Here is a 72,089-nt window from a genome sequence, read left to right on the forward strand (position 1 = left end):
ACTTGAATATGGCACCGCTTGTGTAGGTGTGGCGGCGAAGTGATCTGGCTGCAGCGGTGCGACCCATCGTGGCTGTACTGATTTACGTGCTGGATGATTTCGGAAGCACCTTAGTTGGACCTTAGCGTGCATCTTAGCCCGGACACAAGTTCGAACCCTCATTACGGCCTTTGTGGATTTGTTCATTAAATGTATAATGATATTGTGATCTCTGTATCACAAGTGATGTTCTTTTTCTTAAGAATGTTTTCCATGATTTGTATACAGATAAAGGTTTGATTGATTACAGTTGTGTACCTTAACTTGTCTTGATAATAAACAATAAAAGTATATTTGAGTTTAAAAACTTATTATTGCTGTCAAGTTTCATAATTTCTGGAGTACAAGACGACTGGTATTGCCCCTTTTAACCCCTCCGTGGTGCCTCCTTGCCGTGGTGAGGGGCTCACGTACACCTCCCTGTGACCGGTGTAGGTTGCCTTTGCTCTCTCTCCTGCCCTTTTTTTGGGTGGTGGACGTGCTGAAGGGCACCACGTAGGGGCCTTATGAGCCATCGGACCACCCGCTGGAGGGGTCGCCTGTGAGGGGCCGCCCTGAGTGGATGGTTGGGTGTCCAGGCTGGGGCTATAGGGGGAATGGGGTCTTAGCACCAGTCTGGGAGAATGGACGATGTAGTAGTACTCCCCTGTTGAAAAGGGGGAGCACCGCTGGGGACAACGCACCCTTCCTGCACTGGCCCGCACTCAGTCTCCCTGACTGCCCTGGTAGGTGGTATCTCTTGGTTCCTGGTCCTAAACTTTTGATATTGTTTGCTGCATGGATGACAACACGACTTCTCTTACCCAGGCTCATGGGGTGGGTGACCAGGCCCCTGAGTCGGACCGTCTTGGAAGACCAGGATCTGTAGCCCCCGCTACAGGGCCCAGTTTAGGCCCAGACCTGACTCTTCCTTCCTGCTCCCCTCCCTCCTCTGTGGTTGGGTCGAGCCCCAAGCCTGCTGTGGTGACCGCCTCGTCCCCTTGCATGGCTCCATCTTATTGTGACTACTGCCCCTTTTGACCCATCTCTAAAGGTTCTCGTCGCCGTCCCTGCCACGGCTACTCTCGTATGCTCCCTTCCCATACTAATTCGTACCATGCTTTGTTTGGTCCTGCTTCATGGACTAAGTACTTTGACCTCCATCCTTTACATCCAACTCCTGACAATTTTTCCCTTCATAGGCATCTTGTAGATTCCGTAGATGCCTCAGTTACCTTCAACCCCTCCCGTCTTGGTACTCGTGTCGTTGCTGCTCCTCAGGATGCAGCCACCCGCTTGGCCACCTTATCCTGCCTTGGCGAGATTCGGGTCTCAAAGAACGCTCGGGTAAATGTCAGTGTTGGCACTGTTCTCCTCCTACACCATGTTGCGACTGGTGTTAGGAATCTAATCTAAAAGACTGAAAAGACCACGAGGATATCAAGCATATCCTCAAGGCCCAGGGTCATTCTGTCCTCCAGGTGGATACGTTTACTCATCCCCTCATGGTTATCGCCGTCTGCCCCTTCGGGTTGTGAAGATTAACTCTGATGGTAGGACCCTTCCGCCCTCTGTCATTCTTGCTGGTGCCAGATGCTCCATTCAGGAGTATATTCCATCTCCTTGGCTCTGCAATAAGTGCTGGAGGTTTGGGCATGGTGCCCTCAAATGCTCTAGTCCTGTCTCTCTCTGTCCCATGTGTGGAGGCGAGGGTCACTCTAAGCTGGAGTGCACTTCTCCCTAGGTCCGCTGCCTCAATTGCGGTGAGGCCAACGCTACCTTCTCCCGCACGTGTATACGTTACAAACTTGAGGCAGCTGTCCTCAACTTGAAGCACTGGGACCATTTGTCTTTTCCTGAGGTTCGGCACTAAGCTCATTGTCTCCCCTCTTTCGCTGGCGTATCCTATGCTCGCATAGTGCGCTCTTCCTCTCCTCGTCCTTCCCACCTTACTCAGTCTGACAACCGTTTCCAAGCCTTAGACCCGGACACACCCACCACCACCTCCCCTGTTTCCCTCCGTTCTGTCCCAGAGGGTCCCCCCTTCTGGTTCTCTGTCTAGGGTATCCCTTCTTTCTACTCAGTCTGTCATGTCTTCTGTGTCTTTCTCCTCTCCTTCTGGTCTTCCTTCCCGTCATTCTCCTCCGTCTCTTGGTTCACAACGCCACCTGACTGTGCGGGCCGATGTCCATCGCTCTCCTGGTGGTCATGTTGTTCGCTCGCGCTCTTCTTCTCCTTTCGAGATGCTGGAGTCTGTTGCCCAGTACATTGCATCCGACGACGACGATTCCGCCACTGCAATGCAGACTTCAGATCCTGTTCGGGTACCTACAGCTCACAAGACTTTGCCTCCTGTGACCCCCACTTCTGCAACAGTACCAGTTACTAACCATGACATCACTGTGAACGCGGCCACGCTTTCAGACTTACTGTCGGCTCCTGCTCCACACGTTTCTCCAGCTGCTGCTGTCCCTTCACCTGTCTCAGTGACGAATTTCACTGCAATCGACCCTTGGTGTGACCCTATAGAGGGTACCTACTATGCAGCCCCTTCTGCTGCAGTACCTACCACTGCTACTCAACCTCCAAGAACTCAACCTTCAAGACATCAACCTTCAAGAACTCAATCTTCAAGAACTCTACCCCAGCGTGTCAACACCCCTGCTCTTCACTCATCTGATGAATCGGATGAAGACGTATCTGTTGGAACACCATCACCTCCACGGAAAGATCACCTCCAAGCATCAACACGAAACGTGACCACCAAGACCGACAATCCCAAAAAGAAGACCAACGATCAAAGTTTGGTGAAATCAACAAGGAAGAAGACTACTAACGAACTGACTTAACATCAACATCTGACATCAAACCTCCACTGCCAGCTGCTTGCGTTCCCGGCCTCTGTGTGTACTGCAAATGACACCCTACTCAATTCTACTTCCATCTGATCAAGTTCAAATCCGCGGTGGTTGGGCCACCGTTCTTTCATCTCCCCTCTTCACCTCATCCACGGATCCTTGCTCAAGATTTCTGCAGCATCGCCCCGTTCTTTCATCCCCTGCTTGCCAGCTCTATGGACATTTACGCTTCGCTTCGCTACCATTCAAGCTGTCATTGCAATCAATCTGAGCTACCTATGTGCTTTAATATACCTACAATTTTCTCTCATCTTTTATTTTTTTCTTGCTTTGTAACATGTTATCATTATCATAAATAAATGTATTATGCAAGTACCTAAACTGTAATTACATTAAATTGAGTTTTAGTTTAATTACAGTAAATAAATTTTCTTCTTTTATTAGTGTCCCTGGCTCAAAAAAAGAAGGCAGTAGAAGATGTGGAGCTTCAGAAGAGATCCAGAGAGGAGCAACAACATACCATTCAAGAAATGCTGCATTATCTCACATATTACAAGAAGAAGAGAGAGATTTTAACCGAACATACTAAAGAGTTATGTGGAATTTTCCCTTCATATCTAAGCAAGGTAAGCTAACAGCTTAAGTTAAATGTGTGTTGCAATTCAGTTCTTCATAAACATTTATCCAGCAGAACTTTAGACTTATATATACTAATTTTATACTTTATGTCTTGCTATTTATGGCTTTGACAGGTAGACAATTCCATGGTTTTTAATACACTGGTGTCTTTTACATGTGAACTTTTATATAAAAAAAATCATTATTTATATATTCTAATTTCTTTAGTATTTAGACAAATTTGTACATGTCTTAAATCCCATTAAATATTTTATATATTACAGGATCCTAACAAGTACACTATTGAAAAGAAGCACTTATCACCCAAAAATAATAGTGGAATCCTGGCTCTTTTGAAGCAAGGGCAAAAGTTGTGTACTGACAAGCTGATTACTACTGGCCTCCATTGTCTTGCCTGCACTTTGCTTCCCATCAATCATATCACTCATTCTTACAGGTGTGAGACAGAGAGGGACAAGATCATCCAAGAGGAACAACACCTGAAGGCTGATCCACACCTGAAGGTAGCACCACACCTGAAGGTAGCACCACACCTGAAGGCAGCACCACACCTGAAGGCAGCACCACACCTGAAGGCAGATCCACACCTGAAGGCAGATCCACACCTGAAGGCAGCACCACACCTGAAGGCAGCACCCCACCTGAAGGCAACACCACACCTGAAGGCAGCACCACACCTGAAGGCAGCAACACACCTGAAGGCAGCACCACACCTGAAGGCAGCACCACACCTGAAGGCAGCACCACACCTGAAGGCAACACCACACCTGAAGGCAGCACCACACCTGAAGGCAGCACCACACCATCCACTTTTGCAGTTTTGCCCCATTTGCCAGCAACATTTGGCTGCTTTAATTAATAAAAACAAAATCGCCTTTAATGGCTTCACTCATCCTGGCTGCTTTAATTAATAATTAATTAATTCTCTCCACAAACAGGACCAAAACTTGCTCCAAGTAGAATCACAGTTTCGGGCGATCGAGCGGCAACACGGAAAAGTGTATACTCTTTTCACTGTACTGACCTTTTTTTTTTAAGTACATATTTCATTTTTGTACCAATGTGTTCGCAATAAAATGTTCTAGAAGAACATATGTATAAAATGTCACCAAACCGTGATTTAAACCACTACCAATAAAGAAACTAAGTGGATCACTAGCCGTGAGCTCCAAACAGCGACGAGATGTTTCCATTCTTTTCAGGGTTGTCAACTCCACATTTGTCCTACAGCGTTAAATTTGGTATCTTTGAGATCGCAATAAAATTTCCTACACGAACATATGCATATAAATGTAGAATCATGATCGCGGCCTACCCGCAAGAGTGTGGGAAGTGGGCGAAGTGTTACCTGTTACCGCACATCGGCGATCTACAATACTTTCTCCACGAAGATACAAGCCAATGCCGGTCTCTCAAATAGACTATGTGGCTAATAAAGAAAACGTAAATTTTATGGTAAACATGTTCATACTATCCCCAAGTCGATCGGATAAGAATTGAATTTTATAGAAATATTTGTTCGTCGGACAAAAAAATATGTCTACTCAGGCAGTTTCAAGTGACCCCCGGCGGACACGATCTTGTGTCTGCGGGGGAGTAAAGTGTTTATTAATAAAAACAAAATCGCCTTTCATTGCTTCACTCATCCTGACCAAAAAAAGACATTTTAACAATTTATTTATTTATTTATTTATTTAAGTAAAATGGTTTTCCATGTTTAGTGTGAGTTTGTTGGTTGACATCCATAAGTGGATTTTTTAAGCATGTTAGAGACATTAGGCAGATCATTGATGTATATACGAAATAGTAGAGGTCCTAGGATGCTGCCCTGCGGCACCCCTACGGTACAGTGGTAGAGGATGTATCATTGATGGCTACAAAAGGGTGTCTGTCAGTATGATAGGTTTGGATACATTTAGGGGGTACAAAATCGGATACAGTTCAGGGTAAGGCCACGGCGGATTCTATAATGGTGGATTTTAATTACGAGGTAGTTATGGTATCAAAAGCCTTTCTCAGGTCAATGAAGAGTCCAATCGGAAACTCACTTTTGTCAAGGGCTGAGCAAGGGTTGCACCACCCACAGTAAAGCTATAGGTGGTGCAAGGGCATGGGAGGTACTCTTGAATACCATGATGGTATTTCACTAATGTTCCCAACTTTGGTTTTTAGTCCAAAGTTTGGACTTAGTTTAGTTTAGTCTTAATAGTGATGAAGGAGGCATATCGCCTATGCACCATTAACCTAAATACAGGGTAAATAAAAAATTTAATTTTAAGTAATTACACACTTAAATTGGAAATTTATAACTTCAAAAATTTATATATGCACTGAAGCGTTATGAAGAATGATGGAAACAGACCCAAGTATCAGTTGGGTTAACCAATGTATCGCGTTTTCAAAATGGTCACCCCATGTTGGAATAGACGACCACCGAAAGAATATTGTTGAAAACATCTTGATAACTTATTAATCCAAAATTATTTATTAGTCAGAATAAAGACAGAAATGGGACCTATATGTAAGATATCTACCAGACAAATATTTTAAGTACAACCGAAGATATTTGATCGATCGATGGAGCTACTCTCTCTCTCTCACATCAATGTTTATTTCACGTAAATTCGTTAATAAACAAAAATGTTCATATGTCTTAAGAAAGACAGAAACATAAGCTTCATTTTAAATACTTTACCATAGACATATTTAAAACCCAAGTGAAACTACATATGTTTACAATTACCTAGGTATCAGTATCTAGCCAGGCAGGGATCACAGTCTGCACAATACTGATAAATTATGTAATTCACAGAGATGGTCCAGCTAAGGATGGATAACTTAGGCACTCTGCAGGAGGTGCATAAGTTATCCATCAATGGATAACTAGGCACCCCGCAGGGAGATGTCCTCAGTCCTACCTTATTTAATATCTTAATAAACACGCTGTTGTTGATCGAGTTACTGAAATTAACTGTCAAATAGGTATAAAAATGCTTAGGCTAACTCATCCTAACCCTTGCACAGAAGCCCTCCAGAATTTCTTTATTGAAGGTCAGCATTGTTCCAAATGGATAACTAAAACTGGAACTGAACGCAAAATGTATCAGGTTTATGATTTGTACCAAGAGAAACAACAACGACACTTTCCTGCACCGTGGCAGATTAACCCTTTCCAATTTTAATCCCTCCCTTTCCACCCAGGAAACAAATTAGAGGGCAGCCCAAGCTTCGTCTTGAGGCAAAGATCAATGCCTTAAGCCATATTGATGCTCTGTCCACAGAGCATTCTCTCTCTCAAATCATATACACTGATGGTTCCCTACACCGCACCACGGGTGCAGTTGTCCTGACAATGGGCGATGGCCTATACTTTGAGTGGGGAGTCCGTATAAACAACTGGGCCTCTACCCTTCAGACCGAACTATTTGCCTTGTTCCTTGCACTGAAATGTGTACAAGTCTCCAAACTTGATACATTAATTGTCAGTGACTCCTTATCATCCTTGTTTGCTCTCAACTCTTTAACACATAACTGTAACATGCTCGTGTCCGAAGCTAGACAAAATTATTATTGATGGTAACAGAGTCCATTTCATGTGGTCTCCATCTCATGTTGGCCTCCGAATGCATGACAGAACTGATAAGTTAGCCAAAGAATCTGCCTATAAAGGAAATGTTGAGTATAACTTTGTATTGTCAATGAGCAATCTGAGAGCAACAGTACACCGAGAATTTCAACAAGATCTTGTAGATCTGTGGCAAAGTGAAATCGACACCAGTAATTCCATCTATCATCATACTATCATGCAAGAGGAGCCACACATCTATGGTTCATCCAATAAAGTCACACCTTCCCTGATATTCTTAAAAAAACAAGAGTAACGCCAGTCCATAAAGGAGGCAATCCGGCGGACATAAACAATTATAGACAAATATCAAATCTACCCATTCTATCAAAAATATTTGAAAAAATGATTTACATACAGCTCTATTCCTACCTCGTAAAATTCGACATACTCAGCCCCCTCCAGTTTGGCTTCCGGTCCTTAAAGAGCATACCAGACATACCAGAAAGCATTCTAAGGAAACTACTCCAAGCTTGTACCAAAGAGGCACCCTTCTTGAGCCCGGATGGGCACATGTATAAGCAAGTAGATGGGGTCGCCATGGGTTCTCCCCTAGGTGTCCTGTTTACGAACTTCTACATGGGTATCATCGAACAAAAAGTCTTAGTCGACATGAACTTGAAACTGGCCATATACTGCAGGTATGTTGAAGACATTTTTACACAGGTACCTGATGTCAGTCATCTGCAGGAGGAATTTGAGCAGAATTCTGTGTTGCGTTTCACTTACGAGATGGAGAGGGATGGGAAGCTGCCCTTTCTAGATGTAACAGTCATGGAAAGGAGAGGAGGTTTCCACACTGCAGTCTACACTATGGAAACAAACATAGGAATGTGCCTCAATGCCAACAGTGACTGCCTAGACAGGTACAAAAGGAGTGCCGTTAACGCCTATATCGACCGTGCTCTCAGCCACAGCTGAGGATGGAAGCAAGTCGATGAAGAACTCTGTAGGGTAAAGCAGGACCTAGTCAACAACGGCTTCTCCAAAGGTTTCGTTGAAGACATCATAAGAAGGAAGGTGAAACGCCATGCAACCTCTGAAGAGACAACTAACACAACACCTGTACCCCCTATTAGGCTATTTTACAGGAACTTCTTTTCCTCAGCTCATAAAACGGAGGAAAGGGTCCTGAAAGATATTGTTAATAGAAACGTTATCCCTACAGACAAAAATCACAGGATTCAATTGACAATTTACTATAAAACCAAGAAAACGGCCAACCTACTCATGAGAAACTCTCCAGACAGAAAGCAGAACGCTTTAAAAGAGACCAATGTCATCTTTGCCTTCAAATGCCCACTTGGGGACTGTAATCCTCAAAGAATTCAGTATATAGGCAAGACAACAACATCTCTTTCCAGGCGATTAACGATGCATAAGCAAAAGGGCTCCATTAAGGAACGTATAATCTCTTCCCACAACCAGACCATCACCAGAGAAGTCTTAACAAAAAACACGGAAATCATCGATAGATACAGCAATAGCAAGCGGCTTGATATCTGCAAGGCACTACACATTAAGAAGTCGACACCAGCAATCAACAGCCAATTAATGCACAACTATATTCTACCCACTTCAAGACTCCGCACCAATATAGAAGCATCAAGAAATATGGGCCAATAGGCCCTTAATTTGCAGTTACTTCCATTCTTCCCTTTAACTTGCAAAATATTATACCCATTGTTTCGTGTTCTGTCTTGTGTTGAAAGTTTGTTTTCACCTCATCCAAAACTATTGTAACATATCACCTTACCCAAATGCAGGTATAAAATCGAAGCTGTTTGAACTCTGTTCAGTTATAGTTGTGTGTGTAAACAAAAGTCTTTGAAAATGTAGTAAGTTTTACGAAACGCGTTCAAGTGTCGCGTCAGACTAGAAATAAAAATGAATTTTGGAAAATTGATTTTTCAGTTACCATCAACAGTGAAAAGAAATATAAGAAACATAGCACAGTCTCCGTGGTGTAGTGGTAAGACACTTGCCTGGCGTTCCGCGAGCGCTATGTCATGGGTTCGTATCCTGGCCGGAGAGGATTTACTGGGCGCAATTCCTTAACTGAATCGTTTAGAAAAAACGATTCTTCACGGCGGGAATCGTATTCCAGGGACCTGCCCGAAACGCTACGCGTAGTGGCTGTACAAGAATGTAACAACTCTTGTATATATCTAAAAAAAAAAAAAAATAGAGAAAATTCGTGTTAGAATTATTAATCTTACTTTTTCGGCCATATTTAATAATATATGTCTACAGGAAAGACTGCTACCAAAATATACTAATATATATATATATATATATATATATATATATATATATATATATATATATATATATATATATATATATATATATATATATATATATATATATATATATATATATATGCAGAATAACCACATATGAAAAATAGAAAATGCTTAACGCGTTTTCGGCTAATTCGCCTTCATCAGAGCAAAGTAGAATGAAGATAAGTTTGCTGATCAGACCTTTATATCCGCCTGGGCAGATCACCTGACCACCAAAAATAAGTGGAGGAAAGGAATTATAAGAAAGAAGGTAACTGCAGAAGGCCTATTGGCCCATACAAGGCAGCTCCTTTTAATATCTCCAAGTGCCATACGTGTTTAAATGATTGCTATATTGTTTTGACGTGCTATATTGAGGCTTAAATAGGGATCCAACTTGTACATACCGGGGCTCACATTAAGGCTGTTGTTACAATGTTTGATCAGAGCAGACTCGATCACGTTTCGTTCAACAAAATCCTTACTTTTAACAATACATTTTGCCCCTGTGAAGTCGATAGAATGATTACATAAACTGGAATGTAAATACAATGCACTGGATTGCTGGGCTGTACGAATAGCATATGAATGCTGTTTTAAACGCGAGGAAAGAGATTTACCAGTCTGGCCGATGTAAACACATGCACACTCATTACAAGGGATGGAATACACACAACCTGCTACAGACGAGGGCGAGTTCTTAATTAACATGGACTTAACTGTATTATCATTTTTGAACACTAGATTATGATTTTAAACTTGTGAGTTTTGATGTGACGGCTCTGTTCACTAGGGTTCCTGTTGATGATCTGTTGTCATTCTTACGGGATCTACTCCCAAGGTATAATTTAACTTTGCCTACTAACACCATTATTGAACTTATAAAATTGTGCATTAAAGATAATTATTTCAGCTTTAATGATTCATTTTATAAACAAACATTTGGCATGGCGATGGGTAATCCCCTCTCCCCTGTTTTGAGCAATCTGTACATGGAATGTTTCGAAATAAATATCCTTCCCAGGATTTTACCGTCAAATTTGCTTTGGTACAGGTACGTTGACGATATTTTGTGCCTGTGGCCGGTTAATCGTGACGAAACTGATTTTCTCAATCAAATCAATTCGCTGGTTCCGTCAATTAAATTCACAATTGAGAACGAAGTGAATGGTGTTCTGCCTTTTTTAGACATCATGATTCATAGAATTGGTAGAAGTTTCAAATTCAATGTGTATAGGAAACCTACCAATGTGTGCTCGTATGTACATTTCTATTCAAATCATCATGTTCAGGTCAAGCGGGCAGTTTTTTCTGGTATGTTTCTCAGAGCACTGAGAGTTTGTAGTCCGGAATTTTTCGATGAAGAAATAGCAAATATATTTGAAATTGGGAAGAAGTTAAAATACCCAAAATCGATCTTGGATCTTGCGTTTGGTCAAGCAAAAAGGACTTTCTACAAACAGACTACTAAGTCGAAACCAGAACTGAAAAATTCGTTGGTATTACCATATTCTGAGGGTCTAGTAAATCTTGCCCCAGCCCTGAAGAACCTTAATATTAATCTAGTGTTCAAAAATGATAATACAGTTAAGTCCATGTTAATTAAGAACTCGCCCTCGTCTGTAGCAGGTTGTGTGTATTCCATCCCTTGTAATGAGTGTGCATGTGTTTACATCGGCCAGACTGGTAAATCTCTTTCCTCGCGTTTAAAACAGCATTCATATGCTATTCGTACAGCCCAGCAATCCAGTGCATTGTATTTACATTCCAGTTTATGTAATCATTCTATCGACTTCACAGGGGCAAAATGTATTGTTAAAAGTAAGGATTTTGTTGAACGAAACGTGATCGAGTCTGCTCTGATCAAACATTGTAACAATAGCCTTAATGTGAGCCCCGGTATGTACAAGTTGGATCCCTATTTAAGCCTCAATATAGCACGTCAAAACAATATAGCAATCATTTAAACACGTATGGCACTTGGAGATATTAAAAGGAGCTGCCTTGTATGGGCCAATAGGCCTTCTGCAGTTACCTTCTTTCTTATAATTCCTTTCCTCCACTTATTTTTGGTGGTCAGGTGATCTGCCCAGGCGGATATAAAGGTCTGATCAGCAAACTTATCTTCATTCTACTTTGCTCTGATGAAGGCGAATTAGCCGAAAACGCGTTAAGCATTTTCTATTTTTCATATGTGGTTATTCTGCATACTTGGATCAGTGTTTTTGTGATCATTGTTGCATATATATATATATATATATATATATATATATATATATATATATATATATATATATATATATATATATATATATATATATATATATATATATATATATATATATGTTTCATTGAATATGACCGCATATTCTGTATTTATTATTTTCTGGTTTAGGGCTTCTATCCCTCTAACTATTTTCTTAGCATCAGGGCTTAATTGGAATTAAGCTTAATTCCAATTAAGCCCTGATGCTAAGAAAATAGTTAGAGGGATAGAAGCCCTAAACCAGAAAATAATAAATACAGAATATGCGGTCATATTCAATGAAACATGTTTGAAAGAAAACCTGCTGCCAGTATACACCAATATATATATATATATATATATATATATATATATATATATATATATATATATATATATATATATATATATATATATAAATAAATTTTTATTTAGGTAAGGTACATACATACAAGAGATTGTACAAAGTTTGTTGGATTAATAGATAGAGCTAGTAAATACAATGCCTAAAGCCACTATTACACAAAGCGTTTCGGGCAGGAAAAACATTAATGACTAAATCCTAATACTAATGGGTATAAAGAATAAAATGTGTTGAGAACAAATAAAAAAAGAGATAAAAGAGGGGGGAACATGGCTGAAAAAGCAGAACAAATACAATTAGGTCGACAAACAGCGTTGTTTAAAAAAAACAGACATGGGTTGACAACAGAGGGGTAAGGTAGGTTACAGGGAATTTATTAGGTAGTGCTTCGTTTTTATCTTAAACTGGTTGAGAGAGGTACAGTCTTTAACATGGTTGGGAAGGTCATTCGACATTCTGGGTCCCTTGATTTGTAGAGCATTTCTAGATTGATTACGTCGTACTCTTGGAATATCAAAACTATTTCTGGTGTGGTGCTCATGGGTTCTGTTACATCCTTCAATGAAGCTTTTGAGGTCAGGATTGGCATTACAGTTCAGCGTTTTATATATGTATAATACACATGAGATAATGTGCAGTGACTTAATATCTAACATATTCAGAGATTTGAGTAGGGGTACCGAGTGATGTCTGGGGCCAGAGTTGGATATTGTCCTAATAGCAGCTTTGTGTTGAGTAATTAGAGGACGTAAATTATTTTGGGTAGTAGAACCGCAAGCACAAATACCATAGTTGAGATATGGATAGATGAGGGAGTAATAGAGAGTCACCAGGGCAGGGCGGGGTACATAATATCTGATCCTAGAAAGAATGCCAACAGTTTTTGAAACTTTTTTTTATATATTTAGAATGTGTCCCTGGAAATTCAGCTTGTGGTCAATGAGAACGCCAAGGAACTTGCCTTCTAATTTGTTGCAAATATGGGTATTGTTTATTTTGAGATTTTTTGATTAGAGTATTTATTGCCAAACAGAATATAGAAGTTTTGTCAATGTTAAGGGTGAGTTTGTTGGCAGTTAGCCAAAGAAGCTTTATTTAGCTCAGTGTTTACTGTGGCATTTAGAGCAAGGGGGGGTCAGGACTGGAGTAAATGAAGGTTGTGTCGTCAGCAAATAGAATTGGTTTGAGGTGTTGGGAGGCATTTGGAAGGTCATTAATGTAGATGAGAAAGAGGAGAGGGCCAAGTATGCTTCCCTGAGGAACACCAATGTTGATAGGTAGGGTGGGAGAAATTGAATTTTTCACAGAAACATACTGGAGCCTGTCAGTAAGGTAAGATTTGAGGTATTGCAGGGAGTGTCCTCTGACTCCATAATGATGTAATTAAGAAGAAATTTTTGGTGGTTGAAAGTGTCAAAAGCCTTACGCAGGTCCACAAATAACCTAACAGGGAACTCATTTTTATCAAGAGCTGCATGAATCAAGTTAATCATACTATTAAGTGCATCGTTAGTGCTTTTTTTGAGTCTGAAGCCATATTGACAAGAGCTAAGTATATTGTGTTTTGCTAGATAAGAGTAAAGGTGCTTGTAGATTAGTTTTTCAAATATTTTTGACAAGTTAGGCAGGATTGAAATAGGTCTGTAGTTGTTAACATCTGTGAGATCACCACATTTGTGGACCGGGGTTACTCTTGCTTTTTTTTTAGAATGTCTGGAAAGCAATGTCTGTGATGGAATGGAAAGGAATGTCTGTGATCTAGAGTCGTAGCAGTACTATCAGTGATTCTAGTAGGTCTAGTGATTAAGGGTATGAGGAAGCAGGAATTCATACAGTTGAGTAAGCTAACAGCAGTAGGGTGTTCAGGCTCGCAGAGGTCAATATTAAAGTCCCCTGCGATAATTAGATGGTTTTTGTTCAGTCTGTTATCTAGTATTAGATTTCTAAGGTTTGAATTGAATTCGGACACATCAGTGTTCAGAATTCTATAGACTGCACCCACAGACAGGACAAACTCGGCACCCTTGACTCTGAAACTGACGAAGATATACTCCCCACAGCAGTCTCTAGTTCTAATTATTTTTAAGCATGTTAGTTCCCGTTGGTATATATATATATATATATATATATATATATATATATATATATATATTTATATATATATATATATATATATATATATATATATATATATATACACATATATATATATATATATATATATATATATATATATATATATATATATATATATATTTATATATATATCGCCCCATTGCCGACCAAGAAGCTGCGACTTTGCTAGAAGCTGCATCAACACCACATGACACTGCCCGACTTAGAGCTGTAGCAGCTCCCGATGCAGGTGATTTTCTATTAGCAACCCCAATGTCAGCAACCGGCACCCGTCTCACACCCCAGGCTCTCCGAATTGCCGTGGCTCTCCGCCTCGCTGCCCCAATCCACACCGAATACAGGTGTATTTGCGGCGAGGCAGAGCTCGACAGATACGGACGGCATGGCCTTCTCTGCCAAAAGACAAGAGGATGGCATGCAAGACACGGCGAGGTCAATGACATTATTAGAAGAAGCCTTACCACAGCCGGTTGTCCAGCAGAGAGAGAACCCCGTTACCTAATGTCCCGCAACTCTGATGAGCCTGTCAGTCGCTCAGACGGAATCACGGTGAACCCCTGGAAGAATGGTAGGCAGTTGGTGTGGGACTACACTTGCGTTTCAACTTTAGCCAATACCTATGTTGACTTCAGTGCTACACAAGCAGGAGGAGCTGCCAATCACCGGGAAGCGGCCAAGTCACGTAAATACAGAGACCGTGAGCACAACTACAATTTCGTCCCCATTGCCTCAGAGAAACTTGGTGCCTGGGGTAAAAGTGCTACTAGCTTTTTGAAGGAGTTGGGGTCTAAGCTAATCGAAACAACTAGAGACCCTAGAGCTGCCAGTTTTCTTTTTCAGTGCCTTAGTGTGGCAATCCAGAGAGGAAATGCTCACTGCATCCATGGTTCCTGCCCGCCATCTGAGGAACTGGAGGAGCTTTTTAACTTGTGATAAGCAGCCTTGTACCCCTGCATATAATCAATATTTTAACTTTTTTTGTGTAATGACATTGTCAAATAAAGTTAGATAAATATACACACATACCAAAAGAATAGGGGTGGTAGGAGAAGAAAATATCAGTGTTCAGTGAGAATCCACAAGGTCTTCTCTGAGTACTCTTTATTTTCTACTCCGAGGCTATGGGTCCCTACACTTGCACCAGAGGTGGTACCCCTTGAAGGTTATATATATATATATATATATATATATATATATATATATATATATATATATATATATATATATATATATATATATATATATATATATATATATATATAACTGAAAACTCACACCCCAGAAGTGACTCGAACCCATACTCCCAGAAGCAACGCAACTGGTATGTACAAGACGCCTTAATCCACTTGACCATCACGACCGGACATAATGAGGTGATAGCCGAGGCTATTTGAACCACCCCACCGCCGGCACTCGGATAGTTATCTTGGGCATAGCATTTTACCAAATCACCTCATTCTTAGGGGCACACGTGAGGAACACAAATGCGAACAAGCCAGAATGGTCCCCTGGACAATATGCAACTGAAAACTCACACCCCAGAAGTGACTCGAACCCATACTCCCAGAAGCAACGCAACTGGTATGTACAAGACGCCTTAATCCACTTGACCATCACGACCGGACATAATGAGGTGATAGCCGAGGCTATTTGAACCACCCCACCGCCGGCACTCGGATAGTTATCTTGGGCATAGCATTTTACCAAATCACCTCATTCTTAGGGGCACACGTGAGGAACACAAATGCGAACAAGCCAGAATGGTCCCCTGGACAATATGCAACTGAAAACTCACACCCCAGAAGTGACTCGAACCCATACTCCCAGAAGCAACGCAACTGGTATGTACAAGACGCCTTAATCCACTTGACCATCACGACCGGACATAATGAGGTGATAGCCGAGGCTATTTGAACCACCCCACCGCCGGCACTCGGATAGTTATCTTGGGCATAGCATTTTACCAAATCACCTCATTCTTAGGGGCACACGTGAGGAACACAAATGCGAACAAGCCAGAATGGTCCCCTGGACAATATGCAACTGAAAACTCACACCCCAGAAGTGACTCGAACCCATACTCCCAGAAGCAACGCAACTGGTATGTACAAGACGCCTTAATCCACTTGACCATCACGACCGGACATAATGAGGTGATAGCCGAGGCTATTTGAACCACCCCACCGCCGGCACTCGGATAGTTATCTTGGGCATAGCATTTTACCAAATCACCTCATTCTTAGGGGCACACGTGAGGAACACAAATGCGAACAAGCCAGAAAGGTCCCCTGGACAATATGCAACTGAAAACTCACACCCCAGAAGTGACTCGAACCCATACTCCCAGAAGCAACGCAACTGGTATGTACAAGACGCCTTAATCCACTTGACCATCACGACCGGACATAATGAGGTGATAGCCGAGGCTATTTGAACCACCCCACCGCCGGCACTCAACTGAGTTTTCAGTTGCATATTGTCCAGGGGACCATTCTGGCTTGTTCGCATTTGTGTTCCTCACGTGTGCCCCTAAGAATGAGGTGATTTGGTAAAATGCTATGCCCAAGATAACTATCCGAGTGCCGGCGGTGGGGTGGTTCAAATAGCCTCGGCTATCACCTCATTATGTCCGGTCGTGATGGTCAAGTGGATTAAGGCGTCTTGTACATACCAGTTGCGTTGCTTCTGGGAGTATGGGTTCGAGTCACTTCTGGGGTGTGAGTTTTCAGTTGCATATTGTCCAGGGGACCATTCTGGCTTGTTCGCATTTGTGTTCCTCACGTGTGCCCCTAAGAATGAGGTGATTTGGTAAAATGCTATGCCCAAGATAACTATCCGAGTGCCGGCGGTGGGGTGGTTCAAATAGCCTCGGCTATCACCTCATTATGTCCGGTCGTGATGGTCAAGTGGATTAAGGCGTCTTGTACATACCAGTTGCGTTGCTTCTGGGAGTATGGGTTCGAGTCACTTCTGGGGTGTGAGTTTTCAGTTGCATATTGTCCAGGGGACCATTCTGGCTTGTTCGCATTTGTGTTCCTCACGTGTGCCCCTAAGAATGAGGTGATTTGGTAAAATGCTATGCCCAAGATAACTATCCGAGTGCCGGCGGTGGGGTGGTTCAAATAGCCTCGGCTATCACCTCATTATGTCCGGTCGTGATGGTCAAGTGGATTAAGGCGTCTTGTACATACCAGTTGCGTTGCTTCTGGGAGTATGGGTTCGAGTCACTTCTGGGGTGTGAGTTTTCAGTTGCATATTGTCCAGGGGACCATTCTGGCTTGTTCGCATTTGTGTTCCTCACGTGTGCCCCTAAGAATGAGGTGATTTGGTAAAATGCTATGCCCAAGATAACTATCCGAGTGCCGGCGGTGGGGTGGTTCAAATAGCCTCGGCTATCACCTCATTATGTCCGGTCGTGATGGTCAAGTGGATTAAGGCGTCTTGTACATACCAGTTGCGTTGCTTCTGGGAGTATGGGTTCGAGTCACTTCTGGGGTGTGAGTTTTCAGTTGCATATTGTCCAGGGGACCATTCTGGCTTGTTCGCATTTGTGTTCCTCACGTGTGCCCCTAAGAATGAGGTGATTTGGTAAAATGCTATGCCCAAGATAACTATCCGAGTGCCGGCGGTGGGGTGGTTCAAATAGCCTCGGCTATCACCTCATTATGTCCGGTCGTGATGGTCAAGTGGATTAAGGCGTCTTGTACATACCAGTTGCGTTGCTTCTGGGAGTATGGGTTCGAGTCACTTCTGGGGTGTGAGTTTTCAGTTGCATATTGTCCAGGGGACCATTCTGGCTTGTTCGCATTTGTGTTCCTCACGTGTGCCCCTAAGAATGAGGTGATTTGGTAAAATGCTAGGCCCAAGATAACTATCCGAGTGCCGGCGGTGGGGTGGTTCAAATAGCCTCGGCTATCACCTCATTATGTCCGGTCGTGATGGTCAAGTGGATTAAGGCGTCTTGTACATACCAGTTGCGTTGCTTCTGGGAGTATGGGTTCGAGTCACTTCTGGGGTGTGAGTTTTCAGTTGCATATTGTCCAGGGGACCATTCTGGCTTGTTCGCATTTGTGTTCCTCACGTGTGCCCCTAAGAATGAGGTGATTTGGTAAAATGCTATGCCCAAGATAACTATCCGAGTGCCGGCGGTGGGGTGGTTCAAATAGCCTCGGCTATCACCTCATTATGTCCGGTCGTGATGGTCAAGTGGATTAAGGCGTCTTGTACATACCAGTTGCGTTGCTTCTGGGAGTATGGGTTCGAGTCACTTCTGGGGTGTGAGTTTTCAGTTGCATATTGTCCAGGGGACCATTCTGGCTTGTTCGCATATATATATATATATATATATATATATATATATATATATATATATATATGTATATATATATATTGTGACGGTGTTCCTCCCCTTATATTTCTCCCACGCCTGCTGTAAGAGTCATATCCACTTTTCCCGAGCGTTCTCTACGTTCTGGGGAACAATTCGATATGTGTGGGAGAGTGTAGTGTTCTCGCGTTGGCGAGAAATTCGTAAAAGAAGATTATTGTGGCCTTTGGTATAGGCCCTTTAGGACGCCAATATGGCGCTGGCCCCTCCGTTTTGCCGCCAAAACTGTGTGACGTCAGTGGCACCGGATTGGTCACTGACAGTGACGTGGCACAGGGAGCCAATGAAAACTGCCCCTGGCAAGTATGACGTCACGAAGGCAGGGGGGTCCGGAGGTTGCGCCACGTTGGCACCACCAGTCGAACACGGCACGTCAAGGAGGTCGGGCGTGCGACCGGGGATTCTGTCAGTATGACAGTTTACCCCAGCTCCGGTGGATGTACGCGTCTCCTGTAGTCTGCAAGCACTCTGTGAGGTCTTCCTTCGTTCATGTGTTGGACCTGGAATTGACGAATATTGAGCAACAAGTGCTCCCGGAACAGGTGCTGTGCAAGAAGAAGTGAAGTCTGTGCAGTGACGTATGTGACGTCTGAGACAGTTCACTCGGTTAGGAGCGACGTAGTGGTTGGGCTAATCCACCGTGAGGGAATCAGTCTGACATGATACGTCAAGGTAGTAGGACGTGCGTAGATTGGTCCTGTCAGTTTGACAGTTGTATCCCGCTCCCGTGGATTTTACGCGTCACCCGAAGTCTGCAAGTACTCTGTGAGGTCTTCCTTCATTCCATATGTTGGACCGAAGAGGGAATCGATGGAATATTGAGCAACAAGTGCTTCAGGGACAGGTACTGTTCAAGAAGTAATGAAGTCTGTGCAGTGACGTATGCGACGTCTGAGGCAGTTCACCCGTTTGTGACGGCGTAGTGGCTGGACCGAGCCACTGGGAAGCAGTGGAAGAAAAAAACTAATTGGGAATCAGGACGACTGCAGCCGAGAAGTAGGTTGGCAGTCGTAGTTGGGAGGAGAAGTCAACGGCCATTAGACCGACTCCAACCCTTCAAGAAGTTGTGGAGGAGCATGGACCTGCGGAGAACAGAGCACGGAGACGACGCGTTTATTATTGGGACGTTGATTGGGTTCCTGGAGAAGGCATCAGTGTGTGTGGGGGGGGGGGGCGTTCCCTACAACGAGGCGAGAGCCGGAACCAGGAGCTGCAATTCAACTCTCACCGGAGGGGCTAGTCTGCACTGTGAGGTGGAAGTAGGTAATTCTAGTTTCCCTCCCAATTCCCCTTTAGTCAGCTATATATGTAGCCAGAGTATTTTTCATGTCGTGAGCAAGACTCACTAATGTCTATGTCACGGTAGGACACAGTTGTGAGAAGTGAGGCTATATAAAGCTCTCACGTTATATATATTTGCGGTGTGTGGATGCACCTGTTATCATTGAAGAGTTTACTGTGTCATTGATGATTTCTTTCATGTGACATTAATATGATAACTTTTGTCAGATATATATATATATATATATAAGTGTACCAGTTATTGGTATTAGGCTGTATGCCCAGTATTTATATATATATATATATATATATATATATATATATATATATATATATAAATATATATATATATATATATATATATATATATATATATATATATATATATATATATATATATATATATATATATATATATATATATATATATGTCGTACCTAGTAGCCAGAACTCACTTCTCAGCCTACTATGCAAGGCCCGATTTGCCTAATAAGCCAAGTTTTCATGAATTAATGTTTTTTCGTCTACCTAACCTACCTAACCTAACCTAACCTAGCTTTTTTTGGCTACCTAACCTAACCTTACCTATAAAGATAGGTTAGGTAGGGTTGGTTAGGTTCGGTCATATATCTACGTTAATTTTAACTCCAATAAAAAAAATTGACCTCATACATAGTGAAAAGGGCAGCTTTATCATTTCATAAGAAAAAAATTATAGAAAATATATTAATTCAGGAAAACTTTGCTTATTAGGCAAATCGGGCCTTGCATAGTAGGCTGAGAAGTGAGTTCTGGCTACTAGGTACGACATATATATATATATATATATATATATATATATATATATATGTCGTACCTAGTAGCCAGAATGCACTTCTCGGCCTATTATGCAAGGCCCGATTTGCCTAATAAGCCAAGTTTTCCTGAATTAATATATTTTCTCTATTTTTTTCTTATGAAATGATAAAGCTACCCATTTCATTATGTATGAGGTCAATTTTTTTTTATTGGAGTTAAAATTAACGTAGATATCCTCCAGATCTTTAGCCCCTGCTATTGCTTTGCTCTTCAACAAGTCACTTGAACTCCAAACCTTTCCAGATATTCTAAAAAAAGCGAGAGTAACGCCTGTCCACAAATGTGGTGATCTCACAGATGTTAACAACTACAGACCTATATCAATCCTGCCAAACTTGTCAAAAATTTTTGAAAAACTAATCTATAAGCAGCTTTACTCATATCTAGCCAGACTCAATATACTTAGCCTTTGCCAATATGGCTTCAGGCCCAAAAAAAGCACTAACGATGCACTTATTAGTATGCTTAACTCGATTCATACAGCTCTTGATAAAAATGAGTTCCCTGTTGGGTTATTTGTGGACCTGCGTAAAGCTTTCGATACTGTCAACCACCAAAACCTTCTTAAATTACATCATTATGGTGTCAGAGGACACTCCCTACAATACCTCAAATCCAACCTTACTGACAGGCTCCAATGTGTTTCTGTGAATAATACAATTTCTCCCTCCCTACTCATCAACATTGGTGTTCCCCAGGGCAGCATACTTGGCCATCTCCTCTTTCTCATCTACATTAATGACCTTCCAAATGCCTCCCAACACCTCAAACCAATTCTATTTGCTGACGACACAACCTTCATTTACTCCAGTCCTGATCCCCTTGCTCTAAATGCCACAGTAAATACTGAGCTAAATAAAGTCCATCTGTGGCTAACTGCCAACAAACTCACCCTTAACATTGACAAAACTTTCTATATTCTGTTTGGCAATAAATCCTCTAATCAAATAAATCTCAAAATAAACAATACCCAAATTTGTAACAAATTAGATGGCAAATTCCTTGGCATTCTCATTGACCACAAGCTGAATTTCCAGGGACACATACTAAACATATCAAAAATTTTTTCAAAAACTGTGGGCATTCTTTCTAAGATCAGATATTATGTACCACGCCCTGCCCTGGTGACTCTCTATTACTCCCTTATCTATCCATATCTCAACTATGGTATTTGTGCTTGGGGCTCTACTACCCAAAATCACTTACGTCCTCTAATTACTCAACACAAAGCTGCTATTAGGACAATATCCAATTCTGGCCCCAGACATCACTCGGTACCCCTTCTCAAATCTCTGAATATGTTAGACATTAAGTCACTGCACATTCTCTCATGTGTATTATACATATATAAAACGCTAAACTATAATGCAAATCCTGATCTCAAAAGCATCATAGAAGGTTGTAACAGAACCCACGAGCACCACACCCGAAATAAATACAGTTTTGATATTCCTAGAGTACGACTTAATCAAACCAGAAATGCTCTACAAATCAAGGGGCCCAGAATGTGGAATGACCTTCCCAACCATGTTAAAGACTGTACCTCTCTCAACCAGTTTAAGTTAAAAACGAAGCTATACCTAATAAATTCCCTGTAACCTACCTTCCCCCTCTGTTGTCAACCCATGTATGTTTTTTTTTTTTTTTTTTTTTTTTTTTTTTTTTTTTTTTTTTTTTTTCAAATCAACGCTGTTTGAATGTAATTTTCTGTAATAATTTGTAATTGTATTTGTGCTGCTTTTTCAACAATGTTCCCCCCTCTTTTACCTCTATTTTTATTTGTACTCAACGCATTTTTTTCTTTTTACCCATTAGTTTTAAGCTTTAGTCATTAGTGTTTTTTCCTGCCCGAAACGCTTTGCGTAATAGTGGCTTTAGGCATTGTATGTGCTAGCTCTATCTATAAAGCCAACAAACTTTGAAAAATCTCTTTATGTATGTACCTTTACCTAAATAAAAATTATTATTATTATTATTATTTATTATTATATATGACCGAACCTAACCAACCCTACCTAACCTAACCTAACCTATCTTTATAGGTTAGCTTAGGTTAGGTAGCCGAAAAAGTTAGGTTAGGTTAGGATAGGTAGGTTAGGTAGTCGAAAAACAATTAATTCATGAAAACTTGGCTTATTAGGCAAATCGGGCCTTGCATAGTAGGCTGAGAAGTGTGTTCTGGCTACTAGGTACGACATATATATATATATATATATATATATATATATATATATATATATATATATATATATATATATATATATATATATATATATATATATATATATATATATATATATATTATTAAATATGACCGAAAAAGTAAGATTAATAATTCTAACACGAATTTTCTCAATCTTTCGTACATTTCTTTTCACTGTTGGAGGTAATTCAAAAATCAATTCTCCAAAATTCATTTTTATTTCTATTCTGACGCGACACTTGAGCGCGTTTCGTTAAACTTATTACATTTTCAAAGACTTTACACATACACAACTTAATAGAACTTACATATCTCCGATTTGTTTATATCTACTTTTGAGTGAGGTGGTAGTTAATAGGGTATTAATTTCATCAACACATGACAGAACACGAGACAATGGGTATTGAAATGGAAGTGATTGTAGAAAGCCTATTGGTCCATATTTCTTGATGCTTCTATATTGGAGCGGAGTCTTGAGGTGGGTAGAATATAGTTGTGCATTAATTGGCTGTTGATTGCTGGTGTTGACTTCTTAATGTGCAGAGCCTCGCAAACGTCAAGCCGTCTGCTGTCGCTGTATCTATCAATGATTTCTGTGTTGTTTACTATAATTTCTCTGGCGATGGTTTGGTTGTGGGAAGAGATTATATGTTCCTTAATGGAACCCTGTTGCTTATGCATCGTTAAACGCCTAGAAAGAGATGTTGTTGTCTTGCCTATATACTGGGTTTTTTGGAGCTTACAGTCCCCAAGTGGGCATTTGAAGGCATAGACGACGTTGGTCTCTTTTAAAGCGTTCTGCTTTGTGTCTGGAGTGTTTCTCATGAGTAGGCTGGCCGTTTTTCTTGTTTTATAGTAAATCGTCAGTTGTATCCTCTGATTTTTGTCTGTAGGGATAACGTTTCTATTAACAATATCTTTCAGGACCCTTTCCTCCGTTTTATGAGCTGTGGAAAAGAAGTTCCTGTAAAATAGTCTAATAGGGGGTACAGGTGTTGTGTTGGTTGTCTCTTCAGAGGTTGCATGGCGTTTCACTTTCATTTTTATGATGTCTTCGACGAAACCATTGGAGAAGCCGTTGTTGACTAGGACCTGCCTTACCCTACAGAGTTCTTCGTCGACTTGCTTCCATTCTGAGCTGTGGCTGAGAGCACGGTCGACATATGCGTTAACAACACCTCAACAGCAACTCCTCTACCGCCTGCGTCAAATCCGTCAACAAAACCCAGATGCGATTCATCAGTGCTTCGTTAGAGATGGATTGATAAAGGTGAGAAAGACCGCAGAGGGCAAAATGTTTACAATTGCTAATGAAGAGAACCTCAATACTTTCCTCTCCCAATGTGGTTTGTCTCACCATATTATCACTCTCAATGAATTAACTTAATTAACCCCTTGTCAACTAGTGGGGCTAGGTATCCTAAGTCTCCTTGTTCCATTTTTTGACTTAATTTTTAACTTACTCTTCACTAGTCATTTACTGAACATAATTAATTGAGTGCATTAATATTTCTTCAGGTCTTATTAATTATACAGTCATAACTGAACTATTTATAGTTAATAATCATTAGCTTAAATTTGCCTATGTTTATTATTCAACTTTTTCTTTGATTTCATTTATTACCTAGGTTGCCTAGCCTCGCCATGCTCCCTTACTCCATTGTACCCCTGGCTTTGCCTGCATCTCAAATTGCAAATTGTTACTTACAGTGTACCTGAGAGTACTTGTAAGCAATCTACCTCATTTTTTCTTTTTTTTTTGCACAATTTGTTTTTGTATTGTATAGTCTTGTTTATATCTTTGTTTTGTATTTCTATATCTTTTGTTTTGTATAGTCCATGTTTATATGTTTTTTTCTTTAATCTCATTTATTACCTAGGTTGCCTAGCCTCGCCATACTCCCTTACTCCATTGTACCCCTGTAAGCCCCTTGTAAGCTACCTCATTTTTTTCTTTTGTTGTTCATTTTGTGTTTGTTTTGTACAATATTGTTTATAAATTTTTCCCCCTTTTATAGCTTAATTCTACTTTGTAATTTGCCTTTCTTGCATTGTTTTCCTGCAACCAGCTTTTTTATGCAGACAAGTATAGACCCAGAACTAAACCTCTTATCCACTATCTATGACAATCATCACTTTAATGATCTAAATTGCAGATATTTTGCAGCACATGATGTAAACAATGTATTAACTCATAATCACAGTATCTCTGTAATCAACTTGAACGTTAGATCCCTAGGTAAACACTTCGATGATGTTAGTGTCTTGATTGAAACTATTGACAACAAATTCTCTTTTATTATACTTACTGAAACATGGTTGAAAGAGAATACTACTCAACTCTTTAACATGCCTAACTACTCGGCAATTCACAACTGTCGTCAAATTCAGAGAGGTGGTGGCACTGCTCTTTACTACCACCAAGAACTAACATGCTTAAAAGTAATTAGAACTAGAGACTGCTGTGGGGAGTATATCTTCGCCAGCTTCAGAGTCAAGGGTGCCGAGTCTGTCCTGTCTGTGGGTGCAGTCTATAGAATTCCTAACACTGATGTGTCCGAATTCAACTCAAACCTTAGAAATCTAATACTCGATAACAGACTGAACAAAAACCATCTAATTATCACAGGGAACTTTAATATTGACCTCTGCGAGCCTGAACACCCTACAGCTGTTAGCTTCCTCAACTGTATGAATTCCTGCTTCCTCATACTCTTAATCACTAGACCTACTAGAATCACTGAGAGTACTACCACGACTCTAGATCACATCTGGACAAACATAACCTCTCTGCTTACTTCAGGTATAATCACCAATAGCACTACAGACCATTACCCCACATTTCTCTTAACTAACATTAGCAAACCACCTCTAGAGTCAAGGGAGTTAAGTTTTAGGCTGCACAATGAAACTGCTATAGACAATTTTATAACTGCTGCTTATAATGTCAACTGGGAGTCGGAGTTAGGTAACATAGGGGACATCAACCTAGCAGTGCAATCTTTTCTTCAAAAAACTCTTAGCCTTTATAACACCCACTGTCCTATGCTTACAAAAAAGTCACAACCAAAAGGCTTAACAATCCTTGGCTTACAGAGGGAATACTTAAATCCATTAATAAAAAACATGACCTTGAGAAGAAGTATAGGTTAGGAATTGTCTCCAAAGAATTCTCAAAGAATTACTCGTTATTGCTATCTAAGATAATTAGACGAGCCAAAACTAAATACTACGAAGATAAATTTACCCAAATAAAGAGCAACATTAAAAAAACTTGGAGCACAATTTCACAAATATTGGGATCAAAGAAGATTTTAAATAACAAACCAACACGCCTGTCCAATAACGATGGTCAGCTTTCAGCCTCAGATTCTGCAATTGAGTTCAATAGGTTCTTCTCTTCCATTGGGTCATCCCTTGCAAATGATATTCCATCTTCCAGTACTGATGTTAAGGACTATCTTACAGGTAACTCTCCACAGTCTCTGTACCTAAAGCCTATTAATTCCACTGACGTCAATGAGATAATCCTTTCCCTTAAAACCAAGTCTAGTGCCCTTGAGGAGATGCCAACTTTAATTTACAAAAAAAACTCCAGAACTTTAGCCCCTGCTATTGCATTGCTCTTCAACAAGTCACTTGAACTCCAAACCTTTTCAGATATCCTAAAAAAAGTGAGAGTTACCCCTGTACACAAATGTGGTGATCTCACAGATGTTAACAACTACAGACCTATATCAATCCTGCCTAACTTGTCAAAAAAATTTGAAAAACTAATCTACAAGCAGCTTTAAAATCAAAATGTTTATTTAGGTAAGGTACATACATACAAGAGATTTTACAAAGAGTGATGGATTTCTTTACTCTTATCTTGCCAAACACAATATACTTAGCTCTTGCCAATATGGCTTCAGACCCAAAAAAAGCACTAACGATGCACTTATTAGTATAATTAACTTGATTCATGCAGCTCTTGATAAAAATTAGTTCCCTGTTGGGTTATTTGTGGACCTGCGTAAGGTTTTTGACACTGTCAACCACCGAAACCTTCTTCTTAAATTACATCATTATGGAGTCAGAGGACACTCCCTGCAATACCTCAATTCCTACCTTACTGACAGGCTCCAGTATGTTTCTGTGAATAATTCAATTTCTCCCACCCTACCCATCAACATTGGTGTTCCTCAGGGCAGCATACTTGGCCCTCTCCTCTTCTCATCTACATTAATGACCTTCCAAATGCCTCCCAACACCTCAAACCAATTCTATTTGCTGACGACACAACCTTCATTTACTCCAGTCCTGACCCCCCTTGCTCTAAATGCCACAGTAAATACTGAGCTAAATTTCAGTGCCTAAGCCTAATCTAACTTTGTCCAAGGTGCTGTCTCTGCCTTACCATTTACCTAATGTTCTCTCATTCATATAATTTCCTAAATAATCCGTCAAGTCTCCATGCACTTATGCAAGCATCTACCTCAGTTTCATTGTAAAATTTTACTCTTAAATCTAATCTTACCCTATTCCTTTTAAATTTTAAATTTAATTGTATTGATTTATGTCATTTATTGAAATCAATTATTGATCTCATTTTGTTCTCTTAATTAAGTTCATACTAATTATAGGTTAAAAACTAAGCTAAATAAAATTTATTATTTTTAAGATTATTTTACTTTACAATTATCATTTGTCAATTTTTTTATATATTCATCTTGACAGTCTCTACTGATTTTTTGTTCTCTCCACCAAACTTGTGTATCCTCCATGGCTATCTAGTGACCTTTATTCTACCTCTAATTGTTTCAATTCTTTTGTTTACTTGCATTTATTGTTGTGTCTTGTTATAATTATTCTCTAATTTTAGTAGACTTAATACTTTGTAAGCTCTTATTATATTGTTATATTATTGTATTGTTGTGTTTTGCTATAATTACTTTCTATCTTACAGCAGATTTAGTATTTATCTGTTCCTGTAATTGCTTATCTTATTGTATCGTGACATTATTTTATCTATATGCTTACTGATATTGATCCCGATCGAAATCTTCTGTCCCATATCCACACAAATCAGCACATTGATCATCATTATTGCAGGTATTACACAGCAAATCTTGCAAAAAATAAACTCCTAAATAGCACCTGCTTATCAGTTTACAACCAAAATGTTAGGTCACTTGGTAAACATTTTGATGATATAAATGCACTACTTACAGCACTAGGTACTAAATTATCATTCATCATTTTAACAGAAACTTGGCTAAGTAATGACTATACCCAACTCTACAATTTAGCTGGTTATAAAGCCATTCATAACTGCAGGCCTAATAAAAAAGGAGGTGGTACAGCAATATATTACAAAGATACCTTCATCTGCAATAGTGTCATTAATGATAGAGACGACTATTGTGAATATACCTTTGCCAAGTTCTCCAGTAAATCCCTTAAATCCTCCCTGACAATCGGTGCCATCTATAGATTTCCTAATACCAACATGGCTTTATTCTCAGACAATGTAAGGAATCTTATCATAAATAACAATCTCAACAAAAATCACATCATTCTTGGAGGTGATTTCAATATTGACCTGGGTCTTCAAAACAACCCTAAAGTTGACTATTTCCGTAACAGCATGCACTCCTGTATGCTAATCCCCACAATCACCAAGCCCACCCGAGTCACTCAAACATCTGCCACGTCCCTGGATCACCTATGGACTAATATAACAGCTCCCCTTACATCTGGGGTAATCTATGACAGAGCAACTGACCACTATCCTACCTTCCTCATAGCAAACATGGACACATCACCACCAGAAACCAAGAAACTCTCATTCAGGCTTCATAGTGAATCAGCTTTAGGCAATCTCTCTAATGCACTTCACAATATTAACTGGGAATCTGAATTTAATAATTCACAGGATATAAACTCATCAACTAACTTCTTTCTCTCCAAAACTCTAAGCCTCTACAACACTCACTGTCCCCTCCTTACCAAACAAGTAACTGATAAAAGAAAAAATAACCCGTGGCTCACAAGTGGTATAATTAAATCAATCAACAAAAAACATGAATTTGAAATGAAATTTAGGATTGGCCGAGTTTCAAAGGAAGTAGTTAAAAGGTACTCATCAGTGCTTACCAGTATCATAAGAAAAGCAAAACTTTCATATTATGAGACTAGAATCAAAGAAGCAAAAGGCAACATGAAAAGCACATGGAATACCATCTCTAATATCTTACGAACTAAACAACACTCCCACAACCAGATAACACTCTCTAAGGATGGCTTAACACCGTCAACTTACTTAGAAATGGCGAATGAATTTAACAGCTTCTTTTCATCGATTGGTGCTAACTATGCAAGTAAAATCCCACAGACTCAAACACATATCTCTCAGGCAGCTATCCAAACTCTCTTCTCCTTTCACCAGTCAGCCCGACAGATGTTGTGTCCATCATACACTCACTAAAAACCAAAGCTGGGAACATTAGTGAAATTCCATCCTTTGTATACAAGAGCGACCCCCGTGCGGTCCGTCTAATTAACACAAGCTTCAGAAAGCTTATGTTAGTAATGAATAAATATGATATATTTACTCATTATAATGTTGGTGCTGAATGTACAACACGAGAAAACATAATTTTAATCTAAAAAAGTATATTTTTATTAAGAAATTAGACGAAAATAAAGAGCTGGTGACGCCAAATAAAGTCGACGATCCAAGCGTCGGTTAGGTTAGGTTTGGTTAAGTTAGGTTAGGTTAGGTTAGTTTAGGTTAGGTCAGCCTAACCTAACATATCATATTTATTCATTACTAACGTATTGCCAGGAAGCTTTCTGACCTTGTGTAGCTTGTGGTAATTAGACGGACCCCTCCCATGCCCTTGCGCCACCTATAGCTCTGCTGTTCAACAAATCCCTTGAGTGTCATACCTTCCCTGATATCCTTAAAAAAGCAAGAGTAACGCCAGTTCATAAAGGAGGTAATCCGGCAGACATAAACAACTATAGACCAATATCGAACCTACCCATACCATCAAAAATTTTTGAAAAAATTATCTACAAACAGCTCTACTCCTATCTCGTAAAATTCGACATTCTTAGCCCCTGTCAGTTTGGCTTCCGCTCTCAAAAGAGTACAACGATGCAATTATTAGTCTCCTTGATATAATTTACTCAGCCCTTGACAAAAATGAGTTTCCGATTGGACTCTTCATTGACCTGAGAAAGGCCTTTGATACTGTTAATCACGATTACTTCTGATGTAAACTCCATCATTATGGAATTCGAGGCCATTCACTGGACTATATCCAATCCTATCTTAGTGATAGACACCAATGTGTACCAATCAATAATATAATCTCTCCCATTCTACCAATAACCGTTGGAGTGCCACAGGGCAGCATCTTGGGACCTCTTCTATTTCTTATATACATCAATGATCTGCCTAAAGTTTCTAACATTCTGAAACCTATTTTGTTTGCTGATGATACTACCCTCATCTACACCAACCCCAACCCACATACACTAAATGATGTTGTTAATAATGAACTAAAAAAAAGTCCACTTATGGATGTCAACCAACAAACTAACACTTAACATAGAAAAGACCTGCTAAATCCTATTTGGAAGCAAATCTACAAATGCAATTCAGCTTCAGATAGACAATGTAAACATTAGCAATAAAAATGATGGAAAGTTTCTTGGCCTATTCCTAGACAAGAGACTCAACTTCAGTACCCACATACAACACATAACTAAGAAAGTCTCTAAAACAGTTGATATACTCACCAAAATCAGATATTATGTACCTAACTCTGCTCTCATCTCTCTATATTATGCACTAATCTATCCCTATCTCAACTATGGTATCTGTGCATGGGGTTCAACCACTGCAAACCACCTCAAGTCCATCATCACCCAACAAAAATCTGCTATCAGAATAATACCAAATTCTGCTTTCAGACAACACTCAGCCCCCTTGTTTAACTCCCTAAACATGCTAAACATAATCTCACTCCATAAATTCTCTTATGTCAACTACATTTACAAAGCCCTGTTCATAAATGCAAATCCTGCTCTGAAACTCTTCCTGGACAGATGTAATAGGATCCATTATCACCACACCAGAAATATATATCTCTTTGATATCCCCAGAGTTAAACTTAATCTGTGTAAACACTCTATGCAAATAAAGGGTCCCAGTTTATGGAACTCACTCCCTATTGAATTGAAAAGCTGTCCAACTTTTACATCATTCAAAATCAATACTAAAAAGTACCTAATTTCATCTTCATAGTTTTTCACTTTTTGCCTTAAAATTGCACTGTATCTATTGCTACCAAATCTCCCAACCTTTATGTTCCCAATTTGAACATCTTTACCATTGTGATCATTGCTGTCTTCTTATATGTGCTGTCAATCTGCTGTATGGTGTTTATTAATCTTGTTTATCTGTATCTTTTGCTACCCAGTCTCCCAATCTTTATGTACCCAATCTGAACATCTTTACCATTGTGATCATTGCTGTCTTATATGTGCTGTCAATCTGCTGTATGGTGTCTATTAATTGTTTAAATTACCAATCAAGCTGTCAATGTAATCAATCAGAGCTTTAATATAACAATGTGCTTTAATATACTTACTAAGCTCTCTCATCTCATTTTTCTCTTGCAATGTATCTTTATCATTTATCAATTCTGATAGAAATTACCTACTTAAAATTATCTGTTAGATTAAGGACCTGCCCGAAACGCTGCGCGTACTAGTGGCTTTACAAGAGTGTAAATAATGTATTTGTCAGGGGACATATTTTTCCTGCTCTCTCGTGCACTGAATTAAGTAAGAAATTGCATGGTGCACCAGTGATGTGCACCGTGATTCAACTTTCTGAATATAACTTTTCCACAGTCGTGTTGGGTGTCGTTGGACAGCCCATGACATTTGCTAGCCATTGATGTCATTCTGATCGTTGTATCAGGTCTGTGAAGGAAATTACGGGAGGGAGTTGATTTTAGGGAAATTTTGTACAAGTCAAGTGTAGAGAGGGAGGTATGGGGGTTAACGGCAGTAGACCACCCCCCCCCTATCACGTGTCCACGTCGTGAGAGAGGGGGTAGCGTCATGGGGCAGGTGCGCCATTGGCCAGGGCTCCTGGGCCTCAGGAATGCTGAACCGTGATTGGCCAAGACGCTGAGGGGTACCGCATGGTACCCCAGGCGTAGTGTTGGCGGGAAAAGACATTCTTACCTAGAACGTTGCTAGGAGAGGTCGTAATTTCCCGTGCTAGGCCAAGCATCGGGAAATACCGCCTGCAACGTTACTAAAGTCACGCCTATCATCTTGCTATTTCTCCGTGTGCCGTCCGTAAGAATCCGGTAGTCGGAAAGGTGCTTGTACCGAACAGTGTGAACTTGTCACCTAGCCGTGAAATTGTGGGACGCCATCTTAGAGCGACTGGACTGAGTGAAGCATTAATTATCGGGCTACGAAAGTGACATCCTCAGTCTATCGTATCTGTGCTTGAAGGTACCGCAGTGAGACGTGCTAGAGAAGGTTTCAGTGTTATGAGAGAAACCTTAAAGTTCCTAATTTTGAGGAACTACCAAAGAGAACAGTGAAAGACTCCGTCTCGGGTCTCGTGTGCCCTGTAACACCGTGTACCGTCGTATCCTGGGGTACCGTGTCAAGTGGAAGGGGCGTGGTACCGCATCCCTGCTGTTGTGCACGCACCTTGGTCTGCCTAAGCCGGTGTGCCCGTGCCACCCTGGTCTCTGTGTGTGGAGCTAACCCCATGGTCTAGGACCCTGTGCTCCACCTGACCACGTGTAGGAAGTGAGGACGCCTACGTCATCATCCAGCAGCAGCAGTGGGAGTGTGAGGTTGTCGGGTATATGAGTGAAAGGGAGTGTTGCGGGCTCGCTGATTGATGTAAGTACACTGTTTCCGTTTGGGTAATAAAACTCTGAAGCTGGGTTCGCCCCCAGTGTTCCGTCTGTCCTCTGTCCCTGTGACCACCTGGTGAGGTGAATGGGAATTGGAGACGTGAGTCTACCCTGTTTGCCGTCATCAAGTTGAGGTTGGGCCCAACTGTGATTTTTGACGTGTGAGGACACCTAGTGACACATTCAGAGGTAGAGTAAAGTGAGTTATTTGCTGCTATTTTCTCTATGTGCCACGTATGTATTCCTGTAATTTGATTCCCTTTTTCAGCAGTGAAAGTCGTAACAGGGAGGTTTCCCTTGTTTATAAATTTTACTGTTGTGTTGTGGTAAAGTGTGAATTATTGGTGGATAATTTACTGGGGGAAGTCATTTACAAGTTTTGCCGTGAGTGGCAAGGATGTACTGGGATGTACTGTGATGTACTGTGTTGTACCGTGTGTAAACCGTAGACAAGTTTGTTCTTGGTGGAAGGCGTTGTGTACTGTAAAGGATTCCGTGAGAATTAAAGTCAGTTAACGTCACCGGGGGGGTCACGATTTACTTAACGAGGTCACTTGTTCGTTGAACATTGTTGTGATTAACGTAGGGACGTGTAAAGGCAACAGTCACAGTGAAGTTCACGCAGTGGAGGAATTGTCAAGTGAAGACTAACGTAGTGTTAATGATTTAACGAGCTGTCGTTAATTGAGTGATTAACGTAAGGGGTTGACGGTCTGTTATGATCGGAGTCAATTGCACTGTAATTAAGCTGCTGTAATTCGTTGGACTGAACAGATCTGTCTGCGGACAGAGTGATTAAGCACTCGTAGATAATTAAAGATAATTAGTAACCGCCACTTAGTGAATTCACCAGGTGTTGGTGTTGTTGTTTACACGGAGTGTCTTGTAACCTTGTGTGTGGTACAGTAGTCTACCCTCGTTAAGGTAATCTTGTCATAAGACCGGAAGAGAACTGTCAGTTGAGAGACAGTAGGCTTTATCAATACTCGTCTGAATTAATAGGCTGTTGTATTCAGTAATTAATTGGGAATTACTCACCGAATGCTTGACTTTCAAGTTGATGTAATTAATTGATTTACGAGTTATTGATGCCATTTAAGTGTCGTTGAGACACGTGTGTGTTAACGTAATTGTTTAAATTCAATTAGAGTAACTTTTGTTTTTGAATGTCCTGAGAGACAAGTGTTAACGTAAGATTTTTTATAAGGGGTTATCATTCTTGGATTAACCGCCTTGTTACTTGGTACCTCGTTGTGGGCAGCGAGCGCCAGTCAAGTTTTTGTGATTATAGTATTGGTCACCGTGAAGCACTGACAATATTGATTGCAAGCTTGTGTCACCAGTGGGCACCACTTTGTTCAGTTAGTGTCATTGTTCAGTCAGCGAGGACCGGATAAGGATACCGTGGGTCCATCAGGCTGTTGATTAGCTGTTCTTGAATGCGCCACTGGAGTGACAGTAAAGTAACGTAAATTCACTGTGTAGTAGTTTTAGTTCTTATTTTGTGAATAAATTGTTGTGTTATAGAAACGGTCGTTTACGTCAAACCTTCCAATATTACTGCCCCACATTTTACGTTCTGCAACGCTTTGCCTGCTTATGTTCATATTAAGTCTGTATCTAAAGCTCGAGTCCATTGCACAGCACCACACTTCTATAAATAAGAGGTGAGAATCCGTCGGCTACCCTTTATTAGTTGTTAACTAGGAGGAGCCAGCGACCTAAGTAACAGGTGTTACCCGTGTGGTTTCGCCTGGCGGTTTGCTCCCGCGGGCCTATGATCTTAGGCTTTAAGATTAAATATCTGCCACTGGCAGCTCTTGCTGTTTAAGGTCTGCCTCTCTTGCGAGGTAGTTGCGATTAACGTAACATCAATATGACTTAATTCTTTTGATAACCTGTCAAAGAAAAAAATCTCACAACAGACTTTAAGAACACAAGAGAAGTGTTAAGTCTGCAGACACTAACAATGCTCTCCTCTGTCATGGGAGGGGTTCTAATCATCCCATTGAGTGGTCTTCCTCCAAAATAATCTTTCCTGCCTCTACTTCTACATAGATGCCGTCTTGTTGAATCTAATCGCCGTCTAATACACAATCTACCCAACATGAATTTGAGTCTTGGCTTTGTTGCTGTGGACTCTTCCCTTTCACAGTATATACTCAAATGCACTAATCTTTCTAACAAACGTGACCTAACATAAGCTTACCCTTCCATTTACCTTTCTTTCTCTCTTCTCTCTTTTTCTGTTCATTGTCTTCTCCTACATTCCCTTGCTATCCTCTTCTTATTCCTATTACTATCTCCTCATTCGGTGGTTACAATAGCAGCTGCCTCGTATGGGCCAATAGGCCCTCTGCAATTCTTATTCCTACTACTATCCCCTCTACTACACCTTACTTTGCTCGTCGCTTCTCTCTCTCTTTCATATTTATTGCCTGTCTCTACTTTCTTATCACCACGAGAGACATCTCCCATCACGCAGGATGCAGTCGCACCTCCACAGATCTCCAGTATCATCTATTGATACTGATAATTGCTCAGAAATGCCTTCACTTACGGGCTATTCATGCCCGTGCCATCTTTTGGGTGGCTTAATCTTCGTCATTCAATCAATCTTCCTGATCACAATCGACTTGAGAATGGTCCAGGACGGACCGAAACGTCGTCGTCCCTTCACCTTCTAGTGTGTGGTCTGGTCAACATACTTTAGCCACGTTATAGTGACTCATCGCCAGTATAAATTCAATAGAACGCGTCCACTCTTGTCGTGTATTATGTTACCAAGTAACATAATACAAGTAGGATCCCTTAATTATTTCAAGCGTATATTAGACATATATATATGAATGAGTTTTAGTGGAAACAAATAGGAGCTGTCTCATATAAGTCAATATGTCATTTGCAGTATTTACCCCAGTTCTGTATTCTTTATCGGCTTTTCTTACAGTATTTAACCAGGTCTTTTCCAAAGGACCTAATTAAATAATTACCTAGATCTAAACTTATCAAATTTAGTCCCATTGTATTTTGTTGATATTTTAAATACAATATTATATTCTCGTTTGTTATTTAAATAGGTTAACTACCTAAATCTAAATTTATTCAATTTTTTTCCTATCTTTCCTAAATCTAAACCTATGCAATTGATTCCATTTGTATTTTGTTGATACTTTTAATTAATACCCTGTTATTATCCCATTTGCCCTTTCAGACACATGTACACCTCTATTATTTCACTCCTAAATCTTAGCCATTCTAGAGAATGTAGAGTAAACTTTGTCAATCTTTCGTCTTATAAGAGGTTTCCAGTTATTAGTCCCGCATATTAGTAACCTTTCTTATGGAGGGATCATAAATGAGCTTAACATTTTCTGGAAATAAAATTAAGAATGACATGTTTATTTCATTTTAATTGACGGAAGGTATAACAAAGTGGTTTTAAATAAGATTATATTTATATCAACTCAAACAGAACTCGAAACAATTCATATAAATAGGATAAGTTGTAATTTAGAAAAGTCTCGGGCAAATAAGTATTTGAAAACAAGGTTGTTTATTTACTGGGCAAAATACCAAGGAGCATCATAGATTTGGGATCGTTGTATTATTTCAAGTATTATGAGTCAGACATACATATAAACGAGTTTGGTTGGATCAGAGTAGAAATTGTCTCGTGATTTAATATGTTTTCAAGGGTATTATTAAAATTTGTAGAGAGATTTTAACAGCGTACGCAATAAATAATTATCAGCCATAATGAATTAATAATAATTATCATTATGCACAAATATTTACCTACGTGGCTTGTAATTTTAAAAAGTTTTGGTCTGTTTAGAATGTAGCTAACCATATTATCTATAATATGCCAGATACTTATCACCATAATCACAAACCATTAATAACAGGTTGTATGTATGTTCACGACCAACAACTATATGTGCATGTCTTGCACGTATGTGTGTATGATTGAAGATTCAGGAAATATTTACAAGATACAATGCTACTTCAGTTAAGATTTTATATTATTGTTTAGTGATGACAGACCCGACTAGTAAAACAACCAAGGATCATATTGACCAAACAACACACTAGAAAGTAAAGGGACGATGACTTTTCGGTCTGTCCTGGATCATTCTCAAGTCCAGAACGGTCCTGGACGGAGCGAAACGTCGTCGTCCCTTCACATTCTAGTGTGTGGTTTGGTCGACATATTTCAGCCACGTGATTGTGACTCCTCGTCTGCAACCAAGGATCATAATTTGCGAAAGGCGCTATAATATAAAAAATATTTACATAATTATAATAACATAAAACGAAAGGTTAAACAGACAGACAAAAGATAAGGAGTGTTCGACAATGAAACTAGTCAAGCAAAGTTCATACAGAACAACAGTTCCACTCAATACTTCTCAGTGCCGTCTCGGCCATCAGCGCAGCAATTCAGGGAATCGTAATCATGCACTTCCGTTGATGGCCACAGTAACCAACAAGCATTTGTCATTTTTCACAATAAAATTGAAGTTTACAAAGAAAATCGGATATTTAATGTCAGTTTTGCGGGTATTTTTTTATTATAATTTCAGAAAATATAAACTTTTAAAATTGAGTTCATAGTTACTAATAACTGTGTCTATTTGGTGAACAGGAAGCCATTTTATTTTAATTATACATGTAACAACATGCTCAGATTCCTTAGAAAATAGTTTGTACAGCTGGAACATAAGCTGATTCGACTGATTGGCGCCTCCCCACATGGTACGGACTCCTGTGTACGTTAGAAATGTGCCGATTAATCCATTTCATTGAGACATAAGACTTGGAACAGTGAGGACATTGGTAAGGCTTCTGAGCACCCCTTGATACACGCCGCCTGCCAGCCTGTACCTTAACAGAAGCTTCATTCCCATGGGTGACGGAGGCGGCAGTGAAGTTACCATGAACGTCAGTGAAATCTGCAGGTAGATTGTCACTGGACTTGGTTTCCTGTGGTTGGATTTCAGGTTGTGCATGCTCACTGACTGAGAAGTTATCGTGTAGCATGTCGACTGGCTTCTTCTTGAAGAAAGTGAATATCAGGGATCTTTCGTCGCCTGTCTCCTTTACAACGAAATATTGTACACTGATGTCGGCTGAAGGTTGCTGCGGAGAGTTATCCGCCACAGAATTGTGGCGTTGAACACAACCAATGACATCAGTGTTAGATGCATTTAATAGTTGTTCTTCTTCGAAGGTCTCGCCAAAAATTCTCTCTGGAGTATTATGAAAGTTTTCGTCTTCCCTAATATTCTCATAAACAGGAACTGTAGTTTTAATGTTACTTGTTGAGTCGTCTGTAGAATTCTTACAAAAATAATCAGACATGTCCTCAGTGATGTGCGCTGGTGGTTTGATCTCATCCGGCATTGAAATATTGCGTTGAACACAACCAATGACATCAGTGTTAGATACACTCAGTAGTTGTTTTTGTTCTTCTTCGTTGGTTTCACCAAAAAAACGTTTGTATATATTATGATAATCTTCATCTTCATTAATATTGTCAGAAAATAATGCATTAGTTTTACTAGTTGAATTCTCTGTAGAATGCTTGCAATAATAATCAGAAATGTCCTCAAATATGTGTTCTGGCGTTTTCATCTCATCTGGCATATAGATGTGGCGTTGAACGCGATTTTCGTTACAACTGGCAAGCGGCGCATGTCTGGTACTGGATCTCAAACTGAGCGTGTTATCACTGATTTCGTTTGATACACAGTCTAAAGTCTTCCCGAAAATACTTCTGGAAGTATAAAAGTCTGCATTATCATTATCGAGGCATAAAACTTGACTGCTACTAGTTGAAGTTCCCCATTTTAAATCAGGATTAATATTCTCAAAAACAACACCGTTTTTGAGTGGACAAGGGGCAGTAAATTTCATAATTCTTGTTGAATTTTCTGCAGAATCCTTTCTAAAATCTTCATATATCACATTGATGAATCCTTCTGGCGTTCTAATAGCATCAGGTTCCATTCTGTTGACAATAACGTGAGATTTTAAACTCGATGCCAGTAAAATACGTCTGGTGTATCAGCTGCACTCTTCGAAAGTTAAGCACTGTCTGAAAGAAATTTGGTGAGGGAAGCTTATATTGCACCCGGGAACGAATAACACCTGACTTGCCAGGAAGCAACTGTACACCTAATATGTCACAGTCATCTAATTCTTAAGTCTTTATATATATCATTTGAAGAACTAACCTACAAAAGCGGAATATAATACTACCTCTATTCCATAATAAGGTAAATTGAACACTGTGATTTATAACAAGGCAATAATATAATAGGACACTGGGATTTATTAATCGAAGCGTTACTAATAAGACACCTGGTGTTATTCTTCAGTTATATCTTCCTCATTTTAGGCCCCATTTAGATTATGCATTTCGGTTTTGGTCACCGTACGATAGAATGGATATAAATTCACTAGGGGATATTAGGGGGACTCCCGGTTTGCCTCCTGCTTTCAGCTCTTCCTGCCATACTTGCATTCGGGGGGCAGTGGCTGGCGTCGTTCCCTAGAGCAGGCAAAAGCGCACCGTTGAGCCTGCCAAAGAACAGACTAACTAACACACTTCGTAGCAATCTAGTTTACACTGCTCCTCCTGCTTCTACTGCTGCTGGTGTCTACTCTATCTCCTGTTTGTCTTGTCCTCTCCAATACTTTGGCGAAAGTGGCCATACACTGAATGACAGACTTTAAGAACACAAGAGAAGTGTTAAGTCTGCAGACACTAACAATGCTCTCTTCTGTCATGGGAGGGGTTCTAATCATCCCATTGATTGGTCTTCCTCTAAAATAATCTTTCCTGCCTCTGCTTCTACATAGATGCCGTCTTGTTGAATCTAATCGCCGTCCAATACACAATCTACCCAACATGAATTTGAGTCTTGGCTTTGTTGCTGTGGACTCTTCCCTTTCACAGTATATACTCAAATGCTCTATTCTTTCTAACAAACGTGACCTAACATAAGCTTACCCTTCCATTTACCTTTCTTTCTCTCTTCTCTCTTTTTCTGTTCATTGTCTTCTCCTGCATTCCCTTGCTATCCTCTTCTTATTCCTATTACTATCTCTTTCTCATTAGGGGGTTACAATAGCAGCTGCCTCGTATGGGCCAATAGGCCCTCTGCAATTCTTATTCCTACTACTATCCCCTCTACTACACCTTATTTTGCTCCTCGCCTCTCTCTCTCTTGCATATTTATTGCCTGTCTCTACTTTCTTATCACCACGAGAGACATCTCCCATCACGCAGGTGAAGTCGCACCTCCACAGATCTCCAGTATCATCTATTGATACTGGTAATGGCTCAGAAATGCTTTCACTTACGGGCTATTCATGCCCGTGCCATCTTTTGGGTGGCTTGATCTTCGTCATTCAATCAATCTTCCTGATCACAATCGAATTGAGAATGGTCCAGGACGGACCGAAACGTCGTCGTCCCTTCACCTTTTAGTGTGTGGTCTGGTCAACATACTTTAGCCACGTTATAGTGACTCATCGCCAGTATAAATTCAATAGAACGCGTCCACTCTTGTTGTGTATTATGTTACCAAGTAACATAATTGAAGTAGGATCCCTTAATTGTTTCAAGCGTATGTTAGACATATATATATATGAATGAGTTTTAATGGAAACAAATAGGAGCTGCCTCATATAAGTCAATATGTCATTTGCAGTATTTACCGCAGTTCTGTATTCTTTATTGGCTTTCTTTACAGTATTTAACCAGGTCTTTTCCAAAGGACCTAATTAAATAATTACCTAGATCTAAACTTATCAAATTTAGTCCCATTGTATTTTGTTGATATTTTAAATACAATATTATATTCTCGTTTGTTATTTAAATAGGTTAACTACCTAAATCTAAATTTATTCAATTTTTTTCCAATCTTTCCTAAATCTAAACCTATCCAATTGATTCCATTTGTATTTTGTTGATACTTTTAATTAATACCCTGTTATTATCCCATTTACCCTTTCAGACACATGTACACCTCTATTATTTCACTCCTAAATCTTCGCCATTCTAGAGAATGTAGAGTAAACTTTGTCAATCTTTCGTCCTATAAGAGGTTTCCAGTTATTAGTCCCTCTTATTAGTAACCTTTCTTATGGAGGGATCATAAATGAGCTTAACATTTTCTGGAAATAAAATTAAGAATGACATGTTTATTTCATTTTAATTGATGTTAGGTATAACAAAGTGGTTTTAAATAAGATTATATTTATATCAACTCAAACAGAACTCGAAACAATTGATATAAATTGGATAAGTGTTTGGAAACAAGGTTGTTTATTTACTGGACAAATTACCAAGGAGAATCATTGATGTGGGATCGTTGTATTATTTCAAGTATTATGAGTCAGACATACATATAAACGAGTTTGGTTGGATCAGAGTAGAAATTGTCTCGTGATTTAATATTTTTTCAAGGGTATTATTAAAATTTGTAGACAGATTTTAACAGAGTACGCAATAAATAATTATCAGCTACAATGAATTAATAATAATTATCATTAGGCATAAATATTTACCTACGTGGCTTGTAATTTTAAAAAGTTTTGGTCTGTTTAGAATGTAGCTAACCATATTATCTATAATTTGCCAGATACTTATCACCATAATCACAAACCATTAATAACAGATTGTATGTATGTTCACGAGCAACAACTGTATGTGCATGTCTTGCACGTATGTGTGTATGATAGAAGATTCAGGAAATATTTACAAGATACAATGCTACTTCAGTTAAGATTTTATATTATTGTTTAGTGATGACAGACCCGACTAGTAAAACAACCAAGGATCATGTTGACCAAACAACACACTAGAAAGTGAAGGGACGATGACTTTTCGGTCTGTCCTGGATCATTCTCAAGTACAGAACGGTCCTGGACGGAGCGAAACGTCGTCGTCCCTTCACATTCTAGCGTGTGCTTTGGTCGACATATTTCAGCCACGTGATTTTGACTCCTCGTCTGCAACCAAGGATCATAATTTGCGAAAGGTGCTATAATATAAAAAATATTTACATAATTATAATAACATAAAATGAAAAGTTAAATACAGACAAAAGATAAGGAGTGTTCGAAAATGAAACTAGTCAAGCAAAGTTCATACAGAACAACAGTTTCACTCAATACTTCTCAGTGCCGTCTCGGCCATCAGCGCAGCAATTCAGGGAATCGTAATCATGCACTTCCGTTGATGGCCACAGTAACCAACAAGCATTTGTCATTTTTCACAATAAAATTCAAGTTTACAAAGAAAAAAGGATATTTAATGTCAGTTTTGCGGGTATTTTTTTTTATTATAATTTCAGAAAATATAAACTTTTAAAATAGAGTTCATAGTTACTAATAACTGTGTCTATTTGGTGAACAGGAAGCCATTTTATTTTACTTATATATGTAACAACATGCTCAGATTCCTTAGAAAATCGTTTGTAAAGCTGGAACTTAAGCTGATTCGATTGATTGGCGCCTCCTCACCTGGTACGGACTCTTGTGTACGTTAGAAATGTGCCGATTAATCCATTTCATTGAGACATAAGACTTGGAACAGTGAGGACATTGGTAAGGCTTCTGAGCACCCCTTGATATACGCCGCCTGCCAGCCTGTACCTTAACAGGAGCTTCATTCCATTGGGTGATGGAGGCGGCAGTGAAGTTACCATGAACGTCAGAGAAATCTGCAGGTAGATTGTCACTGGACTTGGTTTCTTGTTGTTGGATTTCAGGTTGTGCATGCTCACTGACTGAAAAGTTATCGTGTAGCATGTCGACTGGCTTCTTCTTGAAGAAAGTGAATATCAGGGATCTTTCGTCGCCTGTCTCCTTCTTTACAACGAAATATTGTACACTGCAGTCGGCTGAAGGTTGCTGCGGAGAGTTATCCGCCACAGAATTGTGGCGTTGAACACAACCAATGACATCAGTGTTAGATGCATTTAATAGTTGTTCTTCTTCGAAGGTCTCGCCGAAAATTCTCTCTGGAGTATTATGAAAGTCTTCGTCTTCCCTAATATTCTCATAAACAGGAACTGTAGTTTTAATGTTACTTGTTGACTCGTCTGTAGAATCCTTACAAAAATAATCAGACATGTCTTCAGTGATGTGCACTGGTGGTTTGATCTCATTCGGCATTGAAAGATTGCGTTGAACACAACCAATGACATCAGTGTTAGATACACTCAGTAGTTTTTGTTCTTCTTCTTGGTAGGTTTCACAAAAAAAACGTTTGTATATATTATGATAATCTTCATCTTCATTAATATTGTCAGAAAATGGTGCATTAGTTTTACTAGTTGAATTTTCTGTAGAATGCTTGCAATAATAATCAGAAATGTCCTCAAATATGTGTTCTGGCGTTTTCATCTCATCTGGCATATAGATGTGGCGTTGAACGCGATTTTCGTTACAACTGGCAAGCGGCGCATGTCTGGCACTGGATCTCAAACTGAGCGTGTTATCACTGATTTCGTTTGATACACAGTCTAAGGTCTTCCCGAAAATACTTTTGGAAGTATAAAAGTCTGCATCATCATTATCGAGGCATAAAACTTGACTGCTACTAGTTGAAGTTCCCCATTTTAAATCAGGATTAATATTCTCAAAAACAACACCGTTTTTGAGTGGACAAGGGGAAGTAAATTTCATGATTCTTGTTGAATTTTCTGCAGAATCCTTTCTAAAATCTTCATATATCACATTGATGAATTCTTCTGGCGTTCTAATAACATCAGGTTCCATTCTGTTGACAATAACATGAGATTTTAAACTCGATGCCAGTAAAATACGTCTGGTGTATCAGCTGCACTCTTCGAAAGTTATGCACTGTCTGAAAGAAATTTGGTGACGGAAGCTTATATTGCACCCGGGAACGAGTAACACCTGACTTGCCAGGAAGTAACTGTACACCTAATATGTCACAGTCTTCTAATTCTTAAGTCTTTATATATATCATTTGAAGAACTAACCTACAAAAGCGGAAAGTAATACTACCTCTATTCCATAATAAGGTAAATAGAACACTGTGATTTATAACAAGGCAATAATATAATAGGACACTGGGATTTATTAATCGAAGCGTTACTAATAAGACACCTGGTGTTGTTCTTCAGTTATATCTTCCTCATGTTAGGCCCCATTTAGATTATGCATTTCGGTTTTGGTCACCGTACGATAGAATGGATATAAATTCACTAGGGGATATTAGGGGGACTCCCGGTTTGCCTCCTGCTTTCAGCTCTTCCTGCCATACTTGCATTCGGGGGGCAGTGGCTGGCGTCGTTCCCCAGAGTAGGCAAAAGAGCACCGTTGAGCCTGCCAAAGAGCAGACTAACTAACACACTTCGTAGCAATCTAGTTTACACTGCTCCTCCTGCTTCTACTGCTGCTGGTGTCTACTCTATCTCCTGTTTGTCTTGTCCTCTCCAATACTTTGGCGAAAGTGGCCATACACTGAATGACAGACTTTAAGAACACAAGAGAAGTGTTAAGTCTGCAGACACTAACAATGCTCTCTTCTGTCATGGGAGGGGTTCTAATCATCCCATTGATTGGTCTTCCTCCAAAATAATCTTTCCTGCCTCTACTTCTACATAGATGCCGTCTTGTAGAATCTAATCGCCGTCTAATACACAATCTACCCAACATGAATTTGAGTCGTGGCTTTGTTGCTGTGGACTCTTCCCTTTCACAGTATATACTCAAATGCTCTAATCTTTCTAACAAACGTGACCTAACATAAGCTTACCCTTCCATTTACCTTTCTTTCTCTCTTCTCTCTTTTTCTGTTCATTGTCTTCTCCTACATTCCCTTGCTATCCTCTTCTGATTCCTATTACTATCTCCTTCTCATTCGGTGGTTACAATAGCAATGCCTCGTTTGGGCCAATAGGCCCTCTGCAATTCTTATTCCTACTACTATCCCCTCTACTACACCTTACTTTGCTCCTCGCCTCTCTCTCTCTTTCATATTTATTGCCTGTCTCTACTTTCTTATCACCACGAGAGACATCTCCCATCACGCAGGGTGCAGTCGCACCTCCACAGATCTCCAGTATCATCTATTGATACTGGTAATGGCTCAGAAATGCCTTCACTTACGGGCTATTCATGCCCGTGCCATCTTTTGGGTGGCTTAATCTTCGTCATTCAATCAATCTTCCTGATCACAATCGACTTGAGAATGGTCCAGGACGGACCGAAACGTCGTCGTCCCTTCACCTTCTAGTGTGTGGTCTGGTCAACATACTTTAGCCACGTTATAGTGACTCATCGCCAGTATAAATTCAATAGAACGCGTCCACTCTTGTCGTGTATTATGTTACCAAGTAACATAATAGAAGTAGGATCCCTTAATTGTTTAAGCGTATGTTAGACATATATATATATGAATGAGTTTTAGTGGAAACAAATAGGAGCTGTCTCATATAAGTCAATATGTCATTTGCAGTATTTACCCCAGTTCTGTATTCTTTATTGGCTTTCTTTACAGTATTTAACCCTTAAAGTGCGCATCACGTCATATGACGTGCTGGACGTTGTTCCAGTCAACTGCGCATCACGTCATATGATGTGTTGGAGTACTATGCAAGATTTAAACAGCCCGCGGATACACGGGGTTCACCACACCTTCATCAGGGCTCCTGTAAACAGACGCTATTTAAAAAAAAATCGTGGGCCAAACTCCCGGGTGTTATTGGCCTCAGTATTGAGTGAGCAACCAAGCCTGACGCACGCAGCATGAGCTAACAGCACTGCTGTTCAGCTTGTGACCACAGCATCGCCAAAAAATGCCAAATTATACTTGTTCATGCTATTATGTAGCGATGATATTATTACAGAAGACCCCTGACTGTGATAAAACTGACCAGGGTTCTGGTAATAGCAGGATTGTGGTGATATTTAGCGCTGTGCGCCATGGAGGGAGGAGTAATGCTGTGGGAGGGAGGGTGGTTGCGATGTCTTTTGACTGTGTGTGGCCACCTTTTATTGACTGCACTCAGCATACCAGCTTAGTGGTTCGCTATGGTGAACACAAATGTAGATACTTATATATAACGTGTGTATAGAGGGTATAAACAGCAAGAGAAGGTTTGGAGCCGCCATTTTGGTGAGGGCGGTGGCGTCGTCTGCACGACGCCACCGTGCAGACGACGGTGTTGTTTACTGGTTACCACGATGGTCTTTGGGCACCATAAAAGTTTATTTGTACAAGTATGGTGAATAAAACAGGTAGATATTTATATATAATGTGTGTATATAGCGTAATAACACCACAAACAGTATTGTTGGAGGAGAAATATTAGTGCGTCTGGCCTTGAGGGTGGCCGCCGATCAGCTGACTGTGTGAGTAGCCACATCTTTGTGCCTTTACTCACCATATAAGCTTAGATGTACAGTTATGGTTAACAAAACATGTAGATACTTATATATAACGTCTGTATATAGTGAATTATAGCAAAAACATTATTGTGGGAGGAGAATGTGGGTGAGTCAGATGACTGGAGGGAGGGCGTGAGTGGCTGGCTGGTACACGGCGGTCACTCCTCGTTACTTTTTGACTCATAATAGCTACTTAGCGGTTCGTTATAGTGAACAAAACATGCAGATACTTATATATAACCTGTGCTTACAGTGTAATAACCGACAAAGTATTTGTTCACTGATTGATGAACATAATTGAATCAACAATATGCACACCATATTTTTGAGTACAGCGATGATTCACTCATTTTATTATATAAATATATCAAACTACACACTATTGAATAATATTACAGCAAAAAAAAAGTATGAAAAATCAATCAGAGACATTGAAATAATTCGGTAATTATCTCTTTGTGGCAACTCCGGCCTGACAGCTGGCGAGCAACAGACCGCCTGGGACGCACGCTGAGTCAGCGCCTATAATTTGCCAGACTTCCCCGCCCTATAGCGGGCAATATATGCCACTTACGATTTTTTTATTATTTTTCACGTGATCAGTGAACACAAATTAACAGGTTAGGAAGAAAAAATAATTTTTCTTTTTTTTCAAAATGACATGCGCCTGTGGGGATGACAGGATATTAAACATCAAGTTATTTTCTGCTCCCCAATCGAAAACTTTGTTGATATCTGCATGTAATTTTTCAATGTCTTCAGCAGAGGTAATTTTCATAATGATTTTTGTGTCGTCTGCAAAGGATGACATGAAGCTGTGACTTGTATTTTTGTCATTATGTATTTTTGTATTTATGTCTGATATGAGAAAAAGAAACAGCAGTGGTGCAAGGACTGTACCTTGAGGTACAGAGCTTTTGACTGCGCTTAGACTCGATTTTGATTGACTATTACTCTTTGTGTTCTGTTCGACAGGAAATTGAGTATCCAGCGTTCTACTTGACCAGTTATTCCCATTGACCACGTTTTGTGTGCTATCACTCCATGGGGTCATTCCATGTGAATTCACCAAAGGCCTCCCACTCGACCCTTTCTAAATCTAATGAAATTTTGTAATAAAGTAGCCTTTAAGGAAAGTAAAGTAGTAGCAAGTACAATCCAGGTATTGCAATTATCATTTTCCTCCATTGACCTTCTTGTAGTTAATTGAGGGTTATAAATAATGCCTACCACTATCTTCATGGTCCTCATTATTGGTATACCTAGCACAGTATTTCCAGATTATCTTCTTGAAGCCTCAGTGTTGTATCACAAAGACTACTTCACTTCCCTACCCACTCCTTTTTATCCTTTCATTTCTTACTACCTGGCATCATATTGGGAATATTTTATTCTCCATTACGTTGTCAGTTTTGTCTCGGTAACCGAGATCTTGTGAGGCTGCAGTTCTCCCGTCCATTCTTGTAGCTTTACTCTTTTACTGTACAACCTCGACTCAACGTACTATATGGGACCAACCCCAGTTTGTTGGAGCGTTTGATTCGTTGCAAGAGGTGACCTTCAGGAGGCGTTTGTGTCAGTGTCTTTTTTTTCTTGTACACAATAAAAATGCATTATCATATTACATACTGTACCTATATATTACTTCTCTACTAAAAAATACTGTAATTCATAAATTTACCTTATTGTTGAAGTTACGTCCATCTTGAAGTTTCGTGAAGTTGTGAATGCTCTACAGTAAATACGTACTGCAGTGCCTTATGCCGTTAGCACTGTGTTGATTAAAAGTAGTTCTGCTGAATGTTGAGTACTACAATACTGTTTATGAAAACTATTGTACAGGTACACTAAAATTACTACAACTTTAATTTTAACACTGTGCACACACTTAAATTTAACACTTGTTCTAACTGTTCATGCCACACACACGATGTTTTTAGATGTTTGCATCAGCTTTGCTGGTGCTCGCTGCTGCTGTGGGTTCAGCTGCTTCTGAGCTGGTGCTGGCTGTTGTTGTACCAGTGCTGGGTACAATTGTGCTCGTGCTGGGTACGGCTGTTCTCGTGCTGGGTACGGCTGTTCTCGTGCTGGGTACGGCTGTTCTCGTGCTGGGTTCAGCTATTCTCATGCTTGGTACGGCGGTTCTCTTGCTGGGTACAGCTGTTCTCGTGCTGGGTACGGCTGTTCTTGTGCTGGGTACGGCTGTTCTCTTGCTGGGTATGGCTGTTCTCGTGCTGGGTACGGCTGTTCTTGTGCTGGTTGATTTTCTGCTACTAGTTCTTGCAAAATATTGTTTCATTTTTGGCATTAATAAGGCACTACAGTATTAGTAAGCCCCTGTGACATTTTGTTTTATAACCAAAGAGCTGTAGTAAAAAAATGGTCAATTCCACAATTATTCTTCCGGCGGATAAATACTGTACGTCAATCGCAGACAAAGCTAAGGGCACTGGGTGCATACTGTACAAACGCAGACTAAGTCTATATGTACACCTTTCAGTAAGCTGGTGTTTAAGCCAGGTCCAGTAACATAAATTTCTCTTAAATATTCGATTTACATCAAATTATATATTTTTGGGTTATATATTTAGTTTAGCAACATTATTACGATAATAAGAGCTATAAAAATACTTATTTTGAAACCGATTTATTAATTTTATTATTTCGAAGCCGTAGATCACTGAACTGTGGTGACAAAATCGAACACAACAAGCATGGTGTTGTGTGGACAGGGATTAGACCTGTCCACTCGTGCTGGAGTTGTGCCGCCAATAACGTGAATGATTTCTCAAATAGCAGATATCTATCTTATTACAGTATATTTTTGGTTTTATTTAGTTTAGTTTAATTAGGATAATAAAGAGTTATTAAAACACCAGTTTTAGAAATGATTTATTAATGTGAAACGTTCAAAGTCATGGGTCACTGAACTATGACAACACAGACGAAAGTGAGTGAAACCTCACTGTAAAGTGAGGTTTACTGTACAGTATTCCCTTATCTGTACACCCTCACTCGTCTTGTTTCATCACAGAAAATGTATATAAGATGATTTCAACACATTAGCTAGCTATTCACGCTTTAGCCTTTAAATTAATTTACAAAGATACGTGTGCCACAAATCTGTGAACGAAAATCATTAAAACTCAGTCGTTCACTTGTGTGGACGACTCTGGCTGGTGTTTGGTTAATATGCGTCACTTCTTGTGGACCATTCTGGCTGGTTCATATGATTCACTTGTTGTGTGGTCTACTTGTGTGATCCAACTTGTCTTATGAAGGAATTATTAATTGTAATCTGTGATAGAATGAGACAGTTTTCCACCACTCTGTGAACTCTGTCCCTACATCGTAAGCTTGTGGACCACTTGTGGACCACATGTGCAGTTCACGTGTGTGGTCCACTTGTGTGATCGAACTTGTCATATGAAGGAATTAATAATTGTAATCTGTGATAGAATGTGAAAGTTTTCCACCAATCTGTGAACTCTGTCTCGACGTCGTAAGCAAATCCAAACATCCCCTGCTTCGGTGAACCATTGTTCGTCAACCGGGTGAGTAAATCCAGCCTGAAAAGTGTGCGAACTAGCCGGAGATTCGTTGAATCGAGGTTGTACTGTATTTGTAATGCTGTTTGCACTTATGTACTAAATGTTTATACTACTCATTTCTGCGCATTTTGTTTCCTCCCAAGGGGGGCAGGTTCTCCCTTTGGGCTAGTGCCATTGTAGAGGGTGGCATTTGTGATGGTATATTCTTATACCTGTACTCTCATTTTCCCTGGGCTCTTTCCTTGCCAGTGTGACTAGGCCCAATTTTTTACTGTGCCCAGTTATCCTTCCCTGTCCTGGTCTAGCTTCTTGTTCCATCCCAACTCCATTTCTGCTCTCTTTCAATTTCCTTTCAATTTCAATTTCCCATCACGTTTCCTCTCTCCTTCTCTTAGCTTCATTTCTTCCTTACTTATATCTGTCAGTGAAAACCTGACTGTATCTTCCCCCATCCCTTAATCTTTTCTTCTATGCAAGTATATACCATACTTGAATGTGTTTTGAAAGTAACCTTCACTGGTCTTTGTCGGTCATGTTGTGCCCCTCCTGTCCTACAAACATTTTCTATTTGTTTGGTTGTTCTTGCCTGTAATTTATTTAAGATTCCTTTTAACCTCTGGCAGTCTCCATTTTTTGCTCCTTCCATGTTCCATACCCTCTGGTTCTGTCAAGTTGTTTACAAGAACTGATTACGCTTTTTCCATTTCTTGTTTGTTGCGTTTACTACCAACTTTGATGTGACAGCCTCAGTCAGTTTTATTATCTGTTTTGCCTCTAACCTTACCTTGCTGTTATTCCGAGGATCACCATTCCTGTTTATCCGGTGTTTGACCAGGCCTCCTGGTTGGTGGTCTGGTCAACCAGGCTGTTGGATGTGACTGCTCGTAGCCTGACATTTGAATCACAACCTAGTTGATCAGGTATCCTTTGGTGGTGTTTGGCAGCCAGTTTTGCCCCAGTAATGTGGGAGCGTGTTGAACAGTTTTGGGGCTTTGATGTTTATAGTTGTCTCTCAGCGTACCTATTTCACCTCTGCTTTAAGTGGATATTTACCTTCATACTGGGTAGAGGAGATGTGAAATGTGCGGTGCCTGTGTTGTCTGGTGTCAGTCATCACACAGTAGCCACTTTGCTGACACACCCGAGTATACAAGATATGACTCCTATGTGCTACTTGGATGTTTTGTTTATTATTTATCATTTGTTTGTCTTTATATTTTCAAGAGTATGTGTGTTGAATAACTTGATGTTTCAAATAATTCACCAAAAATACTATTGCACACATTTGTTGTTTCTAGTGTATCTAGTTTACAATGTATTACAATGCAAGTTTTTACTTCAGTACTTTAACACGTGGTAGTGTGTGATACCTGCTCCAACAGAGACCAACTCCACACACCATGCATGTACAAGTTGTCTTGTGTCTCACTGTGCCTGCACACATATGGCATTCTCTTTGGCCTATGTTTTGTGAACCTGTCCCTGGCACACTAGCTAGGTACTGGCATGCAAATGTGATCCTTGGCTGCAATTCTGTCTGGACCAGAACCTATAAAAAATATTGTCGGAACAACCGTGGACATTTTCAAGAGAAAACTAGACTGTTTTCTAAAAAACGTGCCGGACCAATTAGGCGGTGGCGGGTGTGTGGGCCTGCAGGCAGCTCCAAGCAACAGCCTGGTGGACCAAACTCTCACAAGTCAAGCCTGGCCTCAGGCCGGGCTTGGGGAGTAGAAGAACTCCCAGAACCCCATCAAGTAGGTATAAAGGAGGTATATTTCTTTCAAGAATGCTGTGCATCAGTGTACCATACTTTGTTAGAAGTTGTGTTACCAGATTATAGTTGTATGTTCTCACTGACAGTTGTTTACCGGTTACCATCATATACATATTATATGCATTCAAAATTGAAATATCAAGCAAATAAAACAATTATTTTATGGGGGTAGCCCCGGAGGCTCTCTGAAGCTTGATACCTGCTTGATAGGGGTTCTGGGCGTTCTTCTACTCTCCAAGCCTGGCCCAAGGCCAGGCTTGACTTGTGAGAGTTTGGTCCACTAGGCTGTTGGTCCACATACCTACCACAGCCTGGTTGGTCTGGCACTCCTTGGAGGAAACAATCTAGTTTCCTCTTGAAATCAGTTAATTGATTGAAAGAGCTCAACTCTCGCAAGCACAACTAGGTGAGTACGGTTCTTCCGGCAATTTTCTTACACTCGCTGGGAGGATGTTGAACAACCGTGGACCTCTGATGTTTATACAGTGTTCTCTGATTTTGCCTATGGCTCCCCTGCTCTTCACTGGTTCTATTCTGCATTTTCTTAAATATCGTTCATTCCAGTATGTTGTTATTTTGTTGTGTAGATTTTGGACCTGGCCCCTCCAGTATTTTCCATGTGTATATTATTTGATATCTCTCCTCTCCTTTCCAGTGAGTACATTTGAAGAGCTTTGAAACGATCCCAATAATTTAGGTGCTTTATTGTGTCTGTGTATGCCGTATATGTTCTCTGTACTCACTCTTAACCCCTGGAAGTCTCCATTTCTTTTTGCCATGTGTGACTTTGGTTCTGTCAAGGTGTTAGAATAACTTGACTTCCAAGGCAGAAGAGGAGATAGTTTATAATAACCTCCCCTGACAAGGGAGGAGTGGGAATCTGCTCAGGCAAACCGACCTTCACCGCCTCAGTTCTCATCCTGATGTGCTAGCGGGTGTTTCAGTCACCTCTGGTCTCGAGTTCCTGTTCTGGATTGTGCCCTGTGTGACTGTACCAGCTGTGTGTGTGTGGTGTGGTGCCCAGGTGTTCTTTGTACTTGGAGCTGCACGTGCCTAGGGTACCCTTCTCTGGGTGCTCTGAAAGTACTACCCTTGTGTATTGGAGTCGACTTCTCTGGACGTTCGGAGCTAGCTCTGCATTTGGGGGCTTTGTCACTTGTCGTTGTCTTCCCCGAGGAAGGGGGAAGTAGAGGGTCTGGGGCTTTCCGTCTTGCCCTGGGTAGGGAAGTGTTATTGGCTGGGGGAGGGGGGGGGGGAATGCACTGTGGCTGGCATAGTCTGCTACCTATTCGATGGCTGACATTTCTCTCTGGTTACTAGTTTGCTTGGAGTGTCGTTTTGGGGGCTTGTTCTTGTTTCATTTTTGGAAACTTTTCCTATGTGGATGGAGGAGGTTTGTGTCACGTGCCTGTCTAATAATGCTCAAGAATAGCGCAGAATCCCATTAAGAAACAAATTTCCCCATTTAATATAAAGGAAATAAATTTAATCCGTTCCACTCCCAAAAACATCCATACTTGTATAACATTTTATAATGTAAATATAATACTGCACATGTAATTATAAATGTATTGTTGTACTGTTTTCATGTTTACCTTATGAAGAGTCGTTGCTGGCTTGAGGGAGACTATGGGACGGAGGAGAGGGGTTATGGTGTGGAAGGAAAATCCACCTCTTGAGTCAGGCGGGCTCTCTCTTCTTGGGAATTTCACCCTACTGGGACCAGGTTGTGGTTCATTATCACCGGCTCTTCTTTTCTCTACTTTTGCAAAGAACCTATCTATTGACAATTGCTTTTATCTTTGTTTTAGGATGTTCCTAAAATGGGACGGCAAATTGTCACACAACGGGTTGTTAGTGCTTTATCAGGGCAGCTTTTCTAAGAATGTGTTCACCTTTTCAAAGATTCCCAACACTTCCCTGATCTCGCTGGAAGAGGCAGCATCCTCCCTTACCTCCTCATCCCCTTACTAATGGTGCAAATTGTTGATGAGGCCCTGCCATACTCCCTTGTGAGATCAGTCACACGGACACCACGCTCATGCTTTGCTATAATTTCCTTCAAGTCCACAGTAATTGTGTCTTTCTTCCTCTTGACAACATTATCTTTAGCAAGCAGCTTCTTTGATGACTTCGTGCATTACAAATTGTAGTCACAAATCCACCAAAAAACCCAAAGCGCAAATAAATGCAGAGGGATGCTTGTCGTGCACGATACAACAACAACACTGGGGTCGGAGGCGTACGAGAATTTGTGAGAACCCGCGAGACGCTAGGAAGCACCATGTGGTTTTGCTCATTAATAGAGGTGAAGCTCGTCAGTAGAGACAAATTTGCTGCGAGCGGCTCGCTCGTTACTCGAAATGCTCGTAGATAGAGCCGCTCATTAATCGAGGTGCCACTGTATATGCTATTGTGATAGCTGAGAGTCATATACATGATTTCAATTGACACTTGTGTTTGATAATTGTTTCTGGGAGGAGCCCCGTCGCCTCCCAGAGCTTTACCAGGCTGATATGCTAATGTCAGACTTTGGCATCAGTCATGTGTATGGAGTTCTAGGGCCTACCGGGGACCACAGCCAGAACCTGGCCCCCCTCAGAAAGGCAAGGGGAGCAATGGCCTATAGAAACCCCCGTGTGGTTGGAAGCATTCTATGTCTGCCATCGACCGGGTCAAGCATCGAGAAAGGTAAGCATTCCAAAACAAACCCCTATTCTGGTGAAAATTGCTACCTAAAGCCGAACTAGTGGATAGAACTCTTCAACAGAAAACAAGCAAACTAGTATGACGTCATACGTCACCGTGCCGCTGTCTGCGCAGCTCCCCCCTCCCCGGGAGGGGGAAGGGGGAGCCCCAGACCTTCCACGCCGGCTATCCACCCATTAGTTCTTCGGCTGATGCTATAGGCACCGGTTATGTGCTCCGGCTCCAGTGGTTGTTTCAGCACTCTACCTAGAGTGTGGTGTCTGTTTTCTAGGTGGTGCGTGAGCTGGGAGTGATTCTCCAGTACTCGGGCTGCATGCGTCTAGGGTTCCCTTCCCTAGGTGCCCTGTAAGTACTGCCCTTGGGGCTTGGGGGCCACCTTCCACAAGTTCCTTGGGTCCTGCCCCTGCTAGGCCGTTTACTGCTTGGTTTTCGGCCGCTCTTTGTGTGCTCGGGAGTTCTGTCTCCCTTGTTCGCCTTAGAGTAAGGAGCAGTTTTTGCACTGGTGGGGCGCAGGGTACTGTGCAGCTTGTCTTTACCAATCATGGCGGCCGGCTCTGTTCCGCTTGGGTATGCTGTACTCTTGCAGGGTTTTTCTTTTTCTTTTTGTTTATCTACCTGGTGGGGGGGGGTCTTCCTTCGTTCTTGCCCCTTGTGTCCCTTGTATTCTGAGTATTTTCTGGTGGTACCCCCTGCTAGGTCCCCGTGAGAGTACACGTCCCGGGGGTTCAGCTCTTAGAAAGTTGTTTGGTAGCTTTGGGTGCCGGTTAGCAGTACCCTGCCTGGGATTACCTGAGCGCGAGTCCTCTTATAGTAAACGCTCGGGACCCTGGGAAACCCCTGGGGGCGCGCGGGTCCGATGGATGTGACCCCAGAGTCCCCCCCTCGCTTCCAGCGAGTTTGAGGGTTGCTCTCACCCTTTGTCTCTGGGTGACTCTCTGTTTTGCCTCTGTTTGCTGCCTGTGGGGTCAGTGACACCTTCGACCCAGAGTCCTACGAGTTTGGTTGCTCGTTGTGGCTCGGTTACCCAGTTGTGCTGACTAAGCGGGTGCGGGCAGCAGGGGAGTTGCACTTGAGCCTTGGTGGTGGCAACGTTCTCATGGTTTACTCCCCGGGAGCCCCGGGGCTGCCGCGTTTTGGTTCGTTTTGGGACTTGGGGGTGTTGGTTACTTCGGTTCCATCCACGCTCCCTTGTCTTTTCCCTGGATCACCCTTCCTGCCTGCATCCGGTTCCTTACCGTCTGTAGGTTCGGGGCGGGGATTTGATGGTGTTGAGAGACTGGCAGTCTCGGGGACTTCCCCTTCTGGGGTAGTGACGGGGGCATTTGAGCCTGTTCCTCCAGCCGTGTTGTAAGAGTCTGCCAGTGGGCTCCCTTCCTTAGTGTTTTCATGGCTGCCCCGGTTTTCTGGTACGTCCGGGGCTTTGGGGGAACGGCTCGGCCCCGGGGCCTTTCGTGTAGGTTCCCGGGGCTGGGGAGGGGCTGACTCGGGAGGGCCTTGTCCCCATTGGACCCCGTGGGGGTTTTTATCCCTCTCTAGGCGGGGCTTTTGGTTACGCGGAGTGGGGTCTTTCCTCCCCACTCGCCGTACGTGCTGTTGGGCGTCGGCCTCTCCCCGGGCTCGGTTCCTTGGCCTTTGAGTCGGTTGGTTCCGTCCTGTGGGTGGATGTTTCCTCCCACCCCTTTTTGGGATGGTGTCTTCGTCATGTTTCCCCGTTCTTGGGGTTCTACGTGACTTCTAGTCTCGGGTGCGCCTACGCCTTTGTGTGCCTTCGGGACTAGTGTTAGCTTCTGTGTTCTCGAGTGTACGGGAAGGTTTTTCGCTACTTCCTGCATTATTGGAACGTCTGTTGGCTCCTTGTCCTTGTCGCCGTTTGGGCTACTTGTGGCCCAGTTGGGCTACTTGTCGCCCTGTTGGGCTACTTGTGGCCCAGTTGGGCTACTTGTGGCCCTGTTGGGCTACTTGTGGCCCTGTTGGGCTACTTGTGGCCCAGTTGGGCTACTTGTGGCCCTGTTGGGCTACTTGTGGCCCTGTTGGGCTACTTGTGGCCCTGTTGGGCTACTTGTGGCCCAGTTGGGCTACTTGTGGCCCTATTGGGCTACTTGTGGCCCTGTTGGGCTGCTTGTGGCCCGGTTGGGTTCCTTTTTTGGCTCTGTCTTTGCTTCGTTGGCCGGTTTTATTGTTCCTGCTTCCTCTTTTGGCTACTTTTCTAGTGCAGTAGTCCTGGTTGGCGCCTTCCCGCAGAGAGGGTTGTGCGGTTCGGCCAGCGTGTCATGCGCATACACCGTAGTTTGTTTTGGTCTGGCCGGTGTTTCAGTGCTGGTGTTTTGCGCCCTTTTTGCTACAGTGCTTCGCCCCTCGCTCTTCTCCCTGGCTGCGGTTTGTGCCCCTTCGCTCCGGGGGTGTCCTGGTTCCCGGTTGTGGGGAGGACGCCATGGTTTTCCCTGTGTCATGGGTGTGGGCCGCCTCCTTCGCCTCTACCTGCTCTCCTGCGGGTCCGGCTCTGCCGTCTTCACCTGGCGGTGCTCCCAGGTTCTTCTGGGCACGGTTGAGTCGTGTCACGATCGTGCCACCGTTCGCCACGTTCGTGCCACCGTTTGCTAGGTGAGTTTCTGCGGTCTGGCGTCTTTTGGTCGGGCGCTGGATGCGGTGTTGTTTATATACCTGTCTTTATTTTGGTATATTTTTGTACGACCGAGATCGTTCGCACACCAGTGACTGTCCCCTTTTTCAACCCTTCCTGTTCCCCTCTGGGGACCCACCCTTTTTCATGTTGTGTAATTACCTAAGTGTAGTTACAGGATGAGAGCTACGCTCATCGTGTCCTGTCTTCCCAGCACTCTTTGTCATATAACGCTTTGAAACTACTGACGGTCTTGACCTCCACCACCTTCTCACCTAACTTGTTCCAATCGTCTACCACTCTGTTTGCGAAAGTGAATTTTCTTATATTTCTTCGGCATCTGTGTTTAGCTAGTTTATATCTATGACCTCTTGTTCTTAAAGTTCCAGGTCTCAGGAAATCTTCCCTATCAATTTTATCAATTCCTGTTACTATTTTATATGTAGTGATCATATCACCTCTTTTTTTCTTCTGTCTTCCAGTTTTGGCATATTTAATGCCTCTAACCTCTCTTCGTAGCTCTTGCCTTTCAGTTCTGGGAGCCACTTAGTAGCATGTCTTTGCACCTTTTTCAGTTTGTTGATGTGCTTCTTAAGATATGGGCACCACACAACCGCTGCATATTCTAGCTTTGGCCTAACAAAAGTCGTGAACAATTTCTTTAGTATATCGCCATCCATGTATTTAAAAGCAATTCTGAAGTTAGAAAGCGTGGCATAGGCCCCTTGCACAATATTCTTTATGTGGTCCTCAGGTGATAGTTTTCTATCTAGAACCACCCCTAGATCTCTTTCTTTATTAGAATTCTTTAAAGATTTCTCACATAATATATAGGTTGTGTGGGGTCTATGTTCTCCTATTCCACATTACAAAACATGGCACTTATTAACATTAAACTCCATTTGCCAAGTGGTGCTCCATATACTTATTTTGTCCAGGGCATCTTGAAGGGCATGACAATCATCTAAGTTTCTGATCCTTCTTATTATCTTAGCCTAATCAGCAAACATGTTCATATAATTCTGTATACCAACTGGTAGATCATTTATGTACACAATAAACATCACTGGTGCAAGAACTGAATCCTGTGGTACTCCACTTGTGACATTTCTCCAGTCCGATACATTGCCTCTGATCACTGCCCTCATTTTTCTATCAGTCAGAAAATTTTTCATCCATGTTAGAAGCGTACCTGTCACCCCTCCAATATTGTGTGGTGTGGGGGTTGTGGGGTTGGTTCTGTACTCACCTGGTAAGGCTCCTGGCTGTGCTTGCAGGGTTTGAGCTCTGGCTCTTGGGTCCTGCCTATCTGGTAGAACTTGCGGGATAGTACCAGTGGAGTGCAGTGGTGCTATAGGCACAATTGGGGAACACTGTATAACCATCAGAGGTCTGCGGTTGTTACATGACCTACTTGCGAGCATAAGCCTTATTGCTGGTAAGTCCATGGACTTCCGGAGCATACTAGCCTGTTTTCGAATAGATGTTCCTGCCCATCCTGGTTGTGGGGGTATGTGGGCCTGCGGGCCGCTCCAAGCAGCTGCCTGGTGGGCCACCCTCTGGCCGGTCTAGCCTGGCCTCGGGTCGGGCTTGGGGTGTAAATGAGCTCCCAGTACCCCATCCAGCAGGTATCGAGCGGGGTTTCTCCGCCGTCGGTCGCCTGGTGTGCAGGTTTCTGGGCCTGCTGGGTTTTGTCGTGTCTCTGTTGGCCCTGTTTGGGGTCTGCCTTCTCCGTTCTCTGCCTTTGCAGAAGGGAGGTTACCTTGAGGTGCTTCCGGGGCTTAGTGTCCCCGCGGCCCGGTCGTCGACCAGGTCTCCTGGTTGCTGGACTGATCAACCAGGCTGTTAGACACGGCTGCTCGCAGCCTGACGTATGAGTCACAGCCTGGTTGATCAGGTATCCTTTGGAGGTGCTTATCCAGTTCTCTCTTGAACACTGTGAGGGGTCGGCCAGTTATGCCCCTTATGTGTAGTGGAAGCGTGTTGAACAGTCTCGGGCCTCTGATGTTGATAGAGTTCTCTCTCAGAGTACCTGTTGCACCTCTTCTTTTCAAAGAGGGTATTCTGCACATCCTGCCATGTCTTCTGGTCTCATGTGATGTTATTTCTGTGTGCAGGTTTGGGACCAGCCCCTCAATTATTTTCCACGCGTAAATTATTATGTATCTCTCCCGCCTGCGCTCAAGGGAGTACAGATTTAGGCTCTTTAGTCGGTCCCAGTAATTTAGATGTTTTACTGAGTGGATTCTAGCAGTAATGGATCTCTGCACGCTCTCCAGGTCAGCAATTTCTCCAGCTTTGAAAGGGGGCTGTCATTGTGCAGCAGCACTCCACTCTAGAGAGCACAAGCGTTTTGAAAAGTATCATCATCGGTATAGCATCTCTAGTGTGAAAAATTCTTGTTATCCAACCTGTCATTTTTCTTGCAGTTGTGACGGCTACTTTATTGTGTTCTTTAAAGGTAAGGTCTTCTGACATGATTACACCCAGGTCCTTTACATTGCATTTTCGTTCTATGTTATGATTTGCCTGAGTTTTGTACGTGGTTTCTGTTTTTATATTTTCAATTTTTCCGTAGCGCATGAGCTGGAACTTATCCTCATTAAACACCATATTATTTTCTGTAGCCCATAGAAAGACCTGATCTACATCTGATTGGAGGTTTGCCGTGTCCTCTATGTTGCCTACTCTCATGAAGATCCTAGTGTCATCTGCAAAGGATGATACAGTGCTATAGGTTGTGTTCTTGTCTATGTCCGATATGAGGATGAGAAAAAGTACTGGAGCAAGCACAGTACCTTGGGGGACTGAGCTCTTCACGGTTGATGGGCTGGATTTTATTTTGTTGACTATTACACATTGGGTTCTGTTAGTCAGGAAATTGTAGATCCATCTGCCTATTTTCCCGGTAATTCCTTCTGAACGCATTTTATGTGCAATAACACCATGGTCACACTTATCAAAAGCTTTTGCGAAATCTGTGTAAATTACATCAGCGTTTTGTTTGTCTTCCATAGCATCTAATGCCATATCATAGTGGTCCAGCAACTGTGACAGGCAAGAGCGCCCTGTTCTGAAACCATGTTGTCCAGGGTTATGGAGATGCTGTGATTCCATGTATTTTGTGATCTTACTTCTTAGCACTCTCTCAAAAATTTTTATGATGTGCGATGTTAGTGCTATCGGTCTGTAATTTTTTGCCTCTGCCTTATTTCTTCCTTTATGGAGTGGTGCTATCTCTGCTGTTTTTAGTATGTCAGGGATAACGCCAGTATCTAGGCTTTGTCTCCACAGAATATGAAGGGCCTGCGATAGTGGTTTTTTACAGTTCTTGATGAATATGGAGTTCCAAGAATCCGGGCTTTGTGCAGAGTACATAGGCGTACTGTTTATGGCTTCTTCAAAATCTAGTGGGGATAGGGCGACGTCTGATATATGAATTGATGTTGGTATCATATCCATGAAAAATTCATTTAGGTTATCAATCTTTAGTGCATTTAATGGCTCGCTGAAAACAGTCGTACTGCTTCCTCAGTAACTCGCTCATATCTTTGTTGTCATCGGTGAAAGTTCCATCTCCCTTTCGCAGGGGCTCGATACTAGATGTGGTTTTTGATCTTGATTTTGCATAGGAGAAAAAGGAGGGGAAAAAGGGAAAAAGGAGGAAAAGGGAGGGGGAAGGGGTAGCCCCAGACCCACCACACCAGCGATCCACATCCCAGTTCTTTGGCTGATGCTAATGGCACCGGTTGTGTGCTCCGGCTCCAGTGGTTGTTTTAGCACTGTACCTAGAGTGTGGTGTCTGTCTTCTAGGTGGTGCGTGAGCCGGGAGTGAGCCTCCAGTACTCGGGCTGCATGCGCCTAGGGTTACCTTCCCTAGGTGCCCTGTAAGTACTGCCCTTGGGGCTTGGGGGTTACCTTCCACAAGTTCCTTGGGTCCTGCTTCTGCTAGGCCGTTTGCTGCCCGGTTTTTGGCCGCCTTTTGTGTGCTTGGGTGTTCTGTCTCCCTTGTTCACCTTAGGGTAAGGAGCAGTTTGCACTGGTGGGGTGCAGGGTGCTGCGCAGCTTGTTTTCACCAAACATAGCGGCCGGCTCTGTTCCGCTTGGGTACGCTGTACTCTTGCAGGGTTTCTTTTTCTTTTTGTCTGTCTACCTGGTCGGGAGACCTGCCTTTGGTTCTTTCCCCCTTTGTGCCGAGTTCTCTTCCTTCTTCCGGTGGTTCCCTCTGCTAGGTCCCCATGAGTGTACACGTCCCGGGGGTTCAGCTCTTTGAACATTGTTTGGTAGCCATGGGTGCTGTTAGCAGTATCCTGCCTGGGATTACCCGAGCGCGTGTCCTCTTATAGTAAACGCTCAGGACCCTGGGAAACCCCTAGGGGAAGCGTGGGCCCGATAGATGTGGCCCCGGAGTCCCCCCCTCGCTTTGTCCGAGTTCGCGGGTTGCTCTGTCCCCTTGTCTTGGGGTGACTCACGGTTTTGCCTCCGTCTGCAGCCTGTGGGGTTGGTGACACCTTCGGCCCAGGGTCCTGCAAGTTTTGTTTGTGACTCGGTTACCCTGTCTTATGCTGACTTATGTGGGTGTAGGCTGCATGGGCGTTGCACATTGGGTTTTGGTGGCAACGCGTTAGTTGTTTGGTCCCCGGAAGCCCCGAGACTGCCCCGTTTTCATTAGTGGTCTTGTCGGGTACCCCCCCCCCCCCCACCTTCCTCCCTACATCCGGGTCTTTACCGTCTGTGGGTTCGGGGTCGGGGCGGGGCTTCCATGGTTTTGAGACTCGGTTGGTCTCGGGGACTTGCCCTTCCAGGGTAGCGACGGGGGCATTCGAGCCTGTTTTCTCCAACCGTGTTGTTGTAAGAGTCTGCCAGTGGGCTCCCTTCCTTAGTGCTTTTCACGGCTGTCCCGGTTTTCTTGAGGCTGGGGCTTTGCGGGGACAGCTCGGCCCCGGGGCTGGGATGGGGCTGACGTGGGGGGGCCTCGGGCCCCGTTGGTCCCCGCCGGGTTTTTTTTTACCCCTCTGGGTGGGGCTTGCGGTTTTGTGGAGTTGGGTTTTTCATTCCCCCCTTTCACCGATTACTTGGGCGTCGGCCCCTCCCCTGGGCTCGGTTCCTTGTCCATTATGCCCGTTGCTATCGTCCTGATGGTGGGTGCTTTTCTATGTTCTTCGCCCCTTTTTCCTGGAACGGGACTTCTCCGTCATGTCCCCCTCTTCTTGGGGTTCTGCATGACTTTTGGTCTCGGGTGCGACTGGGTTTTTCTGTGCCTTCATCATTTGTGTTCGCTTCTGTGTGTTCTCGAAGGTTCGGGATGGTTTTGCTCCTTCCCGTTTTACTGGTACGTCTGTCGTCGTTCGGTGGGGCTTCCCTCCAGTCCTTTCTAGGGCTTGTGGGTCCTATTCCGGGCCGGTTCTGGGTTTTTGGTCTTCTCGTTCATTTGTTCATATCTCTTCTCTCCGCGATGTGTCTCAACTCTGCTCGTTTTCCTTCCGTTCTGGTCCGCGAAGCCGGTTGGGCTCTTTGTCGCCATGTTGGGCTACTGGTAGCCCGCTTGGGTTCTGATTCGGTTCGTTGTTTTCCTTACATGGGCTGGCTAACTTGGCTTCTGTTTCCATGAGTTGGCCTGTTTCTTTAACGGATCGCTCGGGATACGACCTGTTGAGCTACTTTTCTGCTCTTGTTGGACGGAATAGGATGGACCTGTGTAGCCCAACCTGTTGGGCTACTTTTGTTTCGTGTCCTGCGCATGCGCCATGGGAGTTTAATTTGGTTCAGGGCGATGTGCACACGTGCTGGTGTTCTGCGTCCATTTTCTCTCGGGGGCTTCGCCTCTTGCTCTTATCATTCTCCAGTCCGTGCCCCTTTGCTCTTGGGGGTGTTCTGGACTGCCGTTGTGGGGAGGTCACGTGGTTTTTCCCTGCGTTTTTGGGTGGGGGAGACTCCTTCGCCGATCCCCTTCTCTTCTCCGGCATGAGCGGCTCTGGCCTGCCTTCCACGGGCGGTGCTCCCGGTTTTCTCGGCTACAGGTGCACGATACCCTGGCCGCCGCCGTTCTCATAGGCTTGTGTCCTGGCCCTTCAGCGCCTATGTTCTGCAGGTGAGTTGGCGCGGTCTGGCATCTCCTTCATCCTGACGCTGTTTTGTTTTTGGGAGTAGGAATGGGCGTACATACGTACTTGAGAACGTAGAACATACAAACCGAGTTGCCTGCTGCGGGGCTATTGGCCCATACGTGGCAGCTCTTGTTCTCACCACCCACTTCCTTCCTCTGATCACAGGTGACTGCAGGAGGACTCTTGGCCCATACGAGGCGACTCCTGACTGTACTCATCCTGCCCCTCTCCTATGCTGGTCCAACCATGCTTGAGTTCGGGGCCCCGCCTCCACCTTGTTCCATGGTGCAACGGTAGAGGTGCCTGTTTGGTGGTACGTTTTCCTGTGTCGAGGGTGTTATGTGCTCGCCTAATTGTAATTGCGGAGTTTGGCTCTGGCTCCTTGGTTTCACCTCTCACCTGTCATTTGCCTGACGTGCGGATTCTGAGCCTCCTGGGCTCTCTCTCGTCTCTACACTTGGAACTGTGTATGGGGTCAGCCCAGGTAAGGGTTGCCTAATGTGCCTCGTCACTGCCTAATGTGTTCCATATCCATCTGTTACCTGTGACACTGCACACGTTTCTTCTAACGTCCCTGTAGCTCGGTTGGCTACTCGGTTTCCACCTGTGTCCCCTTGTTTGTGTGCCACCCGTGTTACAGTTTATCTTTATCGAACTTGTCACTTCCTATGGAAGTGTGGTGACATTTTCCTGCGGTTTTGATACTGCGGCTGCGTGTGGGGGTATGGTTGTAGCGGTTTTTCGGCCCTTCCGTGCTCCTTCTGGCGCCTTCCTTGTTTGGGGTTTTTGTTCCCTTGATTTTTCTGGGGCCCTCCTTCCTTGCCGGTTTTGCTGTGCCGGGCCTGGCTTTTCCATGTTCCTTGGATTCTCTGTCCTAGCCTCGTTGTGCTGGCTGGGATGAGCTCTTCGTCTCGCCCCTCGCCTATCATTCGTTTTCTGTTCAAGTTCTGAAGCCTACTGGGCTCTTATCTGCACTGGACCCTGGGTGTGGGGTTGGCCTCCACCACTTCCCTTCCTCATGCATTCCTCTTGTCTTCCTGCTTCACTCGTCCCTGGCCGCTGGTGCTGGGGCGTTTCTGCTGGCCTTTTTATCATTTCCTCCTTCGCACTGTTGTGTGTTTTGTTTGTGCCTTTTGGCCTTCCTGTTGCCGGGTTTGGTTTCCTGTTTTCCTGGCTTGCCCAGCCTGTTCGTTTTTTCAGGGTCTTGTGATGTCCCTTCTCTGGTGAAACCCGTGGTTTCCGATCCCCTAATTAATTTATTAAAAGAAAAACTAAAACAAAATCTAAAGATGTTCACTCCCTACTTGACCTGAACGGCAATGAGTTGACTATCCCTATAAAAACTCATAAAGCAACTCTACCTTGGGCGACCAGCTCTAGATGTTGGGGGCTGGTCTTGGGAGAGAGGTAAGGTGGTTGACCTCTCCCAGTTGATCTGGAGTTCACACTGATCTCTCCTCGTCTGGTCTTCCCCAGACTAGAGCATTGTATTGTTCCACATCGCTTACCAAGTTACTTAGCCAGGTTTAAGTTATAACAATTAACCTCTGTTGTACTTAATTGATCCAGACTGGTTGAATTATTTTACTGAAATTAAATTACACAAGCATCTAACGGCAGAGCTGTTCCCGTTCCCCAAAATGGTTAATTGAACTTTGAGAAATAGTGGACATGTCAACTCTGATGACCTATGACCACCGGTCACTCGCGCCTTACAACTTAGATCTGATTCGTGACGTCACTGATGGTGACTTAACTCAATAATTAGAATACTCTTGGTACTATAACCAGGAATATTATACAATACCATTTTAATACAAAATGAATAAAGGCTAATTTCTCTAAATTACTGAATACTATAGGATGATTCATTATACGCAACTATGAACAAGGCATCGATTATTTTCACCGCGAATTCCCTGGGGTCCGGTCCTGGGTCACCACGCGGGCCCAGCTTCCCATTCTCTTTTGTCGATAAACCACTCTGGATAATTCTTACAACCAGCCTAGTTTGCTACAACAAAACTATTTTCAAGTTATTACCATTGCTGATGACTGCTGTTGGTGTATGGAAGATGGTGAGGAGGGGGGGAGAAGAGGTGTTCCTGTTTGGAAGGGGAGTTCCCTTCCGTTATAACATCAGGAAGTGAGAACCTCTCTGCTGTGCACTCTCTGGCACGTTTTGCCTGCATACCACTAGGTCCTGGTTGTGGCTCACTGCTCGATTTTCTCACAACAAATCTGTCCATGGAAGATTGTTTTTCCCTTCTTCGCAAGCTGTCTCTGTAGTAAGGCATCACAGTGTCATTGAAACGATTAAGGCAACGGCCTACTACAGCTTTCTCTGAGTGAGTATTTTCAATAAAAGTTTGCATCTCTGCCCACAACTGACACCACTTCTTAAGTTAATGTGTTGCTTAAGAAAGGAATCGACAATTAATTCTAAATATTCTTCTGCTGCATTATTCCCTGTTATGTTAATCTAGTTTATTCCACTAAAATTAAGTCACCCATGACACAAATACTGTTAGACCTAGATGCTCTAGATATATCATCCCATAGATGCTTTGCTTCCATCCAGTCTAAGTTTGATGGCCTGTACATAACTCCAATTATAAGATTTTTAGTTTTTTCGTTTAATTGTAGCCAGATAGTTTCTGTGTGTGGCTCAGTCTTGATTCCCTCTTTGAGAATACATTTCAAACTTCCCCTAACATATATGGCTACTCCCCCCTCTTCGTTTAATATGTGTGAAATAGTTCAAGTCCGTTTATTTGATATTCAGCTACTACTTCTCTATTTTCTGCATTCATCCTTGTTTCGGATGAATGAATGTACCTTTATTCTTATGTTCTGATGACTTCACTTGCACAAGTGTTATTAGCAATAGAGATGACTACTTTGAATATATTTCTGCTCAATTCTCGGTCATATTCCTTAAATCGTCAAAGCAATTGGAGCTAATTATAGATTTTACAATACTAATACAACTGCATTTTCTGATATTATAACGAACCTAATTGTAAACAATAAACTCAACAAAAATCCTATCACCCTAGGAGATGATTTCATCATTGACCTATGTCAACAAAATAGCCTCCAAGTCGACTACTTCCTAAACAGCATGAACTCCTGTATACTAAACCCGACAAGCACAAAGCCCACACGAATCACACAATATCTGCTACAACGCTGGACTACATGTAGACTAACATAACAGCCTAACGTGCCTCTGGTATGATCACTGACAGAACAACCGACCACTATCCCAGTTTCCTCTCAGCAAACCTGGACATAACACCCCTCAAATACCAAGATTACTTTTAGATTACACTGCGAAGCAGCAATAGGGAATTTCATAAATGCACTTCACAATATAAACTGGGAATCTGAATTAAATAATACATAGAATACAGAGGATATGAATTCAAAAAAACATTCCCTGCTCACAAGTGGCATATTTTAAGGAATTAACAAGAAACACGAATAGGAAAAAACATAGGATTGGCCTATTTACAAAAGAAGAGGTTATGAGATACTCATCAGTGCTTACCAGTATAATACGAAGAGCCAAACTTTCCTTTTATTAGAAAAAATTTAAATAAGCAAAAGGAAATATGATAAGTAAATGGAAAGCTATCTTTTGCATCCTAGGATCTAAACAACAATGACATAACAAGCAGATAAAACTCTCCAAGGATGGTTACACATCTGCAACAGACTTGAAACGGCAACTGAATTTTATAGCTTCCTTTCATCAATTGGTGCTAACCTTGCCAGAAAAATCCCAGAGACCTAAACACATGTTACTACATTTCGCACAGGTAGCTATCCTAACTCTCTACTCCTGTTACAAGTCAGCCATTATATCCATTATTCAATCACTTAAAACCAAAACTGGTAACATTGGTGAAAATGCCATCTATGGTATATAAGAGTGCTGTCGTGGTGCTCTTGCACTGTCCATAGCTCTGTTATTCAACAAATCTCTAGAGTGTCAAACTATTCCTGATATTCTTACAAAAGCCTGAGTGACATCAGTTCATAAAGGAGGCATGACAGATGATTTAAACAATCACAGACCAATATCAAATCTGCCTATACTTTCAAAATATTTGACAAATTTATTTACAAACATATTTATTCCTGCCTAATAAAACTCAACATATTAAGTCCCTGCCAGTTTGGCTTCCGTTCCCAAAAGAGAACCAATGATGCCATTATTAGTCTGCTTAATATAATCTACACAACCCTTGACAAGAATGAGTTCCCAAATGGCCTCTTCATTTTCTTCAGAAAGGCCTTTAATACTGTAAACCATAACTATCTCCTAAACTTCACCATTATCCGAGGCCTTGCTCTGAACTATATTCGTTCCTATCTCAGTGACACACATCAATATAAAGTCATCAATAACCTAACCTCCCCCACTCTACGATTAACAGTATGAGTGTCACAGGTCGCCATCTTAAGACATCTTCTATTTCATTTATACATCAATAATTTGCCAAATGTTTCTAACATTCTTAAACATATACCATTTGCTGACGATACTACCTTCATCTTTTCTGACCCCAACCCCACACACACTAAATAATATTTTAAATATGAATTAAAAAAAAGCCATTCATGGATGTCAACCAACAAACTCACACTAAACATAGGAAAAAGCTGCAACATTTTATTTGGAAGTAAATCATCAAATCAAATTCAACTTAAAATAAACATTGTAACATCAGCAATAAAACTGAGGCAATGTTCATTGGCTTATACATAGACATGAGACTGCACTTCAACATCCCCATAAAACACACAGCCAAAACAGTTAAGAAAAACGGTCAGTACACTCTATAAAATCAGATAGTATGTTCCCCTCTTTGCAACCCCATCATTATACTACTCACTAATCTATTCCTCCCCCCCCCACTATCCTACATACAGAGTCTGTGCATGGGATTCTACCACTGCAAATTACCTCAAGCCCATCATCACTCAGTAAATATCTGCTATCAGAACTATAACAGACTCTGTCTTCAGACAACACACAGCCCATCTGTTGAAGTCCCATGACATGCTAAACATACACTCACTCCACACATTCTCATGTGTTATTTACATATACAAAACCTTGTTCCTAAATGCTAATCTTCATCAGAAACTTTTCCTTGATAAGTGTAATAGAGCACCACACCAGAAATAAATATCTCTTTAATTTCCCCAGAATCAAACTAAATTTGTTCATTAAGGACATTAAGGACCTGTCCAAAACTCTATTCGTATTAGTAGCGTTACAGAAATATAAAATACCAATTTTATGTAATCTTACAAACCCATTGTACCTTGTGTAAATAAAAATTATTATTATTATTATTATTATTATTATTATTATTATTATTATTATTATTATTATTATGTACTCTGCCCGAAATATGTGTTTAAGTGGCGTTACAAGAATGTAAAAATTCTAATATCATGTAATCCCACAAATGCATTGTACTTTCTTGTAAATAAAAACATAAGTAAGTAATAAATAAATGTCTAAATATAAAATAATAAAAAACAATATTGATACCGATTGTTATTCGCTGGTATGCGTAACTACTATATACTTACATGTCTCTCACTCATGGAACACCGAAGCCTACATGCTCTCAGATATATTGCTCTATTATCTAGAGATTCGAGATTCACAAATAAAAATTGTATGTTATCAAAAATTCAGAGTTTAAATCGTTTTTGTGATTCTAACACGAAGATTATATCTTTGAGACGGTTCATCCAGAGATAATGTCAGAGAAAAAATTATGTTTTTCGCATTTTATATTAAATATCATCATTATAGTGTGTAAATATTGTTATGACTCCAGGTAGCCTGAAAAATGAGTCTACCCTGTGGGAGTTATTCAGCAAACTAGACCTAACTGAGAGGTCAAAGAAAATATAGACATGTGAATATATATTAAATACTTGGCTAGGGTTAATGAAGAGTTTAAAAGCATAGGCAGAGAATAAATATGTAAATAAATGACCTGACATAAAATGTCGAGAGTTTGTTGGCAAAGTATGAGGTTCAATGCAAACATCTTGACCTCACTGGAGCAACAGAAGTCGTGAGAGGAGGTTGCATTGTCTTTGTGTTCCTGACAGTAAGGGAAGAACCTCTAATTTTGTACTCCGTCAAGAGGAGGGGACCAGTAAGGCGTTCGTATATGAAGCCTGGGAACAACTTAGTGCTCGAGTCAGGACCAGGAGAGGCTGGTGAAGCAGTTTACTAGCTATTTTGTGGGCGATGGAGATCGCCAATGTCGGAGACTATATACTTGTCTGCCCTGCGCCAGATAAAATTCTGTGGTAAGGCTGTTTAACCAGTTGTTAGTGATTGCCTGTAGTTGATCGTGTGCCCAGCAATCGTGGCAAGTGTTTATAGGTATATTTTATTAAGGCAGTAAGCTTAAATAAGAGAGTAAAGATGAGGCAACCAGCTGAAGGAGGCAGTGACGCCTCCACCCTCTCTGGAGGCAAGTGGCTGACTGAGGAAGGCGGCGGCATGGAATCACCCAAATGGGGGAGTCCCCCTCTCGACGTGTGAGAGTTTAAAGAGATGTCGAGTGAAGGAGAATTATTGTGTGCAAATACAGTTTGTTATACTTAAGTAGGGAAACATTTTTATTGGCATGTCAATGAAAGTAGCATGTATGTTGGAGAAGTTGATGGAACTTGGAGGTCAGAGGAGAAGTTAATGGATGGAACTTCAAGGCTGTAGAAGTGAATGCCGAACTCTGTGCAAGAAGAGCAGAGCCCCCATAGTGAAAGGTGGATCTCAATCTGTGAAGAGGAGCAGTGAAGTTTCACGTGCTTCTGTAGAATCAGTGGTGGAGCATCACTGGTGATCGATTGAAAACTTCATTGTGTAGCAGTCTGGAAGGGCTGTATAAGATCCTCACAGACAATTCTGAGAGAACCTGGAGATATACAGAGTAGTGAGCCTCTAGATGTGGAGCAGAGGTTCATGCTGACTACTTATTATGTATTAGGAGAGTACTTGAATATCATTGACGTGTAAGACACAGTGGGAGGTGAGAGATTGACCATATGTTTGTGTTGAGGAATTTCTATGCAGATGTCTCTATAGTTACAGCCATAGGCTGAGTTATATATACGTTAGGGCTGATTGTATTGTATTATTACGACAAGAGTTAACCCCCTTTTGTGAGGGGGGTAATAAGTGGCTAGCCAGGAGTTGGGCAACTACTTGATTTGGACGGCTGGTGAAGCCAAGATAGGGTATTGGATCGCAACCAGATTGTATTAGTTTGGAGATTTTTATGTCAATATTCTTGTTTCTATTATGTAGTGTTCTTTACATGTTCTTTGTTTATTAAATGTGAATAGTTAACAGGTGTTTGCCCTTGTCCTGTTGAGGTTTTCCAGAAAGCAGAAGGGGGAAAGAAAGAGAGAGAGAGAGAGAGAGAAGAGAGAGAGAGAGAGAGAGAGAGAGAGAGAGAGAGAGAGAGAGAGAGAGAGAGAGAGAGAGAGGGAGAGAGAGGGAGAGAGAGAGAGAGAGAGAGAGGGAGAGGGAGAGAGGAGAGAGAGAGAGAAGAGAGAGAGAGAGAGAGAGAGAGAGAGAGAGAGAGAGAGAGAGAGAAAGGATCACAGCTGTGGATAGGGTGATAGAAAATACTGATTTACAAAAGGGGAATTGAGGAGATCATTCCAGACAAGGAGAGAGTGGGAAGTCATGGTGGCTCAAGTAGGGTGTGTGTGCACAGGACAAGGCCAGTGTTACAGCTGCACCCCTAGATATGTGACGCTGAACCTCTCTCCAAGATCAAGAGGCGTAAAGGGTGATCTGATAAAATTCAAGCACTCCACAGTTTATTGTTGGTCGACTGACGGTAGGGGAGTGTGGCTGCCGAGGTCGGTTGTCTGTTCCGGCAGAGAGTGGTTGGGGGGCGTTGTTCACATGTATGCAAGAAAGAGTCTGGTGCAGCAGACAGAGCTCTCTTTGGAGGTTTAAGCCCCATAAGCCCCAGCCCCCTCAGGAGGTCGAGAACACAAGATATTTGGGGCCTGTCCGGGAGATTGGATTAACACACCCTCAGTTTGAGTCCTGGAGGTTGAACGGATACACCCATTGTGCAACCCGTTCTAGCAAATTTAATAAGTCAATATTGACTTATTAAATATGTGCATAGGTGACATACTTAACATAATAGTTTCAATAGTTTCCCTTGAAAAGCTTCATAGAAAACACCGACCTTACCTAACCTACTTAGTATGTTAAGATAAGCATCTTATTGCTTCGTAATTACAATTATTACCTAACTTATACCTATAATAGGTTAAGTAACAATTGTAATTACGAAGCTATAAGATGCTTATTTTAACATACTAAGTAGGTTAGGTAAGGTCGGTGTTTTCTATGAAGCTTTTCAAGGGAAACTATTATGTTTAGTATGTCACCTATGCACGCAACTAATAAGTCAATATTGACTTATTAAATTTGCGAGAACGGGTTGCATTGTGGCAGCTGTGTGGGCTACCTATTGTTAGCCTGTGTGGCCACAGGTATTCTCTCTCTCTCTCTCTCTCTCTCTCTCTCTCTCTCTCTCTCTCTCTCTCTCTCTCTCTCTCTCTCTCTCTCTCTCTCTCTCTCTCTCTCTCTCTCTCTCTCGGGAAGACTCACAGGACAGGATGGAGAAGGTGCAAGCGTTTGTAGAGTCTGGCAAGCCTGAGGACATGGAAGTTTGCACCAAGGAGCAGTTGAAGCAGATAGCGGAAAATGTGGCATCACAAATGTGTCTCATTGTCATAAATGTGTTAACATTGTCAGACAATGTTAACATTGTCTATCTGAAGCTTAATTTGATTTGAAATTTACTTCCAAATAAAATTTAGTAGGTTTCTTCTATGTTTAGTGACAGATTGTTGGTTGACAACCATGAGTGAACTTTTTTAACTTCATTATTTACAATGTTATTTAGTGTGTAGGTGTTAGGGTCAGAATAGATGAAGGTAATATCGTCAGCAAATAGTGTAGGTTTA

Source organism: Procambarus clarkii, chromosome 71 (assembly GCF_040958095.1).
Source record: "Procambarus clarkii isolate CNS0578487 chromosome 71, FALCON_Pclarkii_2.0, whole genome shotgun sequence".
In the NCBI taxonomy this organism is placed as follows: Eukaryota; Metazoa; Arthropoda; class Malacostraca; order Decapoda; family Cambaridae; genus Procambarus; species Procambarus clarkii.